Source organism: Musa acuminata, chromosome BXJ3-4, assembly GCF_036884655.1.
Source record: "Musa acuminata AAA Group cultivar baxijiao chromosome BXJ3-4, Cavendish_Baxijiao_AAA, whole genome shotgun sequence".
NCBI classification, from domain to species: domain Eukaryota; kingdom Viridiplantae; phylum Streptophyta; class Magnoliopsida; order Zingiberales; family Musaceae; genus Musa; species Musa acuminata.
Genome location: NC_088352.1, coordinates 30,981,649 through 31,037,500, shown reverse-complemented (window position 1 = coordinate 31,037,500; position 55,852 = coordinate 30,981,649). Strand labels below are relative to the sequence as shown.

Below are 55,852 nucleotides of genomic sequence, written 5' to 3'. Positions count from 1 at the left end.
TTAGAGGAGAAAAAAAGAACCGTTAACAATAGTTAAAGGGGGGAGAAAAGTGCCATCAATAGTAGAAAGTGGGGGAGGAGCGGGTAATAGTGACGAAAGAACTTTCGGACAACAATGATGGCGATGAAGGAAGCTGTGGACGGTAGCAACAACTACGGATGACAATAGCGACAATGCAAGAAGCTACGAATGACAATAATGGTAGTAGTGGAATCTATGAACAATGACTTTGTGGATGGAGGAAGCTTCAAAGGTGTCCGTCGATGGTAGAGGAAGTTGCAATCCTCTCCCTCGGTAGTGGAAGGAACTGCACACGGAAGAAGCTGTAGTGGAAGGAACTACACACAAAAGCTAGGTCGTCAGACCCGTCCGTCGGTGATTGTGGAAGCCTCGATCCTATACGTCGACGGTAGAGGCAACAACAAAGGAAGCATCAGCGGCAGAGGTAGAAGTTGCGCCAGGGTTGATTGCTAGGGTTCGCATAAGGGTGTAGGGGGTGGGTTTTGTGGGTACAGTAAAAGAAAGTAGCTAATTGATTCAATTGAACCAACTAGCTACTGTTTAATAAAACTAGATTTAAAAGTCTGGTTTGATTGCTTCATTTAAACCTAGCGCTCGCCCAAGGCGCCCGGCGCCTAGGTTCAGGTGAGCACCCAAGCAACACTTTTTTGAAGCACGTCACCTAGTCAACCCTTGAGGCGCTCTGCTTCGCCTCACCCGAGTACCTAAGCGAGCACCCGGGCATCTATTTAAACCACTGCCCAAAACAATTTAGAAAAAACAAGAGCTTATATGTTTGTGCATTAGGAAGTGATTTAATCAATTTTCTAGACAATGCCACAAAATATCATGACTACTAGGTATTTAGAAAGCTCATAAAAGCCATTATCATAGTTCTCTCTTATTAAGCATACAAATTTGTGCACAACTTTATTTGTAAATCAATATACATAATTTTTATCTAGAATATCATATAACCTTAGATTGAGAACACAAAGCTCTTGCTAATAAGACTCTTTATTACATTGATTTATAAAGAAACTTTCCACTTCATACAATGGTGAAGCAAGTGTTCAGTGCTGAATCTCGTATTTTGATGATGAAACTAATTGATATGTGTTTATGTTTTAATCTGTGTTTTGAGTGACGCAGGATGCTTCGATCAGGATGAGACAATTAAAGTAGGAAAAATCATGTTGGGCCGAAGGAACATGTCAGAAGATTGGACGTCGGGTCGATGGATCAGTCGACGTATCGGCAGAAGGCTTCAGGCCGTGGATTCGGGTATCAGGCCAAGAAGAGCGGATATTGCACCAAGGATATCGGAGTTGCGGAGTCAACTGACCAATTGGGCAATAGGCCGTAAGAGAGGACGACGCGCCGGAGAATCGAATGAAGCTTCGAGGGACCAATGACATGCCAGATAACTTGATTAATACTTAGTATTAATTGTCTAGATCGAAGTGTGTTTTTACATATGCAGGATTAACTACGATAGCAAGGCATGAAGCAAAATGAAGTCCCGGAGTCAAGGACGCGATTACGTTGGGAGTTCGAGAGTTCGTTGGAAGTTCTGGAGGAACCAGCCGAGAAGTCTCGGAGCTTGCCAAAGAAGCTCGTCGAAACTCACCAAGAAGATCATCGTGAAGTCCAGGAGTTCACCGGAAGTTTTTCGGAAGCTCACCGGAAGAATAGACATAGGGACTTGTTTTGCTTAGCAAATGTCTTAGGATTTCGTAGTTAGCACGTAATTGGGCTTGGATTTGGGCTAGCCCAATTAGGGGCTAGCTAGGCCAATGTAAGAACTATATTGGGCCCAATAAGAGGCCCAAACAGTGCCCCAAGAAGTCTCACTATCATGGCACAATCTTCGAGACTACGTTAGGCGGTGGTACTGCCAGTCTTGGTGGTTGTACCTCCCCTGGCAAGGTGCCAGGCAGTGCTACCGCTAGTTTGGGCGGTGGTACCACCGAGCACTGCCCCCCAGGCGGTGGTACCACCAGACCTAGGCGGTGGTACCGCTCGTGCCCGAGGAACCCAGGATGGGAAAGTTTTAGGCTCCAAATTTGAATCAACTTAAAGCCTATAAATACCCCCCTCATCCCTGATTAAAGAACACAAGCATAGAGAGTCTAAAAGCAAAGAAACGCTACTGCAATCTCTTTAGAAATTCCCTCCTCCAAGTCTAAGTGTTAGAATTCTATTTAAGAGAGGAGAGTGAGTACTTGTAAGGGTTATCTCCTAAACCCGTCAAAAGGAGAAGAAGGGTGTAAAAGGTGATTGGCCTTTGTCTATTGAAGAAATGCCTCTAGTGGACGCCGGTGACCTCGTCGGAGGAGGAAGCCGAAAGTGGATGTAGGTCATGATTGACAAAACCACTCTAAAATCTCGGTTTACATTTACTTTGAGCATCTTTCCTTTATAGGAAACTGCCTCTCCTCCTTACTATGTTTTAAATACGTCCACATTCGCTTTGACGTAAACATTTTTCGAAATCGATTTTACTTGTATGAAAGCTTTACGAAACCGACATTTTTCAATTGTGTGATTTGCATTACTGCAAATCACCTTAGTCTTCTCTTGCTCTTTCCCGAAAAGTTTCAAGTTCAAAGTTCTTCCAAAAGGATTGAGTTGAAACCATTCTTGTTAAATCGGCTTTAATCGCAATAAGTCTTTTAAATCGTAAAAGTTTTCCGCTGCACTAATTCACCCCCCCTCTTAGTGCGCTCTTGATCCTAACAAATTGGTATCAGAGCCTCGTTTTTCATATTTGGTTTAACACCCAAATAGAAATAGCTCTTTTCGGCTTTCAAGAGGTTCACTCTCTCATTCGTCCTCCCTTTTTCAATGGGACGGACTACACTTATTGGAAAACTCGAATGAGAGTTTTCTTGCTTTCGTTGGATTTAAATTTATGGAATATTATTAAAAATATTTTTTGAATGTCTTCTCTTCTAATGAACCATTGGAATGATTTGGAGAAGAAGACGTTTTCTCTAAATGCAAAGGCTATGAATCCTTGTTTTGCGCCTTAGACAAAAACGAGTTTAATCGGGTTTCTACTTGCAAAACGGCTTTCGAGATTTGGCACACATTAGAAGTCACACACGAATGCACAAGTAGAGTAAAAGATTCAAAGATCAATCTTTTAATGCATGATTTGAAACTTTTTCATATGAAACCAAGCGAAACTATTGGAAACATGTACACCTGTTTTACGGATGTCGTCAATAGTCTAAAAGGACTTGGTAAAAGTTTTTCGAATTTTGAACTTGTTAACAAGATTTTAAGATCTCTTTCTAAAAATTAGAATTCGAAAGTAACGGCAATACAAGAAACAAAAGATTTAAATATTTTTCCATTTAAAGAACTAATAGGGTCTTTGATGACTTATGAAATGATAAATGTGGCACTTGATGAGAACCATCTTCCAAATAAAATGAAGGATTTAGGACATAGAATAATTGAAGACCACTCGAGCATAAGCTCAAGTGATGGTGAACTTGAACTCCTCACAAATAAATTTAAAAAGTTAATGAAACAAAGATTAAAGAACAAAAAGAACGCAACTACTTGCTTTGAACGCAAGAAGAAGAACACAAATTAAGATGAATCGAGCTCCTCCGAATACGAGGAGAAACTCAACAAAGGTGAGGTGGCAAACTACGCCTTAACTGCTTTCAACGATGAGGTAATCGAAATCCCCCTAATTTATTTCGGAATTACTTGATGCTTTTCATGATGTATTTATTTTTTTTAGAATAATTTTTTTTTAATTACATGTTTAAAAATGAAAATGCAAAAATCAGGATCATTCTTATCATTCTAGTAATTTTGAAAATGATCATGAAAATTACATATTTTATGATAATACAATAAAATGTTAAATATAAATCTAATGATTGTACACCTAATAAGATTAATCTTATGTACGAGCTTAAGGAGCAAGAATGTGTATTTTGATGATTTCCATATTGCTTTTCAATGACGATGCATTACTTTTGTATAGAAGGCTTGATGATTTTTTTTATGAATCTTGTCTTTTGGTTTTCAACATGATGTATGGTTTTGACATAAGAACAAAAATTTGGGCATGCTAATATAAAGTCAATTATATAAATTAAAACTAAAGAAGTTTTATATATCTATAAGAATCATTCAAAATTATGTTCAATGAAACCTTGCTTAATGTTACAATGAAAATATTAAATATTTTAAAATCATATTTTGATGTCATAATGATTATGCTTAATAAATTTCAAAATTATGCATGATAATTTTCAAGTAATTTATGGTTTATTGATCTTGATGGTTTTTATGACGAAATTTATTTTTCAATCCTAAACGATTGATGATATATATTTTTTTATTTGATATATATGAAAAAAGACATGCTTGAATGAAATAAAATCATATGAATTTAAACAACTAAAAAGAGAAAAGCATTGTTCTTGAAAAAAAAATTTCTCTATCTTACTGATTTTTATGAATCTCTTGAAAATGATTTTGATTTGACGATTTGAATTTGAGTGAGTTCTATTCAAATCAGAATCTTGATCTCTTGAAATTATTTGAGATTTTTTTAATCAAAATCTCTTCTTTTTACTCCTATGTTCCCTTTTACCATTTACTAAAGAGGAGATCTATAAAACTAACAATGATCTTGATAATTATGTTTTGAAACTTTATGTAAATCAAGATCATTCACCATGATTTCTTGCATTTTATTAAAGAAATTATTTATGAATCATGTCTTTTGGTATTTACGTAGTTTTATCTTTCATGACATGATTTCCTTGTATTTATGGCTTGTATGCCTTGAAATGATTGAAATATTTTACACCATCATGTTCTTCCCTTCTTCTTTCTTGTTTACAATGATAAAATGGGGAGAAGTTTTCAACATGCATGGTAGGATGTAATTTGACAAAATTAATACCATAATGATTTAAAATGCTATGATTTGTTACCAAAATGACGTATCATGAATGCTTTAAATGATGAATGTTTGGTATCATGATCAAAATGTTGATAAATGCTTAAATTTTTTTAATATTTTAGTATCATGTATGATATACTCATAATGATGATTGATTTATTTTTCAGTATCATGCATAAAAAATGAAATGTATATTTTTAAAATTGTGCATGTTTTAATTTAAATATATAATGATGCACAAATAAAATTGATACTTATCTTTATCATGATTTAGAAATTATTGAAAAGGGAAAAGAATTACCATATTGTATTCTTCCCTTCTTTTCGACAATGACAAAAAGGGAGCAAAACATGCTAGAAAACAAATTAGCTAACTTGCACAAGTCAAGAAAATGCAAAAACTTGCTTACCTTCTTGCATATCTAAAGAGAAGATGCAAACGTAACACTTGCCAAATTGTTTGCTTGCTTCATGTAAAATATTGTATCTTGCTAGCTTGCATGTTATAAAATAATATAAAATTATGTTATCTTGCACATCACAAAGAAAAGCAAATATGCCAATTTGCACATCTTTAAATTTGCTAGCTTGTTTATTGTAAAACTTGCATATCTAAAACTTGATAGCATGAATGTTCTAAGCATGACGTAACACTTGCTAAATTTTCTAGCTTCAAATTGCATGATGATAAAACTTGATATTATGTTCTTTATACAATGAGTTGAACTTATATTTCTAAACACATGAATAGTTGGACTTCTCCTTTTTGTTGATGACAAAGGGGCAGAAGTATGTTGATGTCATGCATGATTTGATCATGACATGTTTGCTTGGATCTTTGAATCCAAGAGTTTCTATCAATAAGGCATATTGATTGGGGGAGTTTGTTTAAACTTCGGGAGTTAAGGTTAACTCCATCATCAATTGGTTGTCATCATCAAAAAGGGGGAGATTGTTGAATCTCGTATTTTGATGATAAAACTAATTGATGTGTGTTTATGTTTTAATCTATGTTTTGAGTGACGTAGGATGCTTCAATCAGGATAAAATAATTTAAGCAGAAAAAATCATGTTGGGGCCGAAGGAACATGTTAGAAGATTGGATGTTGGGCCGGTGGATCAGTCGACATATCGACAGAAGGCTTCAAGCCATGGATTCGGGCATCGGGCCAAAAAGAGCGGATATTGTACCATGGATATCGGAGTTGTGGAGTCAACTGGCCGATTGGGCAATAGGTCGCAAGAGAGGACGATGCACCGAAGAATCGGACAAAGAGTCGAGAGACCAATGACATGCCAGACAACTTGATTAATACTTAGTATTAATTGTCTAGATCGAAGTGTGTTTTTATATGTGCAGGATTAACTATAATAGTAAGGCATGAAGCAAAATGAAGTCTCAGAGTCAAGGACGCGATTACATTGGGAGTTCGAGAGTTCATCAAAAGTCCGAACGTTCGTCGGAAGTTCTGGAGGAACCAGCCAAGAAGTCTCGGAGCTTGCCAAAGAAGCTCATCGGAACTCGCTAAGAAGATCGTCGTGAAGTCCAGGAGTTCGCCGGAAGTTTGCCGGAAGCTCGCCGAAAGAATAGACATAGGGATTGTTTTGCTTAGCAAATGTCTTAGGATTTCGTAGTTAGCACATAATTGGGCTTGGATTTGGGCCAACCCAATTAGGGACCAGCTAGGCCCATGTAAGAATTGTGTTGGGCTCAATAAGAGGCTCAAATAGTGCCCCAAGAAGTTTCACCGTCATGGCACAGTCTTCGAGACTGTGTTAGGCGGTGGTACCGCCCCTAGCAGGGTGCCAGGTAGTGGAACCGCCAATCTGGGCGGTGGTACCGCCCAGCATTGTCCCCCAAGCGATGGTACTGCCAGACCTAAGCGATGGTACCGCCCAGGACAGTGTTAGTGTTAACTGACACTAGACGGTGGTACCACCCAACGTAGGCGATAGTATCGCCCGTGCCCGGGGAACCCGAGATGGGAAAGTTTTAACCCCTCTCATCCCTGGTTAAAGAACACAAGCACAAAGAGTTTAAAAACAAAGAAACGCTGCTACAATCTCTTTAGAAATTCCCTCCTCCAAGTCTAAGTGTTAGAATTCTGTTTAAGAGAGGAGAGTGAGTGCTTGTAAGGGTTATCTCCTAAACCCGGTAAAAGGAGAAGAGGGATGTAAAAGGTGATTGGCCTTCGCTTATTGAAGGAAGGTCTCTAGTGGCTGCCGGTGACCTCGTCGAAGGAGGAAGCCGAAAGTGGATGTAGGTCACGATTGACCGAACCACTCTAAAATCTCGGTTTACATTTACTTTGAGCATCTTTCCTTTTAGCAAATTGTCTCTCCTCCTTACTGTGCTTTAAATACATCCACATTCGCTTTGACGTAAATATTTTCCGAAATTGATTTTACTTGTATGAAAGCTTTACGAAACTGACGTTTTTCAGTTGTGTGATTTGCATTGCTGCAAATCACCTTAGTCTTCTCTTGCTTTTTCCCGAAATGTTTCAAGTTCAAAGTTCTTCCAAAAGGATTGAGTTGAAACCATTCTTGTTAAATCGGCTTTAATCGTAATAAGTCTTTTAAATCGTAAAAGTTTTCCGCTGCACTAATTCACCCCCCCTCTTAGTGCGCTCTTGATCCTAACGTTCAGAACTTCAGATCCATTCTAATTCAACTACTTGTCTACAAATATCAAATAGGGATTGGATAACAATTTTAAATCCACCTGTTTGATTTTAACTTGATAGGAACAAAAGACTGATCCTACTCTTTTTCATCTCTCAATCTCTATGCTCTCACATTCATCTCGCAAAACCAAGAATATAGAATGTCAAAAATAAGACAATTTACAAATATTAACTGCATGATGCTCAATGATTTAAAAAGCACTAGGCGCCAAAAGGCGCCAAGGTCCAAAAACGCCCGAGGCGCTAGGCGCTCGCCCAAGCGCTCTCCCGAGCGAAGCAAGGCACTAAAATATAAAAATATATAATATAATTAATCAATATAATTATTTAAAATTTTAAATAAAAATATACTATTAAATTTAAAAAAATCTAAGATACAAAATCACAATGTCACATTAACAAAAAGTTTCAATATTCAAAACAATAAAATTTTACATCAAAGTCCTTCATCATAATCAATATTATCGTTATTTTCACACAAATCATCTTCATTGAATTCGGTTTCTTCCTCTTGTCCTTCGATTCCTTCCTCTTCATCAAGATATGTTTCATTCTCTATGTCTTCAATAATAGCACGAGCCGAGCTGGATGCTTTTGCACTCATTTTTCTCTTTGACATCTGTCTTGTATATGTTTGTAATTCTCCAACACTTAAGCTCTTGCCACATCTCTCCATGTCAATCTATCATCTTCAAATACAAGCTCGTCTTCAGCATCTTGCAAGTTAGCACCCATTTCTCCTACTAACCACTCATTTGAATCATCAATATCTTACAATGAGATTGAATCAAATCTATTTTGCAAATCATGATGAGCCTTCAAAGCTTGATTATACTTTATGTAAATAAGATCGTGCAATCGTTGATGTTCTAACTGATTTCTTCTCTTCGAGTGAATCTGTCATGTCATATAATTTAAAAATATATTAATATATATATATATCTAAATAAATAAATTAATTAAAATAAAAAATATTTAGTGATCCTTACATGCTCAAAGACACTACAGTTTTGCTCACAACCCGAAGCACTACATGTCAAACTAAGTACTTTGATAGCAAATTGCTGTAAGTTCGGGGTGGAATTTTCAAATAGACTCCACTATTTAGTTGCAAAATTTATGTTATTATTAGCAATAACATAGTAACATAATATATATAAAATTAATTATATCAAATTATTAATACATAGAGACGTAGTTGTCCTGGATCGAACGGCAATTGGAATTCCAAAAAGACCTTCGACATGTTTATATAAAGATAATTCATGAATAATCTTATCTTGAACCTCAAGGCTGGGAACTAATCTTGCAATGCATTGATATAACCCACTCAAAACTTCTACATCAAATCCAACAGATTTAATCTTATAAAAGAATTCAGGGTTCAAATAATATCCTACTACATGTAAGGGACGATGAAGTTGACAATTCCATCTTTCGTTAATGATTGTAAAAATTTTCTCATATTTTTCTTTATTTTCATTAAAAGATCTTTTAATCGTCTCATTTGCTCTATCCATAGTCTCATAAATATATCTCATTGCAGGCTTATTTTCATTATCCACCAACCGAAGGACTCGAACAAGAGGGTCCATTACCTTTAATATATAAACTATATAATTCCAAAAGGATGGCATTAAGATGATATCAGCAGCCCTCTTGCCTTTTGCTTATTTTGTCCATTTGCCTGTCACCCATGTCTCAAAGGTAAACATATTTCTCAGAGTATGTTTTTGATGATGCACACTCTGTAATGTCAAGAATGAAGTACCAAATCGGGTGACACCATGTCTCACTAATTCTTTATTCCCTGTAAATTCTCTCATCATATTCAAAACCCTAATGTGATTATAAAGAAATCCAACAACAAAAATTACCCTTTCTAAGGTTTTCTTGATTTCTAAGATTTTTCTAATATCCTCCAATATTAAATCAATACAATGTGCTGCATATGAAGTGCAATACAAGTGTTGTCTTTTTTATTCAAGTAATTTACCTAAGACAAAGGATAACAAAAATGATAAGACTTAAGAGTTTAACACACTTAATTGAAGATAAAATAATTAACAAATTCAAAAGATGAATATTACCAGCTAAAATATAGTTGCTTCCATTGTCGGTTATGATTTGAACAATATTTTGTTCTCAAATTTCTTCCACAAAGTTATCAAGTAAATCATATATCTTGTCTCTAGATTTTACAAAAGATGAAGCATCTATTAACTTCACAAACATAGTCTCTAAAGAACAATTAACCATAAAATTAATTATACTCTTGCGCCTCCTGTCAGTCCAAACATCTGACATAATAGAGCAACCATATGTTGCCTATGGTTCTTTATGATCTTTTAGTAAGTCATTTGTATAATTCAACTCTTTTTGTAGCAATGGAACTCGCATCTCATAATAACTTGGAGGTTTTAATCCTGCATCATATATTCCAATAGCTTCAATCATATCCTTAAAACTATCTAAACGAGTTGTACTAAGGGGAAGACCAGCCTGATAGAAGAAGCAAGCAATGTGCTGAATTGTTCTTTCTCTTATTTCTTTATCACAAGCATCACTTATATTTGTTTGTCTAAATTTTAAGCCTCCTACTTGCCCTTGTTGTTTCTGAGATCCTTGAAACAAATATAGATTCATCGATCATTTTTTACCTTTCTTAATACTTATAACTTCTTTTCCTTTTTTATCGTATACTCTTTTTTCACTTGGGTTAATACTCATAGAATAATCTTCTTCTTCATCCCTGAGATGTTCAACATTGTCTTCTGGTAAATTCCCGTAAGATTCATTCTTTTGTATCTTATTTTCATTCATATAACTCAGCAACTCTTCTTTTACCTCAAGTGGACACTTTTTGCAAGTTGCTGCATTCTTGAAATTTCCTACTAGATGTTGTTTTGCATGAAAAATACCACCTCTAGTAGTCTTATCGTAGAATATATAAGTCACTACATTATGATCTTTTGGATCCCTCAAATAATTATACTTCCATGCAGGATCTTTTTTTTATACCATTGGAGACTCTATTGAGTTACTCTCTACACTTGTCATTTATATTGAAACCTAGCAATAATTTCAAATAAATAAAAATTAACAATATTAAAATCAAAATAATATATTATTAATCTATTAACAGAATTAAAAATTAATCATTTCAAATAAACTTAATATTAACAGTATAAGCCTACTAACTGAGAAAAGAGGAAGCAGCAGCGGCGAGCGACGGCAACGACGAGAGGCAACAGCAGCAACGGCAGCGGCAACGACGAGCGGCGAGCAATGGCAGCGGCAGCGGGAGCGAGAGCGGAGAGCAGCGACAGCGTTTGCGAGCAGTAACAACGGCGAGCAAGGTAGCAGGAGCAGGAACAGCGAGCAACAAGAGGTGCGAGCGGCGATAGAGGCAACATTTGCAAGCAGCGACAGCGACGAGCAGCGAGAGCGGGAGCAGGAGCGACGAGAAGCGGGAGGCGCAAGCGGCAATAGAGGCAGCGTTTGTTAGCAACGACAACAGCGAGCAACGATAGCGAGAGCAGGAGTGACGAGCGGCGGGAGGCACTAGCGACGACAAAGGCAGCGTTTGCGAGCAGCGACAGCGGCGAGCAACAAGATCAGGATCGGGATCGGGATCGGGATCGGGATCGGCAATGGTAGCGGCGAGGGTTAGGGTTGGGTTCTCACTTATATCGATTTTAGTTGGTTCGATTTAAACCAACTAACTATCAGAGACCGAACCAGACCTAAAATCCTGGTTCGGTCGCCTTGGTTAACCCAGGCGTCTGTTTGAAGCGCGTCGCCTAGGAGATTAGCGAGGCGCTCGAGCCTCGCCTCGCCTCACCTGAAAGCCTAGGTAAGCGCCCGAGCGCCTTTTTAAATCACTGATGATGCTTGACATATTATCTATTGTAATAAAATTAACAAGTGACGCAAAGAAGTCAAACCAATAGCTCCCGGCAGCTGCACAACAGCAGCAACATATTTCTCATGGAGTCCATCGAGTGTGCAACTTTTGTATGTATTGGAGGTGCATAATTGACTGTAGAAATGATCAGATACTGGATCATTCTATTAGAAATGATAACTCCATTGCTCTGAAATTGGTTAGACGACACGTTGCTGTTAGAGATAGCACAACTGAAACTTAGTCAAGAGGACAACAAAATAACCATAGAACTAATTATGTAAAACTAAACAAACAAAATTGATTGAGAAGTTTTCTTTAGTATGAATCTGAACTGTAAGCATATGGACTTATTATGTAAAACTAAACAAGCAAGAGTGATTGAGAAGTTCCTTTGATATGAATCTAAACTGTAAGCATATGTACAATAAATTTTCAAAAACTAATCAGAATAGGGCCTGATATTCTATCACTCCCTCAGCAAACCAAAACTCAATCCCACACATACAATCCACACCTCAGAAAAAATCAAACCTGACATTGTTCATATAATTAGTTTCCCTAATATCTTGTAAATATAATTAATGCATGCATGGATGATATTAAATCAGCTCCAGTAGACCTCTCAGCCACACACACACACACCCCACCCCCTCAGAGAATATCAGACCTGACATCTTTCATATAGTTAGTTTCCGTAATATCTTGTAAACATCACTGATGCATGCGGTAATGATATTAAATGAGCTCTCATAGGTTATTCACATTAGGGTGTCAAGAAAAAAAACAAAAAAATGTTGGTCTTCTCACCTAAATAATGAGGAACCATATCACATACTCACATATATTTTAACATTCCTGATATAATCTCTTCCTTCAATATTAAATTTCCAGTGGCAAGTTTCTACATTTAACACCAATTCCCAATCATGTTTGCTTCTCTATAGCTCATTTGTATTCCGTTGCAAAATCAGACCCAGTGACAATAAGAATTAGTTAAAAAATTTTAGTTGTACTGCAAAGCAATAATCATATTGTTTCATGATCAACTCATAAGAGCTGCTTGGCAACAGATAAATAAACCTAAGAATCAAGGTTTGGCTCTGAGCTGACTTGTTCTTTCTTCCCAACTTATATCCCAGTCCTTTGAACATGTCAATATGACCATATAAGCTAGCAGGATGGTATACAAAACATATAGAGATCCCATTTCATGATATAAGGCCAGCTGTTTTACATGTTCCAATCCACCAGCAAGAGTCAAGTGGATCTCAGATTAATAAGAAAGAGTAAACAAACTACATTCAATCATGAGAAAATTACAAGTTATATAGATTTAGAGTTTCCCTTAACCGCACAGAGCAAGTTAAAATTTTGCTTCTTTTATGTTGTTTCATAATATTAGTCTCATATATCCAGAAATTCGTTGCATATCTACGTCTTCTGTTACACCCAAGACAAGTTATTTTGTTAAACTTAGAATTTCCAAATAATACTATACCATGTTAAACTTAGCATTTTCTGAAACAAATTCACTAAGCAACAAACCTGGTTTCTTGTCTGCCCCCTACAAGCATGAAACCTTGCGGATAGTTTATTAGCTGAATATGTGAAAATTCTTCCAATCAGAACTTTATTTGACTGATCAGTTTGATTAAAAGAAATTATGCAGAACTTTATTTGATGGAACTAAAAGAGGTTATTGCTATGCACTTATATTGTTGAATCTAGACTTCCTAATGTCTATAAGCAATCAGATAATGCTTTCTACATTCTCTCTTTTTTTTAGCTAAACAATACTCTACCAGGAAATGAAGAGCAGTGGGTAGGCCAAAGTGTCAACAAAGGTTATACCAGGAAAGGTCTCTCTCCAACACCAAAATCTCTATGACATGGATTAGACCAATGTGGTCTTGAGTCTCTTGACAACACTGATCCTAAATTTAAGTAATTCTACTGCCAGATTTAGTGTCAGACTTTAAGAATCTGTTTCTGGACCATATACATTACAGCATTACAACTGTGGTTGATGACTACAAATATTTTGTCATCTAATTTTCTGGAATTATTTTGTTAAAGTTTATTTAATTTAATTATATTTTAATGATGTGTCTTTCTTGAATACTGATGGTATAGTGAGGGAATTTTCACTGGAGCCACTCACTGCATATTGAATATTAGGTTTACACATCTAATTTTACAGGGACCACGAAATCCATATGGATGTAGAGATTGTTTATGGCATTTAAAATTAAGCAATTTACTAAGTATAGTTGTTTAACGTGATTCTTTCTTTTCCATTTTGTAACTCTTTTTTCTTTTACAAGATTATAAAGGATACCTTGGTTAAGAAGATTTAGGATAGATTCGGATGATAGCCACAGAAACAGCAACAAAGAACAGTGAATGATACTGGTATTGGAGAAACACACCTCTTCAAGAGCCCTCCTCCAGAGTTGAAAGTTGAAACCAGACTTCCATGTTAAGCCACTGCTCTGCAAAATCAAGACCTATGAGGTACAACCCAACTACCGCCTGGGTTCAGCGACACACCCCTTCCCTCCATCACCATCCTCACTCTCTCGGCCTCTTCAAATTTCCCTGCGCCTGCATATATGCTTGCAAGCAACACAAAATTGCCTGCATTCTCTGGCTCGATCTCAAACAGCACTTTTGCGGCAATCTCAGCGAGTCTGACCTCACCATAGCTACGGCAAGCTCCAAGAAGCGCCCCCCAGGCCTTAGGGGTCGCCTTCATCGGCATCCCCCTGATGACCTCGTACGCCTCTTTCAACCAACCTGCTCGACTCAATACATCCACCAAACACGAGTAGTGATCACTGCCTGCGTCGAGTCCATACACCTTAGTCATGATGTCAAAATACTTCAACGCATCATCCGCCAGTCCAGCATGACTGCACGCTTTCAGTACGCTGAGGAACATGATCCCATCCGGCCGAATGTTATCCAATTCCATTTCTTTGAGCACTGACATCGCTCTGTTAGCATGGCCATGAAATGCATAAACTGACAACATGGAGCTCCACGAGACTACATCCCTTTCCTCCATTTCATCGAAAACACAACTTGCATAGGGTAAGCAGCCGCCACGCCCATAAGCTTCAACCAGCCCGCTATCAAACTGCGAATTTGGCTGAATGTGATTCCTAAGAGCAAAGCCATGAATCTCTTTGATCGAATTCAACGCTCCAGTGCCAACGCAAGCAGGGAACAAAGCCAAAGTTGTGATTAGGTTGGGCTTAATGCCAGCGACCTGCATCTTCCTACACAACTCGATGGCTCGAGACGAACCTGAACCTCCGCCGAACTCCGCGATGGCCGCGATAACCGAGTTGTAGGACGACGCGGTCGGGGGCACGTCCATGAGCTCGAACAGCCGTAGCGCGCTGGGGACGTCACCCGAGCGACAGTAGAGCGAGATCAAGGCGTTCCACACAACAGCGTTCCGCTGGGTGCAATCGTCGAACAACTTCCTCGCGTGGACGAGCGAGGCGCACTTCCCGTAGGAGTCGACGAGCGAGGACGCGACATAGGGGTCGTGGAGCAGGCCGGACTTGACGGCGTGAGCGTGGACGGCGCGGACGGTGAGGGGAAGCCGGAGGACGGCGGCCGACTTGAGCGCGAGGGAGAAGACGAAGGGGTCGAGGGCGAGGTCGGGAGAGGCGAACATTTGGGCGAACAGGTCGAGGGCCTCATGGTGCCTGCCCTGCTTCGCCTCGGCCGCCAAGTGTTTGGTGTAGGAGACCAGCCGGTGGTAGCTGTTCGAGCGCATCGGGTAAGCCACCGGTCGCAACCTCACGCCTGCTTCACAGGACTCGTTGAAGCCCATTAAGGAGAAGAACCTAATCATGAGTCAACGCCGATTGAAACCAGATTAGACCCCCAAGTTGAGATCATTTGAAACCAGATTAGACCCACAAATTGAGACCAATTGAAACCAGATTAGACCCACAAATTGTGACCAATTGAAACCAGATTAGACCCCAAAATTGAGATCAATTAAGCCCACACAACACATAGAGGACGCTTCAAATCATCCTTGAAAATAATTTAGTTAAAAGATAACCAAAATTAATTAAAATAAGTTTAAGCCCACAAAATTCATGGAGAGAACATAACATAACTCATGGCAAGGATTCGAATCCTTAGCATGAATTAAGGGATTCCACCATCAAATTAGCTATTTGGGTTTACTAATTAAGAAGAGTATTTGAAGGATAAGATCGATTGATCTTTTCTTTTGCAAATGATAAGCGGTGAAAATATTTTTTTTTTTTAATGATAAATAGTGAAAGTGGGATTTGATTGAAACCTTATGATGAATTTATTAATTTTTTACCGCCTAATCTAAGATGAGATTTGGAAAACTTAACCTAAAATAAGCACATTATTATAGCTGTAAAGCATGCGTTTCTTCTATTTGGGTATAAATGGCTTAACCTCTTGCCAGTAAAGAGTTTAATACTTGGACTTGAGTTTTCAGATATTCTTATCAAAATGTCAACCCTCTAAAGAATATAATGGCGCTGCCAAGACCTGAAGACAATGAAGAATCTGAAACTGTGTGCTTCATGCCGACGACTTATCTGGTTCGTCAGAACTGAACGGGAAGTAACCGAGTCAAACCTTGGGTCACTGGATCATATGTTTAATTATTTTTAAAAAAATATATTAAATAATTTAAAATTATATATGGTAAAAAATTAAAAATATTAAAACTAATTTAAAAATATATAGAAAATGATAATATCAACCAACATTCTAAACATAAATATTTTTAATCTATTTCTCATGTCAAATCTAATTTTATGATTGATATAAATATTTTTTAATAAAAAAATAAAACTTTAGATTTTAATATTATTTTATTATATTACAAAGCTATATTGGTTTTATATCGTCGATTATCCAAAAATCAATGGAGTCAATCGGTTTATTCTGGTTTTTTAACCTATTCAATTCAATAATTAAATCGAATCGATTAATGAATTTATTCTTGATTTTTCTGATCCTTTCGTCCAATCACTCAATTTGTTCCGATTCTAATAACCAATATAATAGTGTCATTGTAGAACACTGAATTAAAAACAGTTGATATATGTGTAAGAAAGAGAGAGAGAGATTCATTTTATAAAACTAGAGCATTTCATAATGGAATCACTTATGGAAGATTCTGTCTGAATGGGAGAGTCAAGTGTGTTGCGTTTGGTGAGAGAATCATCATCTTAGGTTCTATCTAGAGAAACAAGAACATGAGGATACGGACATTACGTTGCAAGAGATTTCACCAGAAAAATGTGGAAATCAGATCAGGCTGTTGAGTGAAGATGCTCCTAACAAGGTATGATAATATGGTTGATGCATGCCAAAACAAGTAAGATGATGCTGTAGATAAGCTTTGAGGGATCTTCCAGACTCAATGGGTTGGATTATAGTTCCTTTGTGCAGTTCAACAGACAAAGTTAGAATGCATGGATAGAATAGGTGCCATTCTTTTTGCAGAAAGCTTCAGCCATGGAGACAAAAGAACTTGCATAATATTTGATCTTTAACATCGTTTAGACATATCTTACCATAGAACAAATGGAAGTCCAACTGCTGTGGCACATCATGATATTTGTTGGCTATTAAAAGTCTCTAGCTCTCCACTTGTGGGGACACATTGCATTGATTAAGCAGGTTTGCTAGTGAATCGATACCTTTTCTTGATGAGTAAAAGGAATTCACTGGAATACTTCTTAGTTACTTCTTGATAGAATAACTAAAATGGAATGGAATGGATCATATAAAGCTAGCGAGGAGTGTATCTGGATCTACACTTACTAAGCATTGACTGCTGTCTTGCTAACTGGACAAGAAGGCGCCAGAATATATACAGCTGGTGGGAAGATGATGGACAAAAACTAGCAGTCAGCATCCACTTCAAAGTTGCATAGTTTGCAGAAGAAGATAAGGCTGAGGGCGTTGTCATTACATCTTGACATGATATCTTTCGCTACTACTGTTCACTTGAAGATTTTATTTTCTGCGAGCGCGATTGAAGTTGATACATGAAATATTGACTTCATTATGTTGTGATAAATAAGAGGTTTTTTCATCGAGTGTCTAAACCTGGGAAAAAAGATTGACTAACCTCCAGCATTAAAAAAGTGGCAATCATAGAGATAAATGGTGCAAGTTTATAGCTAATTGATTGAAGAAGTTGGTTGAGCAAAAGATTGTTTTATGAAGTACCTTACCAATGCAAACTATTTGTTTTTGGATGCGATTGAATGTTTGATCTCTCAAACATTTTTTTTTTACACCCTTAAAAAGCCACTAGTCAAATGTTAGTATCGAAATTTGACATTCTAAAATATGTCCAAGGAGGTGTGCATGAGGTGACATTTGAGTCATGACACCTGACCATGTTGATTAAACTTGTTAAATTGTCCTCAAAATCAATTATAAGACAGTCTTAACTTATTTACTGCTATCTGTAATTTTCTGAAACTTCATTATTATAAAAAGGTTAGAGAGTGAACAACATTTCGTTTATACAAGCAGCTATACAAGGAAAATTTATAATTAGTGTTTTAAAGATAATATTGTAATTTACTATAAAAATATTATTTAGATGATAGTATGTCAATGATTCTGTATTTTTGCATAATAATAGTAATATAGAAACATTCAGGGTTAAATATAGATCTTGTGGGCACATTGCTGGTAAGGTTTGTTGAAAAAAGATTGTTGACTTCGACATCACAGAAAAGATAACATTAAAAAAATTAAAAGAATAGTAAAACTAAATTTCTTACACATAATCACTATTCTCAATCTTTGCCTCTCTCTTTCTCAACACTGTTGGCACTTTGCTCATAATACAACTAAACTCTATTTGTAACGACAAGCCAAAAAAATATTTTTTTAACAATCTCAATTTAATGTAAACTTTACTTTAGACTTCTGGCGATTTATGTTAAAAATGAATAATAATAAAAAATAGATTTTTCTATCATATGATCATGAGCCAAATGGTAAATTCTTATATTTTACTCAAAATTATGATAAAAATTTGGAAAGGTGGTGAAGAGGCTACTGGATGTTGGAAAAGATAACAACGAAGAGGATGAATAATACTATGGAAACTATAAATAATAAACATAAGATTAAGAACACTATAAGAAATATATTTAGATTTAAAATATATATAAATATGTTTTAAAAAATAATATTTGTACCATCTTCTTAACAATCTGGATATGATAAATTTGTAGAAGATTCATATTGAGTAAACAATATAGAATCTTCAAAGAGAAATCAAAGAATATCTAATTCAATCACTTGGAGAATTATTTTTGATCCAAAAAGAAGAAGAATAAGATGTTCATCATAATTTACTCTCAAATACCTATTTGTAGATATTTTCATGATATAATCTTTGCTAAATAACTATTAAAATAACTATAAAAGAAACTATTTTTCAAATGTCCAATAACTACAAAAGGAATTATCATTTTTTTAATATTTATAATTTACAACAATCCCCCACTTGTTCAAATATAAAAAAATTTCTAAATGATTAAATATTATTTATGAATAAATTAATATATCTTTCGATTTGAATATTATCTTAATATAAGCATCTCAAAATGAAGTCGTAATCCCAAATAGCATAAAGGTTTTGAATTTATTATTTCTAATGATAACACTGATGACACCACACACATAAATACAACATCATTGTATGTCTTATAAATTCTTGCTCAGTCCTAATATGGTTTTGAGCTCATCCAAGTTTATGAACTTTTATGAGAGAAACTCAACTCTCAATCGAAGCGGCACTACTTCTAAATTCATATAGGTAAGTTTTTATAATACCTTTGTCACTCTTTGAGATACTTATCCTAACTTAACTGAATTTAATTAAGAATATAATTAACTCAACCATCATTTGGTGACAACCAGCAATAATATCTTTAGATGGGACTAATAAAATATTTTAAAGTACTGAACCACTCCACATGTCAATTACTTGTTCTTATCCTTTGAACTCTTCGTTACTTATTTTATAATGTTGAGTAGGATTGTTATCATTAGTGGATCTTTTATTCAAGGAGTTTCAGCCCCGTCCATTTTGATGTTGATTTTACAACTTTTCTTGTAAGAGGTTTAGTGAACGGATCAACCAAATTCTTACTTGTTTTCACAAATGTAAGTGAAATAATCTCACTCTTAGTTAATTTTCTTATATAATTATGTCTAAGACTTATGTATCTTAACTTTTCATTATATATTTCACTATACGCATGAGGTAAGGTGGTTTGACTATCACAAAATATAGGAATTGAATTCACACTCTTAGAAGTCAATAAAATTTCTAATAGAAAGTCTCTCAACCATTTAGCCTCTTTTCCTACTTCCACTAAAGCAACAAATTTTGATTTCATAATTGAGTGAGTTACAAATATTTGTTTCTTGCTCTTCTAAGAAATAGCGACACCTCCCAAAGTGAACACCCAACTAGTGGTGGATTTGCTATCTCCTAAACTCGATATCCAATTCGCATCAGTATATCCTTCTAAAATAGTAGGAAATTTTGAGTATTGTAAGCCATAATCTTTAATCCATTTAAGATATCCAAGAACTCTTTCAATAGCCTTCTAATACTCCACACTTGGATTGCTAGTAAATCTACTCAAATTACTAATTACAAATACTATATCATAATGCACTGTGTTGCATATATAAGATTTCCTATAGCACTTGAATACTCTAATCAAGCCATTATTCTTCCAACATTCTTAACTAATTTGATACTTGGGTCAAATGAGGTATTTGCTTCTTTGAGTTTTAAGTGATTGAATTTCTTTAGTACTTTCTCTATATAATAAGACTGACTCAAAACATATCCCCTACTATTTCTTTTTACCTTATACCTAGTATCAAGTTACCCAAGATCTTTCATCTTGAATGTTGAAGATAAAAACCTCTTTGTTTCTATAAAACCTTTCATGTCGTTGCTCACTATTAGCATATTATCAACATAAAGGCAACCTATCACCATATAGTCATCACAAGTTTTGAGATAAACATATTTATCCACATATGAATAAATCCATTAGAAAGAATTATTGTATCAAATTTCTCATGCCATTATTTTGGAACATGCTTTAAACCATACAATAACTTAATAAGCTTACATATTTTATATTCATTTCCAAGTAAAACAAACCCTTTGTGTTGTTCTATATATACCTCCTCATCGAGATCTTCATTTATAAATGTTGTTTTGACATCTATTTGATAAATATAAAGATCAAAAATTGATGCTAAAGTAGAAAATAATTCTAATAGATGTGATCCTAGCCATAGGAGCATATATGTCAAAATAATATATTCCTTCTTTTTGTCGAAATCCTTTAGCAACTAACATTGATTTGAACGTTTGGAGAGTATCATCTATATAATACTTCCTATGAAATACCCATTTATAACTAACAAATTTAGAGGTAGAGGGTAGATCGATAAGTTCTCAAGTATGGTTTGACATAATAAAATTTATCTCATCATTAATAGCATCTTTCCAAAAAGCAGCATCACGAAATGGCATAGCTTCTTTAAATATTTTATGATCATCTTCCACTTGTAAAACAAGAGGAATTGTTCTTAAGACTCTCTCAGTAGTTCATTCTATAAGATAAAAGGAAATAGTTTAAAAATCAATCTCATCTGATCCTAATGTTTTTGTTTTTCGTACATGAGTGCTTCTCCTTAATTCATGAGATCACTCTCCAACCTCTTATAAACTTGATTGATATCCATTCAAAAGAATATTAAGCTACTTACTAACCTCTTGAGATGTCTCAACTAGTGACTCTTTACTAGTTAAATGATGAACATTATCACTTGAAGTCAGTAAGTGTTCAAAAAACTCCACATCTCACAATTTTATTATGACATTAGCCTCCAAATTAAGAAGTTTATAAGTTTAACTATTTAAAGCATAGCCTACAAATGCACATTTGATTCCTCTATGTCCTAACTTTATCCTTTGAGGATCATTATTCTTACAATATATAAAACACCCTCACACTTTAACAAATCAATGTTATGTTATCTTCCCTTCTACAACTCATACAGAGATATCTTACTCATTTTAGAAGGAATTCTATTTGAAATATGACATACAACTAATAAAGCTTCTCTCCCACAAATTATAAGGTAATTTAGTATATAACAACATAACATTTATCATCTCTAGATAAGTTATATTTTTTCTTTTCGTAATCCATTTTGTTCAGTATTCTACATGCTGAACATGAATTATGTCATGTTGTTCACAAAACAAATTAAATTCATTATGAAAGCATTCTTTTCCTCTATCACTTCTTAAAACTTTAATTTTCTTCCTTAATTAATTTTTAACTTTTGCTTTATATACCTTAAAAGTATTAAAAATATCATTTTTATGTTTTAATAAATAAACATATGTAAACCTAGATATATCATCTATAAAAGTGATGAAATATTTATTTTCTCCTCTTATTAACATATCATGTAATTCACATATATTAGAATGTATTAAATCTAACAAATTAGTATGTCTTTCAATACTTTTGAAGGGTTTCTTTATCATCTTTGATTTAACATAAATTTTACATTTATTAAGATCATCAAAATGATAATTTATTAAGCCACACTTAACCATTCTTTTAATGGTGCTAGTTCAATATACGCTAATCTATCATGTCATAATGAATAAGAATCAACAATATAAACATACGTAATATCTTTATTAAATTCAGAATTATTATCAAAAATAGATAATTTAACCATTCCCTCAGCAGAATAGTCTTTTCCAATAAAAGTTTCATTACGAGATATAATTAACTTCTCGGATTTAAATATAAATTTAATTTTAGGTTTGCCAAAGAGATTCTCACTCACTAAATTTCTACTCATATCTGATATATGAAGAATATTCGTAAGATTGACTTTCTTTCCCAAAGTAAAAATGAGTTGATAATCACATTAGAATAAACTTCATTTTCTATTTGAATCTCTTGTCCATCCATGACTTCTTTATAAGTCTTGAAGATTGTCTTATCATAGCAAACGTAGACAATAGCATAAGTATCATACCACCAATCAAAAATATTACCAAATATGGTATTCACTTTGCTCACCATAGCGATTATATTATCATCTCCCTCAACAAAGTTGACTTCTTATTTATTACCTTTCTTAAATCTATAATACCTAGCAAAATGATCATATTTTTCACAAACAAAACAACCTCCACTTTGGTTTCTTAAATTTTTCTTGATCCCTTTTGAGGCCAAGATGATTCTCCTTATTTTGCTTGGCTCTGTTGAAATTCTTAGGCTAATTCATGACATTTGGTTTTGTATTACCAAAAAAGTTCTCACTCGTATCTCTATTTTTGAATCGATATTTTTGAATTTACTCCAAAGTGATATTCTTGGAGTTATACAAAATTTTCTTTATATACCCTTTCTAAGATGAAAGTAATTTAGCTATTATAATCTCTATTTGAAAATATTCATGAAGTTTGATTTTTTCAGCCATAAATTGATTAACAATAATCGGTAACTCATACACTTGTGTCAAGATTGACTTGTCATCCAAAAACTTATAATCAAAATATTTAAAAATTAAAAATTTCTTTGTACCTTCCTCCTCAGCTTCAGCCTTTATCTTTAGAGAATAGAGAATGTGTCCTCTATACATAACTTTATCTTTATTTCTTCTTTGGTTCAGCCTTGACTTCATCGATGTCATTATCGATTGGATTAGGAATTAATAGAATATTTGGATCAAGCATATAGAAAATCTTTAAAGCAGTCGACATGAACTTTATCTTGTCTTACTAACATATGAAATTTATTTTATCAAAACGATCTAGACGAACAAAATCTTGATTCAGTAATTTGATGGTATTTATGGTCTCCATGGTGAATTATAATAAAGGGGATGAATAACATTATGGAAACCAATTATAAATAACAAATACAAGTTCAAAAACACTATAACAAATGTATTTAGGCTTGGAACGTGTGGAAACACTTTTTTAAAAATGATATTTACATCATCTATTATTGTGTGTTTGATCCAAATAATTTTAGTGGATATGATAAGCCTTTAGAATATTTATATTGAATAAACAATAAAAAATATTCAAAGATATATTAAAAAATATTTAATTCAATCACTTGGAAAGGTTATTTTTGAAGTCAATAGAAAAGAAGAATGAGATGTTCATTATAATTTACTCTCAAATACTTATAAATATTTTTTTTATAAAAGATGTAAATAATTATCAAAATAAGTATTAAAGAAATTACTTTTCAAATGTCTAATAACTACAAAAGAAATTATCTTTTTTTATATTTGAACAATTTATAACACTGGATTCGATTAATATAATATTGGATCAGGTTCAATTAATTCTCCTAAAAATATTTTTCTCTTACCAGCCGAAGCAATTTCATAATCTTTAATTTTAAGACGCCAATCCATCGTAGCATTGTCATCAATGATGGCACTTCTTTTGATCCTTCAATCGACATGAAATGTTTGATCTTATCATGACACGTCAATGATGGCACTTCTTTTGATCCTTCAATCGACATAGTCGAGTCATCTAAAAGCTTTAGTTAGTAGATCATACACAAGAAGCTGTTCGTGTCACCTGCGTTCTACATTTCATCACTAAATGACTCATCACACAATCATGAGCCAGCACTATTGAAGATGATAAAATAATAATCTTGATTGGACTTGCTAATAGTTTGCTACAATCGCATGAAGTCGCTAGCTAGATCGAGGGAGTCCCTGTAAAAGGATGCTTGCACCTGCTTGAGTGCGATGGACATGGATGGATATCTGTGTTGATGGTATTGAAGAGCACAGCATGCGGCAAAACGTTTTACATGTTGTTCGTTATCTCGCCTCTCGATCTAAATTTATTGCTGTTTTTGCATGTTTGAACTGTGTTGAGCATTAGGAGATCTCACTAAAGACAAAGCCTATCATCTTGAAACGTGCGTAGAAAGGTAATGAGTGCCATAAATCATGTTTGGCGAGTAGAAGACCTTGAAAAAAAAAACATATAATAATTCTGATCAGATTTATTTGCTTAGTCACTCTTTGTCTGTCGATCAAAAAATAATAATAAATTTATCGTCATATGAGAACATAATATAATTTCATGTAAATCTTTAATTATTTTTTCATCCTCTCTAAGAAGAATTCAAGGCTTTTTTTTAATATCTTTTCATATTAGAACGTACAGATACATTGGGCATTCATTGAATAATCAAACCCTAATTCTTAGAAATAAATTCATGTAAAAATATTTATATTCTTGAATTCTTTATTGTGGGACTGCAAAACGTCATCAGTCCCACAAGCGTCGAATCTTTTCTTGTTTATTGTGAAGGGAAAACATTAAATTAATTAGACCATCTGAAACATCTATAAAATGCATTGGAAAAGGGAAATAATTAAATTAATAATGTGTTTCATTGCTTGATGCGATCTATTTGGACGTCATGACTGAGAAACTTCCTTAGCCCTACCTATTTTTAAATCCTCATGTTGTATAGGGCATTAATATTAACAAAATATCTACGATGATTAAGTTATTACGTGGTTATTGATATGTGAGAAAATATCGATACCACAAGAAAAATCTAAATATCAATAATTAAATATAAATGAGATATAATCAATTGAAAATTTGTGGTTTGATAATTCTTATATATATTTATAGATTATAGCCAAACTTACCACGATCACTTGAACTAATCCAACTCAAATATAATTCTCCTCCTACATCCTCTTATATAAATTTTTGAAGATTTTTTTCTCACTCTCTCATAATATTTTTCTAATAATCAAAATTTTCATATCAAATAAGAACCAGAAATGTTGACTTGTGTTGTTGATGTTTTGGTTGAGATAACCATTACCGAATAGACACAAATTATCTGTAAAAGCTGAAATCCCATTTGGACTTTATATCTAACTAAACAGTATTATCGACCTATTTCAATAAATAATCATGCAATTTTAAAATATATAAAATATATAGTACCATAATAGATTTCAGATAATATTCTGTAAAAAATACATATATCGAAATAATGTGAAGATAAATATAAAGCAAATAATATAATGAGAAGAATATTACAAACTTCAAATAACAAGCAAAAATAGCACAAGATTTATCGCCACGACTGTATCGCCGTCGCCATCATCGCCTTGCTATGTATTGCACGCTCCTCCTCGTCCTCCCTCCATCACAGCTCTACTCTGCTCTGTCTCTCCCGTTTGCTTCCTCCGACAAAGCTCTCTCTTTCTCTCTCTGTTCGTCCTTCTCACAATGGTGGCCTTAAGCTCTCCCGTAGCTGCCTCCCCCGCTGCATTCCTGAAAGCTCTAAGCTTGAGTACAAACGGTCGTAGACAGGTAGACGACCGGTTCTCCCAAAGCCCGCTTTCCGGTTTTGCTAGTTCTACCGTCAAAAGTTCGATTCCTATGTTGCTTCTATGTTCTTGATGCCGGAAAGATGGCATTTAGCGGTGTGCCGTGCTTAAAATTTCATGATTTTCTTCCTCTTTTAAGTTTTATGTGAGAGCGGGTGGGACAAGCGGCGGCGATGGGAAGGCGATGATCACGAAAGAAAGGAATGGATGGAAGATCGATTTCTCCGGGGAGAAGCCGGCAACCCCTCTTCTGGATACCATCAACGACCCGATTCACATGAAGAATCTCTCCACGGAGGTACTGCGATTTCTCTGATTGGTGAAGCGATTCGATCAAACTGGGTAGAAAAGATTGCAACTTCGGGATTAATTTGGTGGAATTTTTACTGTCCCCTACAGGATTTAGAGCAGTTGGCAGCAGAGCTGAGAGCAGAGATTGTGTTCTCGGTGTCCCAAACTGGTGGCCACTTGAGTGCGAGCTTAGGAGTGGTGGAGTTGGCTGTGGCTCTCCATCATGCGTTCAATTCCCCTGAGGACAAGATCATTTGGGATGTCGGCCATCAGGTTAGATTCCTCTCTTGGTAGTATCCAAAGCAATTACTTTTCTGTTTTGCTTTGCAAACTGGGTAACGAAGAAGGATTGAGTGAAGAACAGGCCTATCCTCATAAAATATTGACTGGAAGAAGGTCAAGAATGCACACCATCAGACAAACCTCAGGGCTTGCGGGATTCCCCAAGAGAGATGAGAGCATCCATGATGCCTTTGGTGCTGGTCATAGTTCCACGAGCATCTCTGCGGGGCTTGGTTAGTTTGTCTTTCTCAAGTCTCCTTATGTTGAAGCTCTTATCCCATCATTTGTCTATTCAATGTTTTGACAGGAATGGCTGTCGCAAGAGATCTGCTAGGGAAGAAGAATCATGTTGTGTCCGTGATCGGTGATGGAGCCATGACTGCTGGGCAGGCGTATGAGGCCATGAACAATGCTGGCTACTTGGACTCTAACCTTGTCATCGTGTTGAATGATAACAAGCAAGTTTCCTTGCCGACTGCAACCCTTGACGGACCAGCCACTCCTGTTGGGGCACTCAGTAAGGCCCTCACCAAACTTCAGTCCAGCACAGAGTTCCGTATGCTTCGTGAAGCAGCTAAGGTAACATGTCGAATGATATCTCATTTGTTCTTCTTTTAAGCTTTTCTAAGCGCACAGTGTAGACCTGTACAGCAGATGAGATAGAATAAGCTAACCTCTAGATTATATTGTTCAATTAATGGTCGCCTAAGACTAAATTCACTGAAAGCATAAAGACGGTAATCATGCTACAGAAAGCTTTAATGTCAAATTTTAAAATTAAATAATAATAAATTAAATTTATGATATATATACCTCTGGATATCATTTGGAATACTTTTCTTCTGATCTATAAACGTACCTTCATATGAACTAAAGAAAGCATTAAGCAAGGAGAACTAGATTCAATCCTAAATTACAGACAAAGCATTAGTAAATAGATCAACAATCAATACTAAAAAACTAAAGTTTTACTATACTTCATTATTAGAGAAGAAAATTACTGTGATATATCATAGCGTATCTTCAATGACTTAACAATTGAGTCTAATCACATCCAGCTTGATTAATGGCTTTGAAGTATGATATGAAATCAGCTTCAATTTTTTATAATACAATTTATATTATACTATTTTTTTAAAATTACTTATTCAGGTAATATAAATATAAATCATAAAGTAGACTTCTTACTATCGAGGTAATTTATAAAATCAATATATGAAAATCTCATCATTTTAGACTAATTTGATCTCTTATATATGAGCATATAATTCTTTACCTCTTACATATATTTTATTACTTTATTTGTAGTCTTCTAATGTTTCATTTATTGGTAACTCTACATCTACCCAGTATTTCTTATTGTAAAACTAATATCTGGTCTGGCATAGAGGCTTAAACATATAATAGACTTCTAACTATGCATCATTCAAAAAATTTATTTTCACATCTATATTATGTAACTCAAGATCATAATAAGCTACTAACGTCATGATTCTTAAAATGTCGATTTGAAAACCAGAAAAAAAAAATCTTGTTATAATCGATGTCTTCTTTATGAGTAAGATATTTGATTACAAATCTGACTTTATATCATTCAATATTATCTTTTGAGTCATGCTTAGTTTTAAAAACTAATTTAATCGATTATTTTTTAATTATTAGATAACTTGATAATTTTCAAACACCATTCAGGTCTATTAATTTTTTTTTTTTTCATCGCATCGCACCATTTTTCAAATTCGTCATGATTTCTATATCATAATATGGTTCTTGTACATATACTACATAATCATAAGAAATGATAGATCTCATTTTTCTTGAATATTTTCTCAAGATTGTTGGTTGTGATTGTTTAACAAGCTCATTAGCTGTGAATAGTGATATCAACAAACCATCTTACAAAATTTTATAATCAACTTGTATTAAATCATAAATATACTAAATTTATTATCACCAAAAGAAGGATAATATCCTAATAATTCTAAATAAATAAACTAAATTTTTAGAATTATAGAAACATAACATGCATCCTCAAGATCCATCAAATAAATCATCTTTAAACATAGGTAGTAAGTAACTATAACTATCGGTTAAGATGATTCTCTGTAACGATGAGTCTTTTTTGCTCCTTTGACTTTTTCGAGTTAATGAAATCCTATTTAGTATTAGTAACATGAGTTGAAGTATCAAGTACTAAAATAGACTTCTATAATATTTGACTCAAAACATATAAAGTTCATCTTATACCTTTTTCTTTTCGAAGTAAACCTTTTTATCTTTCTTCACGCCACCTTTATTACTACAAAAGTAGTATTTTACTATAAATATTTTTTTTCTGGGTTTATATAGCTTTTATAAACTCAAATGATTTTTTTTTTAACTTTTGTTTATTTTTACTCACTCCTCAAGTAGTAATCAGAATATCATGAGACCTTTCTCACTTTAATCTTAATTCTTTCTAAATACATATAGCAGTTAGCTCATGTAAATTTTATTTATTCTTTTAAATGTTATAATAAATTTTAAATGAGTCATACTAAGAAAAAAGATAATAAAAAATGAATTGTATGAGAAGGACTCACTAGGTCTAATATTCTTGAGCTTTATAGCTTTGTTAGTCATATCAAGAATATATCGTAGTTTCTTGAATGTCGTAATACTAATTTGTAGTCAGTTCTTTCATTAATATGTCATTCAATATACAAATTATATACTGTAATGAAATCTAAATATTATTAATAATTATCATAAAGCTAAGCCTAAATAGATATTTTTAATTATTTATTCTATAGAAATTTTAGCAATTAAGTATGTGATCTATTCAATAAGTCCGGATTAGATATAACATACCTAATGTAAATTATATATGCCCAATCCATTTATAATAATTTAATCCAAAAAATATAAAGACACTAGAAGCACAATAATATAATTTAAATATACTATAATAATAAAAATAATATAATATTAATACTTTGAGTTTTTAATAAATATTAAATTATTGATATCATCTCTTTTTTACTTTTGGGTGAAATATTAATATTTCTAGTGTTCACGTAAAATTTTATAATTATGGATGATTATTATCATTCTTGTAGAATAGTATTATCGCAGCACAGCAATCCGATGTCCACCCTACGCGTTGGATTGTAGCGCTTTGTCGGTCGTGCTTCGCATTGTCGGGAGTAATACCTAAATAATCGTCACCCAAGAAGCTATTTGACACCACCTAAGGCACTACACCATTGTCTGCCTACACCCAACTAACGCCATGCACAGCCATCTCACTGCGGCGTCTCCATTGCACAATTGTCGCACGACCCTTGGCCTCTTACCCAAATGCTAGGCTATTGTCCGCGAGCAGCACCCAGACCACCATCAAAAGGCTCGTGGCCTCCGATGACTCTACCGTGGACAGACACATATCTACCAAAAACCTTCCTATTACGCACATCATCCATGACACCTAAATTGGTCTCCGACTGCCATCACGTTGGTGTTGATGACCGCTGTCACAATGCATCATCTATGGCGACACTTTCTTGTCGTGATGCCTCCTACCTTGCCACGACATACAACAGCCTCTAGCAATGCCTCCATCACCAAATCCCATCGTTGTGATGACACCCAACAGCAATCCTTCATGTTCCAACCATCACTCTCAATAGGGCTATTGCAGCACTGCTATTACCCAAGTCTTCGTTAATACTTTACAGTGGAACCTTGCGACAGTCATGAGACTTCTTGTCATAGTGCTCAATGTCGTGATGCCACCATCACCCTCGGCCACCACGAAAACCAATGCACATCAATGCTGGCGACCAGAGTCCTATCACTATGACTCCCTACGATGTCGTTGATAGTAGTCTGCTACTCACAATAGGGTCGAAGACAAAAGCAAATTGTTGCCCTATGTTGTATAGTCATAGATAGTAAGCCATCCACTGACATAAGTGACCATTCACTGAGGACCACTTACTACAGAACCCTCAACGTTATTGTCCTCTTATGCCACCGCACGCAGCCCCGCTATGGCTTATACAGCCATTGCATGCAACGCTACCGCTTGCACATTCATGGCTTATACAGCCCCGCTCGCACATTCATGGCACATTCATGACCAAAGCAGACCATTGGCCTTCATAGCATCATTGTTGACAGTAAATTGCCGACACAGCGACCAAGATTAGGCAGCAACCTTCCATCCACGATTCCACCCGTGTGGACGAGAAACTTTCATCACCCACAAGGAGGCGATTATAAGATAAACAAAACATATCAAATCACCCTTCACAAGCAAATGACAATAACACAAAACAGATCTAATGCTTTTATGATCTAATATATTTGATTTCAAAATAGGCTTTGATACTAATTGTAAGCATAAAATTTATAATCTTGCTATTGTTACGCGAAAAACTTTAATGTCAAAATCCAAAATCAAATAACAATAGATTTGTAAGAAGAACTAAACTCGTTTTCTTATATTTTCCTATCTTTTCTCTTCTGTATATAGTCCTGAAAAGGTTCTATCTATTTATATATGAGACTAGAGGGTGTAGAATAAGCAATCAGGAGAGCCTCTCCTATCAAAGTCATCCCAATAAAGAATTCTATCATAATTAGATTTTATTTCTATGGACAAACAACCTTAATCAGAATCCAAACAAAATTATAATATATCTTATCTAATTAAATAGAAATATATAACGTAACAAAATTAGCTTTTTCTCTGTTATTATGTCGTATACAGCTTGTCTGATGGGATCAATATTTTCGCAGAATCTCACAAAGCAGATTGGTGAGCGAACACATGAGATTGCTGCAAAAGTGGATCAATATGCTCGAGGAATGATAAGCACTGATGGGACTTTGTTATTCGAAGAGCTCGGTCTCTATTATATTGGACCTGTAGATGGGCACAATGTAGAAGACTTGGTTACCATCTTTGAGAAGGTGAAGTCTTTGCCTGCTCCAGGACCTGTCCTTATCCATATTGTGACAGAGAAAGGAAAGGGGTATCCCCCTGCTGAGGCGGCTGCTGACAAAATGCATGGTGAGCATTATTTGCTGCTTGTAATGCATGTGCCCGACTTCTTCCCGACTGTCATAATGATCCCTGTGTTTCTTGCTGTAGGTGTTGTGAAGTTCGACCCAAGAACTGGGAAACAATTCAAGTCAACATCATCGACCCTTTCATACACTCAGTACTTTGCCGAATCTCTCATTAAAGAAGCAGAGGCCGACGACAAGATCGTGGCCATTCATGCTGCCATGGGAAGTGGGACGGAGCTGAACCTGTTTCAACACAAGTTTCCTCAAAGATGCTTTGATGTGGGGATTGCAGAGCAGCATGCAGTCACCTTTGCAGCCGGTCTGGCCACCGAAGGCCTCAAGCCTTTCTGTGCCATCTATTCCTCGTTTCTGCAACGAGGATATGATCAGGTACAATTAAATTCTTCAGACCGTAGGAGCTGTGGTATCATCAATTTCTAACACATTACTCTTTTTTGAATACATGAAGGTGGTTCATGATGTGGATTTACAGAAGATACCTGTCCGTTTCGCTCTGGATCGAGCTGGTCTTGTTGGAGCTGATGGACCTACACACTGTGGAACATTTGACATCACGTACATGGCATGTTTGCCCAACATGATTGTAATGGCTCCAGCTGATGAAGCTGAGCTAGTGCACATGGTCGCAACCGCAGCAGCAATCGACGACAGACCTAGCTGCTTCAGATTCCCAAGGGGGAATGGAGTTGGTGTGATGCTTCCTCCGGGCAACAAAGGCACCCCTCTTGAGGTTCCCTCTATCTTCTCGACGAGTCATGAAGGATCATAACAAGAAGCAACTTAGTCACTTGTTTACATACTTTCAACAGATTGGGAAGGGAAGGGTTCTGATGGAAGGAAACAGGGTGGCCATCCTTGGATATGGTTCAATAGTACAGACATGCTTGAAGGCTGCAGACCCACTGAGAGCCCGTGGAATTTTTGCCACCGTAGCTGATGCTCGTTTCTGTAAGCCTCTGGATGTGGGGCTCATAAGAAGGCTGGTAAATGAGCATGAGATCTTGATCACAGTGGAGGAAGGCTCCATTGGAGGTTTCGCATCGCATGTCACTCACTTCTTGAGCTTGAGTGGCCTCCTGGATGGCCGCATGAAGGTAAAATTTCCTTGAGCAAATCGAACAGACTACTAATCTGACTGTAAATCTTCGATATCTTCAGATTTTGATTTGATTTGTCTTGCAGCTGAGGCCAATGGTTCTACCAGACCGATACATCGACCATGGATCACCTCAGGATCAGATTGAAGCAGCTGGACTTTCTTCAGGACATATTGTAAGCACAGTGCTGAATCTGTTAGGCAGGCAGAAGGAAGCATTATACCTCCATTGAAGTTGCACGACTTTGGACGGGAACGTTACTAGAAGTGGAGTTGCTATCTCCAACATTGTCTGCAGACCATTATAGCTGGTTTTTTGCTTGTGTACGTAAGGTTAGATGTCAAATACCTTTTCTTTTTGCCGTACTAAAGGCCTCTGTTGAACTTGCAACGAAAAATGGATCTGCTGATTGTTTAGAGAGGCTGCTGATGAGTCTCCTCCATCTAAGATTTTATAATATTCTCACCTATATACTGCTGTATTTCTATGGTATAAATAAAAGATAATTTCTAAGGTATGAAATTCTGGAATTCATCACTTGTGAAAATATTTGTGATCTTGTGATCCTTCTTGAGCAAAGCTTCCTTGTCTTCCAATTTTGGATTGAGCACCAATTGATTTTGTCCAGGACAATAAAACAAGAAATGCCGTGCCAATTGAATTCAACACTTTATTTTCTTCATCGTGGTTGTGGTCTTTCATCTTCATCGTGTTTCTACATCAAAGGAATTTTATTTGTGATTATATAACTTTTAGAAAAAATAATTGCAGGATAATGGATCATACCTGTTAGGTGTTCTAGAACTCTTGTGAATTGGTTATCCAATCAAAATAGTTTTTTGGCTTGCTCTAAGTTTGAACCTTAATTGTTCTTAGGACTCTGGTCCTCTTTTGGACCAAAAGAATCCTGCAATTTACAAGAAGAAACAAATTTGATTTAAAAGATCTACTAATGTCCTAAAAAATTACTAAAGAATGTTTTATTTTGAATGATCTTTCTCAAACTATGCTAATCATAATTAATTCTGACTCAGTTGTTTCCACTGTTTTCCTTCATTTATTTCTCCTGGTAGCCACCTTAAAGTTGTTTTCTTAAGAATAAGAAGATAAAACAGTGTGTGTGTATGTGTGTGTGTGTGCGAGAGAGAGAGAGAGAGATGTTCTCTCAGGAACAAGAAGATAACAGAGTAAAAGAGAGATGTTTTCACAGGGAAAAAGAAAACACAGTGAGAGAGTGACTGTGTGTGTTTGTGAGTTCTTTAAAAAAAAAAAAAACAGAGTAAAAGAGAGATGCTTTCTCAGGAAAAAGAAGATAACACATAGTGAGAGAGAGAGAGAGAGATTTTGTGTTTTGACTCAACAAGTTCTACTCAACAAGTTGAGAGAGAGAGATTTTGTGTTTTGACTCAACGGGTTCTTCCAAACTAAGTAGCATCTTCTGCTGCTAGCTAGCTAGAGATTTTTTATGCTGTCACAGTAGGGAACTACACCTCTTTTATTGATCGGTCACTATAGAATGCAGTGATAATTGCCTTCCTAATCTCTTCCTACGCTACCACAACCTGCACGCTTCACAAGATGCCGTCCATGTCCTTGCTTGCTTCCTTCAGCTCTCCCGTTCCCTTGTACCGGTAGAAATGCGCACAGACCACGAAGTATAGCAGATTGCCCGTCCCTAAGACCGCAATCAAGTAGTAGAAGTAGTCCACCCTGCCGACGTTGATGTTGTCATCCAGCCAACTCGCTTGCCCCGGCCCTGCGGTGCTCTTCCGGATGAAGGTGACGAGGAACGTGCTCACGAAGCTCGCGCCGGCAAGGCTGCAGTGGAAGAGAGACCCCGCGATCGTCTGCATGTGCTCCGGGAACTGCCTGTTGTAGAACTCCACCTGCCCGACCGCGTTGAAGGCCTCGGCGACGCCCATCAGACAGAGCTGCGGCGCCAGCCACATCGCCGACAGGGGCGAGCTCCCGTTCACGCCGCCGTGGGCCACAGCCGAGTCCCGCCGCTTCTTCTCCACCAGACCGGCCACCACCATGGATATTATGGCGACCACCATCCCCGCGCCTTGCCGCTGCAGGAGGGTGATCCCGCTCTCAATGCCGGTGAGGCTTCTGGCCATGGGAACCAGGGCTCGGTCGTAGACGGGGATGAAGAGGATGATAGCCAAGAGGGAGATGATGCCGAGGGAACCGGGCGGGACTTCGAAGCTCGGGCCGAGGTGTCGGTCCATCTTTAGCGATTGGAGAGCTGCGAACGTCCATTGTTGCGACAGCGCCACGAAGCAGATGATGCCGGAGGCCCAGATGGGGATGACTCGCATCGCGCACTTCACCTGTTCGATCTGATGCACGCTGCATAATCTCCAGGGATCTGCAGGTTGGCCGTCTTCCTTCCTCTCCCCCTCACATATTATGGCAGCTTTGTTCAAGAACCTGCAAACGAAGCAGTGACACAAAGCTCGAATCCTCCTAATGGACAGTCCTACTACATCCATCAAGCACCAAAGAGTCGGGAGACTTCTACCTGAACTGAAGCGTGAGGGGAAGCTTCATCTCCTCCGCACTCTCCTGAGCCAGGTTGCTATACAACAGCGACTCCTGCTGCACCGCATCATTCGGCGAAGACAGTCGAAGCCTCCGCTTCCTGAATGCAGCGACAAGGACCTGCGCGACGCCGGAGAAGACGCTGCCCTCCGGCGGCACGAACAAGTAAAGCTTGACCCCCGCGAAGAAGAAGACGATAGCGAGTAGCATCAGCCCGGTCGGGATGCCGAATCCTATGGCCCAGCTGACGCTGTCTTGGATATAGACGACCACCGTCATCGCCACCACCGTCCCGGCGGTCGAGATCGAGTAGTACCAGTTGAAGAAGCTGTCGAGGCCGCGCCTCCCCTGCTCGGTGGTGCGGTCGAACTGGTCGACGCCGAAGGGGAGGCTGCAGGGGCGAACGCCGCCGGCGCCGAGGACGAGGAGGGCGAGGGACAGGAAAAGGACGGCCAGCTGGGAATTGGAGGGGCCCGGGCACTGCCCGGATTCCTCCGCCGCCTGGCTGCAAGGCGGCGGCCGGAGTTGCGGCGCTGCGGCTGTCAGGGTCAGCACCACCGTGCCCTGTACTAATCAATTATGTAATTAAATTAACTAAAAATGATCTGAAATAGATTAACTTAATCCGACCAGCAAATCTATCTAAACCAGTTTTATTGTAAGCATCAGATCCATGCGCTTTTTCCCTCTTTGTCAATGCCATCTGGTTTTGTTGGCTTCAGTGTGTGGTCAACTAAAACAATAGTATATTGGATCTGCATTCGAAGCTTATTTACATATTATCTTTATAATTAATTTTTTAATATATATTTTTTAAAATTATATTGAGAAACTTTATATTCTTATAGAATTTAAAAAACAATTTTATAAAATTAAAAATTAAAAAAATTTATTGAAGCAACAAATTAAATATTTTACTTTCATAAAATGGCTATATAAAATTAAAAAAATTTAATTTTATAAGGTTAAACTAAAACAAATTTATTAAAGCAATGAATTAAATATTTTATTTTCGTTGTATAAAAATTTTAATATAATTTTTTTTAAAACTATATGGATCTAAATAAAGGTAACTGATTAAATCTTTATTAGCACTCACACGATAAATTATTGATTACAGTGGACATGGAGTTGACCAGAATGCAGTGACAATGAATGGCACGGAGAAGAAAGAAAGGATGGGATGGAGGAGGCACCAGGAAAGTAGCGATGGAGGCGACGGCGAGAGTGCGAAAGCGGCCCCAGAAGGCGTCGGAGACGAAGGCACCGAGCAGCGGCGCCAGGCTGGTGGTGCCGCCGAAAACGTAGCACAGGTTGGCGGCGGCCATCTGCTTCATATGGTAGATCTTTACCAGGTACACCATGAAGTTGGCCGTCAGCCCGTACGTGGCCACCCGCTCGAACGCCTCGTTCCCTGCGCACTACTTAAGCACTAAGCCGGGCGAGGAAGGAGGAAGGAGCTACGGCGAGGTGGAAACGTACCGATGATGTAAGGCATTGCCTTCCATCCTCGAGGCCGCCTCCTGTCAGAGCGGAGGTCGTCGCCGGTGGCAGCTTTTTGGAGCAGTGGCCGGTTCTCCATCGACTTCTCCTCCTCCTGCTTCAGCTGCTACTTGTTGGACCCTTCCTTGGCGAACCTCATATTTAAGATGAGCACATGTAAAAGATACAAAGAGCATGTGCAGCTGAGTGGAACACACGCAAAGTTTATTTTCTTTTCCTTCGAAAAGTAAAATTATATTACTAACTGTAATGAGTACCTCTCTAACCACATTAGAATTTGAGCAAAAGAAGATTGTTAAATCTAAATGATCTGATAAAAGATGATAGCCAAGTGGTTATTCAGTAGTTTTTTTTTTTTTTCTTTCAAATGGTAAATGATGAGAATTAGATTGAATATGAAAGTCGAAGCTTCGAAGATTGAATATGTAAGATTTTAATATTAATATAAGTATTTAACCGAGATAAATATAAGTTTCTACTCACAGAGCTTCCAATTCCTACCAGCAAAAAGCATCAAAAAAGAAAAAGAATAAGATATATATATATATATATATCGGTAATCTTTCAAATAAAAGGAGGAGGCTGATGTAAAAGCTTTCAATAGGATATTTTCACACGAGGATTAATTAAAAGTTTTCATAACCTACAAAAATTTAGGCCCAAAATATACACAAATGAAAAATTATTCAAAGTGTCCAGTTCACTTGATTCCATGTATAAAGATTAATAGCCAAGAGAGAAAGAGAATCATATCCATAAATACATTGGCCATTGTGTAATATTAAATATTACATAAATACTTAATACTAATTATGAACGTCAACGTGAAGTACCAAAAGATACCTTGCGATCTATACATATATGTTTGATGCATTGACATTTGATCTAAATTCTAAACTATAAACGTTGTACCAATCCAAGGACATAACAAGTGGAGATCGATTAACTTCGAGCCACTGGGGATGGTGATGAGCAGGAGTGGCCATGTCTGGTTAGCTTCCTTCACACGAATGTGATAGGTTTGCTTCCACGACTCATTTGTCTCATGTGAAGAAGATGTGTTGTCCCTTGTCGTTGCTTCGCCGCATCAATTTTAAGCCTGAAAAGCCAATCAACTTACCGCATAACATGATTTCGTATTTCCTTTTCATCCCATGGGTGACGAAAAGACTAGAATGGTGGGTCCCATGGAGTCATATTCTTTACAGACAAAAATGTCATATGGCACTCTAAAGTAGTAGACGAAAAAAAAAGGATCAATGTACACCACTTTATCTTTTTATTTTATAAAAAAATATTTTTAATACTCTAACTTAGGTATCACATGTAATATAAAGAAGCAAACTTACTACAAAGATTCTATTTTAAAGAGATTATTTCCACCCGAGACAATGGAAAAATGAAGAATATATGGATGAGATGAATAAGTCTTTCTCTAAAGTTGTAGGATTTTTGAGGGAGGCTTGGGAGGGGCGTGGATGCTCTTCATAAACCAATAGATCATTTGCATACATTTTAAACCCTAAGAATTAACATTTACATTAATTTATAGTTGTTGCTCCACTATCATCTCTATCCTCTTGGAGTAGCGTTATACGTACCAATTGTCATCGCTCCACCAGGAGCACCTTCATTAGTGCGAACATTCATTACTTTCAATTCCATCATAGCTATAACTATGTGATAGCTATGATCACATATCAAAAAATTTCGTATAACAACATTATAACGAGTGTTCAAAGTTTAAAAATTTAGTGATAAATTTTTTGTCAGAAATCATGGTTGTCAATAAAAAATTTTTTGGTGACAACTTTGTCAATAAATTATTTTTAGTAGTCTTTCAAATGATTAAGTTGTTATGTGTGTATGAGAATTTTTGAAAAAAAAGTCAATTTTGATAATTTTTCAAATACTGTTTAAAATTTGAAAAACTCACATAGAGCTTTTTTTTTTTTTTTTAATGATCATTCTACTCCTATCGACCATCATTTTTGTCTACACCAACCACCACCCCTCTACTCCAAACATGCGCCCGTCGTCCCATTATCATAAACTTAATTGATTTTGTTTAAGTTGTGCGGTACCCTTACGTGTTCGTTCACAAAATGTCAACCTCCTCGAAACATATTAAGGCTCCTTAAGGATCTACGAAAGAAAAGACAGGTTAGAAGAAGTATTTAATTCAAAATCTACAAGTAGTTATTTCAACAAAAACTTGATAGACAACGCAAATTATAGATATAAACTTCACAAGCTCTGAATGGTAATATGACATAATGTTTGAGATAGTTCGCTACGATCAAAAGTCCCCACATAATACTATTGTGAAAAGATAGACAGCGAACTAGCACTAGACACTACCAAAGACCCATCCCACCCAAGTAGTTCTTGGGTGCTACCCTAGCTGACACTACGCACTACTTTATAAAGTCTTAAAATCCCCAAAATGGTTGCTTAGATGATTTTTTTTGGACCATTTTGCCTCTAGATGACAATTACATACAACACTTGTTTATAAGCATGAAACAACCATAAAAGCTAACCAAAATATAACTACTAAGTCTATTGTAAGTCTTCTACATGTGTAAAATATGAATAAAACTAAAAGATATGAGCATACATAAGTATTATATTGAACACTTTGTCTACATCTTTGTCTATGACATTCTCCCTCACTTATTCCTTCGATATCCTTGTCAAAACCTTTACGGATGCTATATCTCATTACCTTTGTTAAATTCTCAATCTTCTACTCTAATTATAACGCACCTATTGGCTCCCAATTGCACTATCTCTGCTGTTCTGCTGTTGAATAGTCAAACTTTGATCACTCATGTTGTTTCAACTCGTCAACAACTCTAACTCTAGTATAGGAGAGAACTCTAACTTTCTAAAAAGGTTTACAATTTTAGCATCATAAAGTTTTGCTCAATTTTCTTACTATTCCATGCAGGAATAGCTGAGGTATATATAGACCTTAAATGGCTTCAAAACTTGGAGCCAAAATTCAAATTCCTAAAATTTTGGGGTATGGGCGGTACCATCATCGGCAGCCTAACACAGGGCGGTACCACAGCCTGCAGCCTGACACTAGGCAGTACCACCTTCTAGTCTAGCGGTATCACCACCTAGAAGACTGTGTCTGGGCAGTACCACCGCCTGATAGTCTCGGAGACTGTGCCACGACGGTACTATCTATTGGGTCACTATTTGAGCATTTCACTAGGCCCAACACAGCCCAAACTTGGGCCCAACTGACCCCTAATTGGATTGGCCCAATTCCTTTCTAATTATGTGCTAACTATGAATTTTAAGGCATATAATAAGTTAATCTGGTCCGATTAGTCTAGGTTGCTTTCGGTGAGCTTCCGACGATATTCCAGCGAACTTTCGACGATCTCTCGGCAATGTTCCAATGGACTCTCGGCAAACTCCTGGACTTCACGATGATCTTCTTAGCAAGTTTCAATGAGCTTCTTTGGCAAGCTTCTAGACTTCTCGGTCAATTCTAATATAACTTCTGACAAACGTCCAGACTTCCGACGAACTCTCGAACTCCTAACGAAATCTCGTTCTTGACTTCGGGACTTCATTTTACTTTATGCCTTGATCACTATCATAGTTAATCCTACACAATTAAAAACCTACTTCGATCTTAGATAATTATTACAAAGCTTGAATTATGTTGTCCGACATGTTATTGGTTCATCGACGCTTCGTCTGATTCTTCAGCGCGTCATCCTCTCTTGCGGCCTATTGCCCAATCGGCCAGTTGACCTCCGTAACTCTGATTTTCTTGGTGTAATTTTTGCTCTTTTTAGCCTGATGCCCGAACCCATGGCCTGAAGTCTTCTGCTGATACGTCGATCGATCATTCGGCTCGATGTCCAATATTCTGACATGTTCTATTTCGGCCCAACATGATTCTTCCTGCTTTAATTGTCTTTCCTTGATCGAAATATCCTACGTTACTCAAAGCATAGATCAAATCATAAATACTATCAATTGGTTTTATCATCAAAATTTGAGATTCAGCAATCTCCCTCTTTTTGACGATGACAACCAATTGATGATATAGTTAACCTTAATTCCCCCTATTAATATGGCATATGTGAGATGAACCTTGAATTCAAAATGAATTCAAGTCAAAGCAAATTTAATTAAGAATATTTATAGCACATCATCATAAAATCATGCATAATCAAATTTACAATACATCATTCCATGCATGATCATTATCATAACTTCTCCCCCTTTGTCATCAACAAAAAGGAGAAGTGCATTTAGCAAGTTTGAAATCATTGCATTATCAATATAATCTCAAGTTTTATCATCATGCAAGCAAGTAATTTTCTTTCTTCTCTTTTAAAAAGTGCAATGTTTTGCTTCCTTGGCAAAGTGCAAGGTAGCAAAAAATTTATATCATTTTACAGCATGGTGTTAGGAATGAGTCGACACTAAGAGGGAAGGGGGGTTGAATTAGTGCTGCGGTAAAAATTACATCGGTTTGAAAATCTCGTTACGATTAAATCTGTTTCGAAAGATATTAACTTGAAAGCATACGGAAGAGTGTAGTAGATGTAAAGCAAGTAAAGAAGGGCAGTTTGCACTAAATGTAAATTGCAAGAAGTAAATGCAAACCGAGTTATAGTGGTTCGATCGTCATGACCTACATCCACTCCACCGATTCCTCTTCCGTCGAGGCCATCGGCATCCACTAACGATCTCCTTTAATAGGCAAAGATCAACTTTATTCTTATAACTCTATTATCCGCTCGGAAGAATATTTATACTCCCTTTTTATAAAGCTTTCCTCACACTCTCCCTTAGAATGGTTTCTAAACTTTAGGAGGAGGAACTCTATACTTTACAAGAGTTTTCTACTCTAGAAACATAGAGTTTTTATTCACTTTTTTTTTTCTCTATGTAGGAATAGCTAGGGTATTTATAGACCCTAAATGGATTAAAAAATGGAGCCAAAATTCAAATCCCCGAAATTTCAGAGTACGGGCGGTACCACCACCTGCAGCCTAACTTTGGGCGGTACCACCGCCCAAACTAGCAGTATCACTACTTGACAGTCTTAGAGACTGACTCTGGGTGGTACCACCTCCCAGACTGGCGGTACCACTTGACACATTCTCGAAGACTATGTCACGACGGTTTCACTTGTTTGGTCACTATTTAGCCCTTTCTCTTGGCCCAACACAGCCCAAACTTGGGCCCAACTGCCCCCTAATTGGTTTGACCCAATTCTATTCCCAATTATATGCTAACTATGAAATTTAAGGTATATACTAAGTAAATCCAGTCCTGTTAGTCTACGTTTCTTTTGGCGAGCTTCCGGCGAACTTCCGACGATCTCTCGGCAATGTTCCAGCGGACTCCCGGCAAGCTTGTAGACTTCATGATGATCTTCTTGGCAAGTTTTGATGATCTTCTTAAGCAAGCTCCTAGACTTCTCGGTCAATTCTAGCAAAAATTCCGATGAACATCTAGACTTCCGACGAACTCTCGAACTCCCAACGATATCTCGTTCTTGACTCTGGGACTTTATTTGTTTTATGCCTTGATCACTATTGTAGTTAATTCTGCACAATTAAAACTTACTTCAATCTTAGACAATTATTATAAAGCTTGAATCATGTTGTCTGGTATGTCATTGGTTCATCGACACTTCATCCGATTCTTCGACGCATCATCCTCTCTTGCGGCCTATTGCCCAATCGGCTAGTTAACCTCCGTAACTCCAATTTCCTTAGTGCAATCTCCGCTCTTCTTGGCCCGATGCCCGAACCTATGGCCTGAAGCCTTCTGCCGATACGTTGACCGATCCTTCGACATGACGTTCAATCTTCTGACATGTTTTTCTCCGGCCCAACATGATTCTTCCTACTTTAATTGTCTCTCCCTGATCGAAGCTTCCTGCATCACTCAAAACATAGATCAAATCATAAACACTATCAATTAATTTTATCATCAAAATTTGAGATTCAACAATCTCTTCCTTTTTGATGATGACAACCAATTGATTGACGGAGTTAACCTTAACTCCTGGAGTTTAAACAAACTCTCCCTATCAATTTGTCATATTGATAGAAACTTTGAAATTATAGTATTTCAACATTGCATGCAACATGAGTATTGAAATAACTAATTTATTACATCATTGCATGTATCATAAAATCATGCATAATCAAAATATCCAAGTACATCATTGCATGCATGATTATCATCATAACTTCTCCCCCTTTGTCATTAACAAAAAGGAGAAGTGCAACTATTAGTTTTTAAAGATATGTAAGTTTTACAACATGCAATCTAGCAAATTTAAAGATGTGCAAGTTAGCATATTTGCTTTTCCTTACGATGTTCAAACTAGCAAGTTTTTGAAATGTACAAGATAGCATCATTTTTGCATTTTCTTGAAATGTATAACTTTGCAAAATTCACAAGATAGCATCATTCTTTCTTCTCTTTTGAGAAGTGCAATCTAGCAATTTTTGCTCCTCTTTTGAGATGAGCAAGCTAGCATGTTTTTGCATCTTCTTAAATTTCACAAGCTAGCAAATCTTTCTCTTTTAAGATATGCACACTAGCAATTCTTTCTCCCCCTTTGTCATTAACAAAGAGGGTAATAATAATACAATGGTACAATTTATCAATTTTTAAATTATGATAAAGATAAAGTGTCATTCTTATTGCAATATGTCATAATTGAGATAAATCTTAAATTCAAGTCAACTTAATTTTAATCATGATTCACATCATATTCATCATCATAATGAAATCATAAGTACTATATGCATCATTCTGAGTCATACATATTTCACATCATGATGGTATCAATCTGTCAAATTACATTTTACCATGCATGATCATAACTTCTCCCCCTTTTATCATTGTAAATAAAAAAAGAAGGGAAGAATATAATGGTGTAAAATATTTCAATTATTACAAGGCATACAAGTCATAAATACAAAGAAATCATGTCATGAAAGATAAAACCATTTGAATACCAAAAGACATAATTCATATAGTAAATTTCTTCTTTAAATAAAATACCAAGAAAAAGTCATAGGAGTACAAAGAAGAGATCTTGATTCAAAAAATCTCAAGTAATTCCAAGAAACCAAGATCATGATTTAGATAAAACTCATTCAAATTCAAATTATCAAAATCATCAAAGTCACTTTTTGGAAAGTTTAATGAAGGCAATGTAAATAGATTCATATGAGAACTTGATTCATGCATAAGAAATATCAAGTTATAATTCTTGAAAAATCAAGATAAAAGCTTATTCAAATTCAAATCATAAACTCAAAATCATTTTCAAGAGATTCAAAAAATAACAAACATACATTCATTAATATCTTTTTTTGAAAGATCGATAAAGTAGGGATTGAGAAATTCTTTATGAAAAATATTTTCCTTCCCTTTTTTTTATTTGATTTATTTCACACAAGCATGCTCAAGTTTTTTATGCTAAGTCAAAGCATGCATCATCGTTTAAGATCGAAAAACAAATTTCATCACCATGATAAAAAATATAACATATTGAACATAAGGCTTCTTTAAACAAACGATTTGGTTTATCATTTTGATTCCAATGATAATATATTTTTCTTTTTATATGTTTCATTTTATGTGATTGATTTTATATTAGAATGCTCAAGTTTTTGGTATGAAAACCATACATCATAGTTTAAAATCGAAAAAGCAAATCTCAACATGGAAATCATCAAGATCAATAAACCATAAATTACCCAAAAATCATTATTATTTCAAATTATCGTGCATAATTAAATATAAAATTGTCAAGAATCATACATACATTATTTCATATAAGCGTGTCTTTTTCATTTATGTCAAATCAAAACATTCATCATTTTTAAAACTAAAAAAGTAACTTTCATTATGGTAAAAATTGATAAGCCATAAATTACAAGAATCATCATGCATAATTTTAAAATATAAACTCATTAAGCATGATCATTATGTATTATTAAATCATCAAGCATGATTTCGCTAAACATGAAACATTTTTAATCATATTCGAAAATCATCAATTTAAATACACATCCATGCTTCTTAAACACATACATAAAGTTAATCTTACTAGGTCTACAAGCATTAGATTAATATTTTATTCATTTATCATAAAACATATAATTTTTGTGATCATTTTCTCAAAATAAAATGAAGCATAATATAACTTTTTTGTAATTTGTAATTTTTATTTTTTTACTGACTTATTTAAAAATAACTCATGAAAATGTATCAAGTAATTTCAAAATAAGGCAAAGGGATTTTGGTTACCTTATTGTCGAAAGTCGTTAGGGTGTAGTTTGCCACCTTGCCTTTATTGGTTGACTCCTCATCTTTGGATGCACTCGTTTCATCCCAATACACTTTGAGTGCTCTCTTCTTCTTGCATTCATAGTAAGTAGTTGCGTTCTTTTTAAGTTTATTTTATTCTTTAATTCTTATTTCATGAACTTTTTAAATTTCATAGTGAGAAGCTCAAGTTCACCATCACTTGAGCTTTCGCTCGAGTGGTCTTCCATTTTTCGAAGTACTAAGTCCTTCCTATTTTTTGGAAGGTTGTTCTCATATTCATTTTGTGCATTGTGCGCTATTTCATATTATTAGGATCGAGAGCACTAAGAGGGGGGGGGGGGTGAATTAGTGCAGCGGAAATCTTTCAGCGATTAAAAACGAAAGCTGCGTTCGTTCGATAAAAACTATTTTGATGCAAAAGCCGATTCTAAGATTACTTATGATTAAGTGCAGTTTACGTTTAAACACAGTTAGCGTCTAAACGCAGTTTGCGTCTAAATGCAGATTGCGTCTAAACTCAGATTGCGTCTAAGCGCAGTTTGCGTCTAAGCGCAGATTGCGTCTAAGCGCAGTTTGCGTCTAAGCGTAGATTGCGTCTAAGCGCAGTTTGCGTCTAAACACAGTTTGCATCTAAGCGCAGTTTAAGCAGAAGTATAAAGATAATGTGCTGCTATTGTACAACTCAAAAAGTAATCTGCAAAAAGCAGATTTACGTCTAAACGCAGATTTATGTCTAAACGCAGATTTACGTCTTAAACGCAGATTTACGTCTGAACTTTGAAACTCGTTTGTATACTCGCAGAAGGCAGTATGCAGTTGAAATCAAGACGTAAATGTAAACTGAAATCTGATGATTGTGCGAGGAAAGCCGATTTACGTCTAAATGCAGTTTTACGTCTAAATGTTGAAACTCGTTCGTAAAATTGCAGAAGACAGTTTGCAGTTATAAATAGAATCAAAATGTAAATGTAAACTGCAAGGAAACTCGTTCGTAAAAGCGCAGAAGACAGTTCGCAGTTATAAACAGATTCAAGACGTAAATGTAAGCTGCAATGTAAAGATCGTACAAAAACACCTATTGACGTCTGAATCCAGATTCGAAAAGATTAGAACTTAGAAACTTGTTCGTAAAAGCGCAGAGAGCAGTAGCTATGTAGGAGGTTTGCAGTAATGATAAAGTGCTCAAAATAAACGCAAACCAGAGATTTAGAGTGGTTCGGTCAGTCTTGACCTACTCCACTTTTGGCGTCCTCCACCGGCGAGGTCACTGACGTCAACTAGGGGCCTTCCTTCAATAGGCGAAGGCCAACTGCCCTTTTACAGTTTCTCTCCTTTTGACGGGCTCAGGAGACAACCCTTACAGATCCTTTCTCTCCTCTCTTTACAACTCAAGACTTGAAGAACAGAAAAGAGGAGAACTTTTGGACTTTACACAAATTTGAGCTCTTAGAATCACTGAAAAGATCAAGAATTCAGTGTGGATCTGTATCCTTTCAGTGTTGAATGGGTGGGGTATTTATATGCCCCAACCCAATTCAAATTTGGAGCTCAAAACGATCAAATCCCGGAATTTCGGGATCAGGCGGTTGCACCTCTTGACTGGAGAGGTTGCACCGCTTGGCAGAGCTCGGAGACTGAGCCCAGGCGGTTGCACCTCTCTGTCAGGGAGGTTGCACCGCCTGAGTCTGGCTCGGTGACTGAGCCCCAGGCGGTGCCACCTCTTGACTGAGGCGGTTGCACCTCTCTACCAGAGCTCGAAGACCGAGCTCAGGCGGTGCTACCTCTCTGTCAAGGAGGTTGCAACGCCCAGTCTAGCTCGAAGACTGAGCTCTGGGCGGTTGCACCTCTTGGCTGGGGTGGTTGCACCGCCCAATCTCGCTGGGAGACTTAGCCTGGGCGGTGCTACCTCCCTGCCTGGGCGGTTGCACCTCTTTCACTATTTCAGCTCACTTGGTTTGGCTCCAAACTTGGTCCAAACCAATCCGAACTTGGGCCTAATTGGCCCCTACTTGGGTTATAGGATTAACACCTAATCCTAACCCTAATTAACATGCTAACTATGAATTTAAAGACATTTTCTAAGCTATTACAAAGTCCGCAAGTCAAGACTTCTTCTGGCGAGCTTCCGGCAAACTTCCGGCGGTCTTCCGATGAACTCTCGGAAACCATTCTGTGGACTCCCGACAAGCTCCTAGACTTCACGATTTGATCTTAGCGAGTTTCAACGAGCTTCGTCGGCAAGCACCGATCTTTCTCGGCGAGCTCCGCGAACTTCCAACGAACCTTCCGGCGAGCTTCCGAAAAACCCTTCGGCAAGCTCCCAACTCATTCTCGGCTAGTTCCGGTAGCATTCCCGACGAACCTTCGGACTTTCGTCGAACTCTCGAACTCGCAACAAATCCTTCGCGCTTGACTCCGACACTTTGTTTCACTTTATGTCTTCATTGTTATCATAGTTAATCCTGCACAATAAAACAAAACTTCGATCGAGACAATTAATCCTAAGCAATTAACCAAGTTGTCCGACATGTCATTGGTCCCTCGACGCTTCGTCCGATTCTTCGACGCATCGTCCTCTTCTGCAGCCTATTGCCCAATCGGCCAGTTGACTCTGCAACTCCGATATCCTTGGCACAATACCCGCTCTTCTTGGCCCGATGCCCGAGTCCACGGCCCGAAGCCTTCTGTCGATATGTCGACCGATCCATCGGCCCGACGTCCAATCTTCTGACATGTTCCTTCGGCACAACATGATTTTCCTGCTTTAATTGTCTCATCCTGATCGAAGCATCCTGCGTCACTCAAAACGCAGATTAAATCATAAACATATATCAAGTAGTTTCATCATCAAAATATGAGATTCAACACATATGTCATCAATGAACCAAAAAGTTCTTCAAGTGAAAAATCATTAAGATCTTTTGCCTCTTATATTATAGTTACTTTCGGATCTCAACTCTTTGAAAGTGATCTTAATATCTTATTAACAAGTTCAAAATTCAAAAAATATTTACCAAGAGCTTTTAAGTTATTGACGACATCCGTAAAACAAGTGTACATGTCAACAATGGTTTCGCTTGGCTTCATTCGAAAAAGTTCAAAATCATATATCAAAAGATTTATCTGAAAGTCTTTTACTCTACTAGTGCCTTCGTATGTGATTTCAAGAGTGTGCCAAATATCGAAAGCCGTTTCGTAAGTAGAAATCCGATTAAACTTAGTTTTATCCAAAGCGTAAAATAGAGCATTCATAACTCTAGCATTTAAGGAAAATATTTTCTTCTCCAAATTATTCCATTCTTTCATTGAAGTAAAAGATTTTTGAAAACCACTTTCGATAATATTCCATAAATTCAATTCCAAGAAAAGCAAGAAAACTCTTATTCGAGTTTTCTAATATGTGTAGTCCCTCCCATTGAACATGAGAGGACGAATGAGAGAGTGACCCTCTTAAAAGCCGAAAAAAGTTATTTCTCTTTAGGTGTTAAATCAAATAAGAAAAACATGACTCTGATACCAACTGTTAGGAATGAGCCGGCACTAAGAGGGGGGGTGAATTAGTGGAGTGGTAAAAATTACGTTGATTTAAAAATCTCGTTACGATTAAACCCGTTTCAAAAGATATTAACTTGAAAGCATACAGAAGAGTATAGTGGATATAAAGCAAGTAAAGAAGGGTAGTTTATAGTAAATGAAAATTACAAGAAGTAAATACAAACCGAGTTATAGTGGTTCAGTTGTCGTGACCTACATTCACTCCACCGATTTCTCTTTCGTCGAGGCCATCGGCATCCACTAATGATCTTCCTTTAATAGGTGAAGATCAACCTCATTCTTATAACTCTATTATTCTTTTGTAAGCTCAGGAGAGAACCTTTACACCCCCTTTTTATAAAGCTTCCCTCACACTCTCTCTTAGAATGGTCTCTAAATTTTAGGAAGAGAGACTCTATAATTTACAAGGGTTTTCTACTCTAGAAACATAGAGTTTTTATTCACTTTTCTTTTTTCTCCATGCAAGAATAGCTAGGGTATTTATAGACCTCAAATGGCTTCAAAAATGGAACCAAAATTCAAATCCCAAAAATTTTAGGGTACGGGTGGTACCACTGCTTGTAGCCTGACATTGGGTGGTACCACCACCTAGACTGATGGTACCACTGCCTGATAGTCTTGGAGACTGACTCTAGGTGGTACCACCGCCTGACATATTCTCAAAAATTGTTTGGTCATTGTTTAGACCTTTCTCTTGGCCTAACACAGCCTAAACTTAGGCCCAACTGTCCCTTAATTGAGTTGACCCAATTCTATTCCTAATTATATGCTAACTATGAAATTTAAGGCATATAAAAAGCAAATTCGGCCTAGTTAGTCTAAGTTTCTTCCGATGAGCTTTCGGCAATCTTCCGACGAACTTCCGATGATCTCTCGGCAATGTTCCAACGAACTCCCGGCAAGCTCCTGGACTTCTCGGTCAATTCCGATAAAAATTTCGATAAACGTTCGGACTTCCGATTGAACTCTCAAACTCTCAACGATATCTCGTTCTTAACTTCGGGACTTTATTTGCTTTATGCCTTGATCGCTATTGTAGTTAATCTTGTATAATTAAAACCTACTTAGATCTTAGATAATTATTACAAAGCTTGAATCATATCGTCCGGCATGTCATTGGTCCATCGATGCTTCGTTTGATTCTTCGGTGCATCGTCTTCTCTTGCGGCCTATTGCTCAATTGGCCAATTGACATCTGTAACTCCGATTTCCTTAGTGCAATTTTTGCTCTTCTTGGCCCGATGCCCGAACCCATGGCCCGAAGCCTTTTGCCGATACGTCGACCGATCCTTCACCTCGATGTCCAATCTTCTGACATGTTTTTCTCCGGCCCAACATGATTCTTCCTACTTTAATTGTCTCTCCCTGATCGAAGCTTCCTGCGTCACTCAAAACATAGATTAAATCATAAATACTATCAATTGGTTTCATCATCAAAATCCGAGATTCAACACATGGAAGCTAGTAATTTGACAAGTGTTACTTCTCTTTAAAGTAAGTAAGCTAGCAAGATAGCAATGCATCATTTTAGAATATGCAAGCTAGCAAATTTTAAGTTTTGCAAGTTTGTAAATTTCGCTAGATGTGCAAGTTAGCATGTTTTACTTCTTGAGATAGGCAAGATAACACTTCTTGGTGATATTCAAAATAGCAAGTTCTACATCATGCAAGCTAGCAAATTTATATCATTTTAGAGTATGCAAGCTAGTAATTCCACATATGAAAGTTAGCAAAATTTTACATCATTTGAGATTTGCAAGATAGACTATTTTTGCATCTTCTTGAAATGTGTAACTTAGCAAACATTGCTTCTCTTGAGATTTGTAAGATAGCACTTCTTGCTTCTCTTTTGAGATGAGCAAGCTAGCAAGTTTGTCTCTTTTCGTAATGTGCACACTAGCAATCCTTTCTCCCCCTTTGTCATTGGTAAAAAGAAGGAATAACAATACAATAGTGTAATTCATTTCATTTTAGTACAATCTTCAAATCATGACAAGGATAAATAACAAAGATGAAAAATCAAGTCATGAATGTTAAAACAATTTTTCATCATGAATATTTCATCATTGCATGCATCATTATCATAAGTTGAAGTATTGCATGCATAATACCAAATCATCATTCATAATTACATCAATATTCCAATCATTATTTCAATCATAAAAAATGAGAGATTAAGTCTAAGATCATGATCCGAAAAATGTATAAGAAGAGTTTATGCATTTGGGAGCTCTAACATGTCTAAGTTTATCATTCAAGCTAGCAAATTTGGTTCTCTTCAGATGCTAGCTATTTTCTTTCCCCTTTTTGTCATAATAAATAAAAAAGAAGAAGGGTAGAACATAATGATGTAAATGTTCAAGTCATCACAAAAATACAAAGGTGTCGTATGAAAATCATGACATGAAAGATATTAATATCAAATCATGAATGCCATAAGATATGATTTATTTCAACAAATCTCTTTTTTTTTATAAATGGCAAAAAGAAACATAGGAGATCAAATTATATAACATCTTGATTCATGCATAAGAAATCTCAAGTTATAAATCTCAAAAAATCACGATAAAACTCATTCAAACTAAAATCATCAAAATTACTTTCAAGAGATTCAAAATGACATAAACAACTTTATCAATCTCTTAGTGAAAAATCGATAAGATAGAGAAAAAGATATTTTCAAGAAAAATGTTTTCCTCTTTTTAGTTATTTCAATTTATGTGATTTATTTCATAGAAGCATGTCTTTTTCATTTATGCTAAATAAAAACATGCATCAACGTTTAAAATCGAAAAACAAATCTTATCATCAAAATCATCATGACCAAAAATATAACACATTAAACATAAGGCTTCTTTCGACAATAGATTTGATTTATCATTTTAATTCCAATGATAATACATTTTCCTTTTTATGTGTTTCATTTTATGTGATTAATTTCATATAAATATGCTTAAGTTTTTCATATAAAAACCATTCATCTTGTTTAAAAATGAAAAAACAACTTTCATTACGACAAAGATCAATAAGCCATGAATCATAAAAATCATCATGCATAATTCAGAAATATAAACTTATTAAGTATGATATCATCAAACATGATTTCATAAAGCATTTTCAATCAAAATCGGAATTCATCAATTTAGATACACATTATTTCTTTTTAAAAACATACAAAGGATTAATCATTAGATTTAAATCTAACATTTTATTCCTTTATCATAAAACATTCAATTGTCATTATCATTTTTAAAATTACTAGCATGTGTTGAATCTCGTATTTTGATGATGAAACTACTTGATATATGTTTATGATTTAATCTGCGTTTTGAGTGACGCAGGATGCTTCGATCAGGATGAGACAATTAAAGCAGGAAAATCATGTTGTGCCGAAGGAACATGTCAGAAGATTGGACGTCGGGCCGGTGGATCGATCGACGTATCGACAGAAGGCTTCGGGCCGTGGACTCGGGCATCGGGCCAAGAAGAGCGGGTATTATGCCAAGGATATCGGAGTTGCGGAAGTCGACTGGCCGATTGGGCAATAGGCTGCAGAAGAGGACGATGCGCCGAAGAATCAGACGAAGCGTCGAGGGACCAATGACATGTCGGACAACTTGGTTAATTGCTTAGGATTAATTGTCTCGATCGAAGTTTTGTTTTGTTGTGCAGGATTAACTACGATGAAAGTTAGACAAGCAGCAGGAGTTACGCCGGAGTCAAGTTCATGATCACGTTGGGAGTTCGAGAGTTCGACGGAAGTTCGGACGGTCGTCGGAGGTTCAGCGAGAACAGATCCGAGAAGTCCAGAAGCTTGCCAAGCGAAGCTCGTCGGAACTCGCCAAGTGGATCGTCGCAAAGTCCAGGAGTATGCCGGATATCCGCAGAAGGATCACCGAGGGTTTATCGGATGATCGACGGAAGTTGGTCGGAAACTCGCCGGAAGAAGCGATTGACGCATCGGAGCAAAGCTGCAGAAGTTGTCTTAGAGTTAATCGTAGTTAGCATGATGATTAAGCATGAAAATGGGAGGTGATCCCATTAGCTTAATCTTGGGGCAATTGGGCCCCTGAAAAGATTCAAATTGGGCCGAATGGAGCGAACCATTCGGACCCTGATTGCACCAGGAGGTGCAACCGCCCCAGCCAGGAGGTGCAACCGCCAGGGCTGTGAGGTTGGGCGGTGCAACCGCCCCAGCCAGGAGGTGCAACCGCCAGGGCTGCGAGGCTGGGAGGTGCAACCGCCCCAGCCAAGAGGTGCAACCGCCCAGAGCTCAGTCTTCGAGCTAGACTGGGCGGTGCAACCTCCTCTGTTAAGAGGTAGCACCGCCAGAGCTCAAGTTTCGAGCTCTGCCAGGCGATGCAACCACCGAGCTCAGTCTTCGAGCTCTGGCAGAGAGGTGCATCAGCCTGAGCTCAGTCTCGAGCTCTGCCAGGTGATGCAACCACCAAGCTCAGTCTTCGAGCTCTAGCAGAGAGGTGCATCAGCCTGAGCTCAGTTTCGAGCTCTGCCAGGTGATGCAACCACCGAGCTCAGATTTCGAGCTCTGCCAGGTGATGCAACCACCGAGCTCAGTCTTCGAGCTCTACCAGGTGATGCAAGCATCGAGCTCAGTCTTCGAGCTCTGGCAGAGAGGAGCAATCGCCTGAGCTCAGTCTTCGAGCTCTGCCAGGCGGTGCCACCTCTCCAGTCAAAAGGTGCAACCGCCTGATCCCAGAATTCTGGGATTTGATCGATTTGATCGTTTTGAGCTCGAATTTTGAATTGGGTTGGGGCCTATAAATACCCCACCCATTCAGCACTGAAAAGCAAGAACTTACCCGAAATCTTGATCTTTTCAGTGGTTCTTAGAGCTCAAAACTGCTAGTTTTCCTCCTCCTTCTGTTCTTCAAGTTTGAGTTGTAAAGAGAGGAGAGAAAACATCTGAAAGGGTTGTCTCCTAAGCCCGTCAAAAGGAGTGAATCTGTAAGAGGGTAGTTGGCCTTCGCCTATTGAAGGAAGGCCCCTAGTTGACGTCGGCAACCTCGTCGGTGGAGGAAGCCAAAAGTGGAGTAGGTCAAGGCTGACCGAACCACTCTAAATTTCTGGTTTGCGTTTATTTTTGAGCACTCTATCATTACTGCAAACCTCCTTCATTACTACTGCTCTCTGCGCTTTCACGAACAAGTTCTAAGTGCTGTTCTTCCGAATCTGCATTCAGACGTAAATTCGTATTTTCATACATTACAGTTTACGTTTACGTTTGATTCTGCAGAACTATCTTCCGTGCTTTTACGAACGAGCTTCTTTGCAGTTTACACTTACATTTTGATCCTATTGATAACTGCAAACTGTCCTCTACGATTTTACGAACGAGTTTCAACATTTAGACGTAAAACTGCATTCAAACGTAAATCGGCTTTCCTCGCTCAATCATCAGATCTCAGTTCACGTTTACGTCTTGATTTCAACTGCATACTGCCTTCTGCGAGTATACAAACAAGTTTCAAAGTTTAGACGTAAATCTGCGTCTAGACGTAAATCTGCGTCTAGACGTAAAACTGCGTTTAGACGTAAATCTACGTTTAGACGTAAATCTGAGTTTAAGACGTAAATCTGAGTTTAGACGTAAATATGCGTTTAGACGTAAAACTGCGTTTAGACGTAAATCTGCGTTTAGACGTAAATCTGCGTTTAGACGTAAATCTGCGTTTAGACGTAAAACTACGTTTAGACGTAAATCTGAGTTTAGACGTAAACTGCGCTTAGACGTAAACTGCGCTTAGACGCAATCTGCGCTTAGACGCAAACTGCACTTAGATACAAACTGAGAATTTGCTTTTGCATCATAATAGTTTTTGAACGAACGCAGCTTTTGGTTTTTAATCGCTGTAAGATTTCCGCTGCACTAATTCACCCCCCCCCTCTTAGTGCTCTCGATCCTAACAATTGGTATCAGAGCGGGGTATTTCTCATTTCGGATTTACACCCGAGAGAAATGGCTCTTCAAGAAGGCTTTTCGGTCTTTCGTCCACCGTTCTTTAACGGATTGGACTATACTTATTGGAAAACTCGAATGAGAGTTTTCTTGATTTCTCTAAATCTGGATTTATGGAATATCGTTGAAAACAGCTTTCAACTTCCCTCTAAACCGACGAACGAATGGTCGGTTTTGGAGAAGAAGTATTTCTCTTTAAACGCAAAGGCTATGAATGCCTTATTTTGCGCTTTGGACAAAAATGAGTTCAATCGGATTTCTACGTACGAAACAGCTTTTGACATTTGGCGAACACTTGAAATCACGCACGAGGGAACTAGTAGTGTCAAAGACTCGAAAGTTAACTTTTTATTGCATGATTTCGAGCTTTTTCGAATGCAACCAAGCGAGACTATAGGCGACATGTACACCCGTTTCACGGATGTCGTCAATAGTTTAAGAGCTCTTGGAAAATGTTTTTCGGACTTTGAACTCGTAAACAAGATTTTGCGTTCTCTTTCTAAGAAGTGGGATTCAAAAGTAACTGCAATACAAGAAGCTAAAAACCTAAACAACTTACCACTTGAAGAACTAATTGGTTCATTGATGACATATGAAATGGTGTACAATGCACATGATGAACATGTTGAACTCTGGACAAATGAATGCCACTTGAGCGATGACTCAAGTGATGAGGACAATGATGAACAAAACAACCTTCCAAAGAACAGGAAGGATTTGGGACATAGAACATTTGAAGACCACTCGAGCATAAGCTCAAGTGATGGTGAACTTAAACTACAAATGAAACGAAAATTAAAAAGCAAAAAGAATCAAACTACTTGCTTTAAACGCAAGAAGAAGAACAAAAATTGGGATGAATCGAGCTCCTCCGAAGAAGAGAAAGTCAACAAAAGTAAGGCGGCAAACTACGCCTTAACAGCCTACAATGATGAGGTAATCGAAATCCCCCTAATTTACTTCGAAATTACATGATGCTTTTCATGATGCATTTTTCTTTTTCTTTAAATTTTCTTGAAAATTATATTTTTAATAATTTAACAATGAAAATGCAAAAATATGATCATGCTTGTAATCTTGAAAATGATAATGAAAATTGCATGTCTTATGTTAATGCAAGATAGAAATCTAATGATTTTA

At 36.8% G+C, this 55,852-nt stretch overlaps 3 protein-coding genes across 4 annotated transcripts; 1 reads left to right on the top strand and 2 right to left on the bottom strand.

The window, feature by feature from the left end:
• Window positions 1-13,875: 13,875 nt before the first annotated feature.
• Window positions 13,876-15,400, bottom strand: LOC135636122 (putative pentatricopeptide repeat-containing protein At1g03510). Its single transcript, XM_065147703.1, has one exon. It carries the CDS (start codon window positions 15,381-15,383, stop codon window positions 14,037-14,039), a length of 1,347 nt encoding a protein of 448 aa, XP_065003775.1. The 5' UTR covers window positions 15,384-15,400; the 3' UTR covers window positions 13,876-14,036.
• A 10,422-nt stretch (window positions 15,401-25,822) lies between these two features.
• On the top strand, window positions 25,823-33,327 carry LOC135636119 (probable 1-deoxy-D-xylulose-5-phosphate synthase 2, chloroplastic). The gene is made up of 10 exons (XM_065147697.1): window positions 25,823-26,030; window positions 26,187-26,345; window positions 26,447-26,611; window positions 26,703-26,853; window positions 26,928-27,199; window positions 31,403-31,676; window positions 31,758-32,065; window positions 32,145-32,426; window positions 32,506-32,790; window positions 32,879-33,327. The coding sequence occupies exons 1-10, from the start codon at window positions 25,947-25,949 to the stop codon at window positions 33,023-33,025; spliced, it is 2,127 nt and encodes a 708-aa protein (XP_065003769.1). The 5' UTR covers window positions 25,823-25,946; the 3' UTR covers window positions 33,026-33,327.
• A 743-nt stretch (window positions 33,328-34,070) lies between these two features.
• Window positions 34,071-36,961, bottom strand: LOC135635720 (protein NRT1/ PTR FAMILY 2.13-like). Of its 2 annotated transcripts, none has more exons than XM_065147003.1 (4): window positions 36,820-36,961; window positions 36,534-36,751; window positions 35,318-35,906; window positions 34,071-35,226 (listed from the first exon to the last, which is right to left on the bottom strand). In XM_065147003.1, the coding sequence occupies exons 1-4, from the start codon at window positions 36,843-36,845 to the stop codon at window positions 34,365-34,367; spliced, it is 1,695 nt and encodes a 564-aa protein (XP_065003075.1). In that variant the 5' UTR covers window positions 36,846-36,961; the 3' UTR covers window positions 34,071-34,364. The 2 variants fall into 2 exon arrangements, with proteins under 2 accessions (XP_065003075.1, XP_065003074.1); XM_065147002.1 differs by having other exon boundaries at window positions 35,318-35,901.
• Between the last annotated feature and the right edge of the window lie 18,891 nt (window positions 36,962-55,852).

Excerpts from the sequence above, each read along its gene's own strand:
- LOC135636119 (XM_065147697.1), top strand. The coding sequence starts at position 25,947 with ATGGTGGCCTTAAGCTCTCCCGTAGCTGCCTCCCCCGCTGCATTCCTG. Across the intron at positions 26,346-26,446 it reads TGAAGAATCTCTCCACGGAG|GATTTAGAGCAGTTGGCAGC; the intron begins GTACTGCGATTT and ends TGTCCCCTACAG. Across the intron at positions 32,791-32,878 it reads TCCTGGATGGCCGCATGAAG|CTGAGGCCAATGGTTCTACC; the intron begins GTAAAATTTCCT and ends TTTGTCTTGCAG.
- LOC135635720 (XM_065147002.1), bottom strand. The coding sequence starts at position 36,919 with ATGGAGAACCGGCCACTGCTCCAAAAAGCTGCCACCGGCGACGACCTC. Across the intron at positions 35,902-36,533 it reads CCTCCATCGCTACTTTCCTG|GGCACGGTGGTGCTGACCCT; the intron begins GTGCCTCCTCCA and ends TGATTAGTACAG. Across the intron at positions 35,227-35,317 it reads CCCCTCACGCTTCAGTTCAG|GTTCTTGAACAAAGCTGCCA; the intron begins GTAGAAGTCTCC and ends CTTCGTTTGCAG.
- LOC135636122 (XM_065147703.1), bottom strand. The coding sequence starts at position 15,383 with ATGGGCTTCAACGAGTCCTGTGAAGCAGGCGTGAGGTTGCGACCGGTG.